The sequence below is a fragment of the Nesoenas mayeri genome, assembly GCF_963082525.1.
Source record: "Nesoenas mayeri genome assembly, chromosome: 3".
Lineage (NCBI taxonomy): Eukaryota > Metazoa > Chordata > Aves > Columbiformes > Columbidae > Nesoenas > Nesoenas mayeri.
Genome location: NC_137544.1, coordinates 76,602,676 through 76,674,200, shown reverse-complemented (window position 1 = coordinate 76,674,200; position 71,525 = coordinate 76,602,676). Strand labels below are relative to the sequence as shown.

At 43.0% G+C, this 71,525-nt stretch overlaps 2 protein-coding genes across 5 annotated transcripts; one reads left to right on the top strand and one right to left on the bottom strand.

The window, feature by feature from the left end:
• Window positions 1-17,880: 17,880 nt before the first annotated feature.
• Window positions 17,881-38,119, top strand: RAB4A (RAB4A, member RAS oncogene family). Of its 2 annotated transcripts, XM_080341982.1 has the most exons (9): window positions 17,881-17,961; window positions 18,017-18,142; window positions 26,538-26,618; window positions 27,766-27,880; window positions 29,383-29,445; window positions 30,658-30,812; window positions 31,559-31,654; window positions 33,680-33,840; window positions 35,132-38,119. In XM_080341982.1, exons 2-8 carry the CDS (start codon window positions 18,112-18,114, stop codon window positions 33,793-33,795), a joined length of 657 nt encoding a protein of 218 aa, XP_080198108.1. In that variant the 5' UTR covers window positions 17,881-17,961; window positions 18,017-18,111; the 3' UTR covers window positions 33,796-33,840; window positions 35,132-38,119. The 2 variants fall into 2 exon arrangements, with proteins under 2 accessions (XP_080198108.1, XP_080198107.1); XM_080341981.1 differs by lacking the exon at window positions 17,881-17,961 and having other exon boundaries at window positions 18,009-18,142.
• Window positions 30,864-54,540, bottom strand: CCSAP (centriole, cilia and spindle associated protein). 3 transcript variants are annotated; one of them, XR_013921976.1, is made up of 6 exons: window positions 53,589-54,540; window positions 44,688-44,971; window positions 44,277-44,383; window positions 42,557-42,810; window positions 33,874-33,923; window positions 30,864-30,892 (listed from the first exon to the last, which is right to left on the bottom strand). XR_013921976.1 is itself a non-coding variant. In XM_080341979.1 (4 exons), exons 1-4 carry the CDS (start codon window positions 53,884-53,886, stop codon window positions 42,705-42,707), a joined length of 795 nt encoding a protein of 264 aa, XP_080198105.1. In that variant the 5' UTR covers window positions 53,887-54,540; the 3' UTR covers window positions 38,772-42,704. The 3 variants fall into 3 exon arrangements, 2 of the variants coding, with proteins under 2 accessions (XP_080198105.1, XP_080198106.1); XM_080341979.1 differs by lacking the exons at window positions 30,864-30,892; window positions 33,874-33,923 and having other exon boundaries at window positions 38,772-42,810; XM_080341980.1 differs by lacking the exons at window positions 30,864-30,892; window positions 33,874-33,923; window positions 44,277-44,383 and having other exon boundaries at window positions 38,772-42,810.
• Window positions 54,541-71,525: the final 16,985 nt, after the last annotated feature.

The following is a 71,525-nucleotide window of genomic DNA, read 5'->3' as shown; positions in this document are numbered from 1 at the left end:
GTGATTTATTTTTTCCAATACCCTATCAAATGTAACAGTTTTCACTGTCTACCTGAATGGTTAATCCTTCTTGACATTCAGCTTCTATTAGGGGACAGATCCTGACATGTTGTAGCTGCTCTGGGCTATTCATCTCCAGTACTCAGAAATCTGGATTATCCTGATAGCCATGGAATTCCCAGGTGGCATAGATGCAACTGCCCTTCCCACCCCTCCCTGCTAGAGTTGCTTGTGCCCTCTGTGCAGCTTTTGAGGATTTCTGCAAGAACTAAACTTGTCTGATGCAGCCATTCTCTGCCATCTTTTTGACAGTGGATTGTCAGAGAAAGCAGAACCAAAATGAAGACCTACCTTCCAGAGCAGTGCTTAGCAGATACCCACACTTGAAATCATATGGCTACATTTGTAGGTGTAGTTAATATCTTTGCCTGAACAAACAAGATTCCCTGCTGCAGTGAGACAAGCCTCCCATGTGGGTATCTAGAAGTTTCTTTTGCACAGTGGAAACCTCTGGTAGTAGGTGGACTAAAGAAGCCAGCAACTGACCTGGGATGAGAGGAAGGAGACAAGGATAGGAAGGAAGCAAAGCTAGCAATTACATCCAGAGAGCTGTTACTGTGCAAACTCAAGTGGGAGGAGACGAAGTGAAACATTGTTTGTTCGGGTTGTCAGGAAGAGAAAATAGAAGCCACGGTTGAGAGGAAAGAGCAAAAAAATATAGATGAGTTCAAATACTCTTTGAGATTGAAAAAGTTCACACCAGACCAGGACTTCTCTGTCAACTCATCACTGTGCCGTCCTATTTTCTGAAGACAGGAGAGGAGTGATGATCCTCACTTCAAGGCAAGATAAATCCTGGCATCCCGGAGGCTCCTTAGCACAAGCACATACACATGTATGTGTGTGCACGCATGACACTCACACACAAGCAAACAGCGAGCATACTCATGCACTCAGCATGAGGGGAAAATGTTCAGAATTGCATTTAGCATCTCAAGAAACCTAGAGATTACAGAGTGGACCATGAAAATAAATCTGTGCGGCCTACGCTGGTATTGAAAATCTATGCCTAGCAGCTGCTTAGTAGCCACCTGCCCTTGCCGCTGAATACTGAGCAGGAGCTCTCTGTGTATGCTTGCCCAATTGCAATTCTGCTCACCTTAAGTTTGAGAGAAGCAGCAAACAGCATCAGAATGACAAGCTGACAACAACAATACCGCAACAACATGCTGCAGGAGAAGAAAAATAAGAGAAAGAAAGGGCATTTCCAAAAGAGATCAAGACATGATACTGACATCATCACACCCCAGGGAGAAGGCTGAAACCAATCAATTTATTTAATTTTAAAACTTTAAGTTCATTCAAATTTCCATTCCCAAAGGTAAGCAGCCAATTTCCTTTCTCCATTAATAATTCAGCCTTGCTGTATATTTACTATGTCATATGTCATCTCCACCTTAGTGTGTAACAGTTCATTTTGGACAATATTTCCTCGACATTCTGGAAAATATCTTTTTCTTTCCTATTACAAAACATTTGCAAATTTCTTCAGTTTCTAGATCAAAGCTATTGGAGTGAGTCCAGGAAAAGTGGGGTTTTTTTAGCCTGTGGCTGTATATCAATCAGCAGGTCACCAAAGGTTTCTGAATCAAATGTTAACACTGCTTGGGAAGACATCCATAAGTTGTTGAACATTTCAGCACAGGAAGAAGGAAGCAAAAGTGACTCAAATCAAATCTAGGATTTCTTGCTTTCAGTAAGAGAGAAGCAAATCTCTTCACAACTTTGCCAAAACCCATTATTGAAAGCACATGGAAACAGATGTCATAATTTAATGTAGCTGTCCCTGAAGTCCACAAAGACATCCTTGAAAGGTTTTTGTGGTCTTTGGCTCAAACACAAAATGCTTACGACGTACTGATCAGAAAAAGGACGGTGCAGAACTCAGTAAGAAAATGAAACTCTATCAAGAAAGACTGACAAAGATCAAGCTAAACTGGGTACTAATTTCTCCAAAATGCAGGTAGGAGGAAAGTGTTTTGTTCCTATAGAAAAAGGCTCTGAAAAATCTGAGGTCAGGTCCAAATTACCTCAAAATTTGGGAGACATTTGGGTTTGGGATTCTGTTTCACATTCATCTTACGTATAAATAAGGGGAGTACTGAGAGAAGGTATCCTTTCAGTAATATAGTCCCTGGTGCTGAGCACAAAATAAAGGAAACTGGAAATATGAACCAGATCCCAAACTTTGTGTTCAAGCTTGAAATTAAATTTCTCCCTAACTTCTACCACCTAGTTCTGCCAAGTGTGAAATAAACCACATTATCTAAGCCAATAAAATCACAAGGAGACACCCTTCTCATGCCAGGCTGGTGCTGATAGGATGAGAAGCTGCTTGCATAAGACAAGCTTGCTTTATACTCTCTGCAACTAATAAAATAAAGGCCTAGCTATACTAGCATTTTAGCTGACAGCAGAGGTATAATTTACAAAACTGTAGTTGAAAGGTGCCTCTTTATTCTTATACCAGGACTATGACAGCCCTATAGAAACTGAGATGAAACTTGTTGGAAGCTCAATCTGTGACCTGGACCAAAGTGCTTTCTCCACACCCACTTCATAGAAGTTCAGATAAGGATCTGCTATTTCTGTCTTTAAGCCTAGAGCTGACTGTTGTCAGTGTTGTCAAACATGCAACAAGCTCAAGAACTTGTGCAGGGCAGTGTTTTACCAGAGGGCAAAATTTGGCCAAGGGTATAAAAGCTCCAAACATCCAGGGCAGAGAAAAGCAGGCCTCACAGTTAGGCATCCCTGAAAGCAGTAATAAAAATGTAATCTTCCTTCTCATAAAATAAAGCAACAAATGGTATTTGCAGTGCTGACAGAACTTGCTGTTTGCTGAGGGTGAGATATAGCCACTGGCTGTTTATCTAATGCAGATAAATAAGCAGATATCAGAGTAAAGGTCAATGAAGTATTTGTCCTATCCCTAAATTATGCAAGAGTGTGTCATCATGCAGATCGTAGCTCAGCACAGCTACCCTGGCTTGTGTTTTAGGAGAGCTCCTTCCTGTTATCCCAGAAGTGAACATTCCTGTTTTTGACAAGTAAAGGGTAGTGAACAAAGTTCAGGAGGCACCTCCCAGAGAGAGAGCTCCCTAATGTTGCCATGGGAAACAGGCTGCTGCCCAAAACAACTGTGTCAGCAGCACATGTTCATACTCAGAAAGTACATTTTATAAATCCATGATTTCGTAGTCAGAGAATGTCGGAAAGCAAACACAGAAAACCCCTCCACATAGTTTACCCAAATATGTTGCCCAGCACAGCCTGGAAAGAGAGAGGGAGCGGGGATGGAGGAGATTTACATGACTGAAAGAGCTTTTTTTCAGTGTGTGGCAATACCAAATACAAGAAACATGAGTAAGAGCCCGGAGAGAATGTGAGGAAATCCTTTTGGAGCAGTTAGAGGTCAAACCCTGTTTCTTTGGACACAAATCTAAAGGCAGGTGTGCACTGGTGAAGCTGAGTGTGGATGTGGTCCACTGGCTCCTTACTGGCTGGGGTGAACGTGGCTGGACACAAATGCCAGTGCATCACTTGTGCTGCTCTTAGAGTCCTCCTGGGCTCCTACAGTACATTGGCTTTTTCCTCATATCACAGTGAAGTCTTCTTGGAGAATCGCTGCCTTAAACAGGATATGGAAATTACGATTCTTACTTGATTTGACAACTGCCATAGTGCCCTGAGGTCCCAGCTGTGGCTGGATCTCTGCCATGCACGGCATCACACACACCAAGCAAACACCCTTCCCGGCTTTTGGCATTGCTCTCTGTCTCCAAGAGTCACTCCCAGGGGATTCTCTGCTACCCCACGCTCCGCCTGTTCAAGGTGAGAGCCTTCAGGTGGGCTCGGGACTCCAGCACAAGCTCTGCTCCAGGAGATGTCTCCAGAAGACCATCTTCTGGCTTTCCCTCATCTCTGCTCAGCACCTCTGACTTCCCAGGCCCTCAGCAAAAAAGAAACATAGCTACTTTGTGCCTCCTGCAGCCGGCTCTGTGTCCTGTATTACGTTACTAGAAGGTGATAATACAAGGCTAGGTCTATCTTCATACGTTGTCAAGACATTTGGGAGAGTAATGTTTTCCTAGCCTATTCCACTTTTCTTCAGGATTCAGAAACTGCAAGTCTTGGAAAAACAGAGGCTCAGGTATTTAATTCAGTCAAAAGGCTGGTACAGTGAATCCAAGAAAATGGAGGAAAGGGTCTCGACTCTCATTCTGATGAATGAGAGAAAGCTGAAACCTATGGCTCAAGCACCTCAAGAATTTATGCTCTAATATAACTGAAACCTCCCAGGAAATTCTGGGTCAAGATACAAGAAAAGGACAATTTATGGCATCTCCTCCTGCAACATGTAGCTGGCATTTACGTTTTCAGTTACTCCAACAAATTACTTCTACTGGAAGCTACTATGATGATTCCTGTTTCTTTGCATGAGAAATAAGAATACATACGACAACAGAAAAGTCAGATGGGTTGCAGTAGGAAATGGAAAAAAACTGCTTTAAAAATGATTGTGTATCCACAGCAGCAAGTTATCACAGATCAATAACTTCAGGTAGGGTGAAAAATGGTAAAGCAATTACATGGTGCCAACTGAACAGATGTAGTTGTTCAAAGAACCAAAATTTGCAAGACATGTCGGAATTGTTACAAAAACATCTTCTAAGGACCAGTGTCTCCTTCCCTGAGACAGAAGATGCGACATCACTTGTTAGTTTCTTTTGTGAGAAGGTCCTGCTACAGAAACATCCACATTTCAGAGGGGTGCTGGTGGCTTGATGCCAGCAAGATCTGCAGATGTCAGGAGGTATCTTTGTGGTGGATGCACTAAGGTGCTGGGTTCTTCTAGCAGGTAGGATGCTCTACATGTGCTGTGGTTAAGAAAACACTACCTCCAACAGAAAACAGCTTTCCAAAACGGAAAGCTTGCCCTTGCTGCTCGTCTAGCCCAAACCCAGACTTTGAAGCAGTTTTCTGTTGAAAGCTACACCGTTTCTTTCTCAGCTTGGTGTAAATGATCCACCCTTTGCCCCAATTATCTGCCTGGATTATTCAAATCACCCGCAGTGCCCAAGAGTGACTAGCATCCCAAATTTGGCCTCATTCATAGAATCATAGAATCATAGAATGTTAGGGTTTGGAAGGGACCTTGAAAGATCATCTAGTTCAATCCCCCTGCCGGAGCAGGAACACCTAGATGAGGTTACACAGGAAGGTGTCCAGGCGCGTTTTGAATGTCCCCAGAGAAGGAGGCTCCACAGCCTCCCTGGGCAGCCTGTTCCAGTGCTCCGTTACCCTCACTGAGAAGAAGTTTCTTCTCAAGTTTAAGTGGAACCTCTTATGTTCCAGTTTAAACCCATTAAACTCATTGTCCCCCAGTGACACCTCTTGCAGGCACACATGACAGCAAGCTGTCACTCAGTCCCCAAAGTGGAAGGCTGTGCCACCAGGCTCTGTTAGAAACAGGTCCCTCATACAGCACACCGAAAAATAACCCACCAGAAAACCACGGCCTTTTGTTTTACCAATTAACACTTCCTGATTTAGCTGCTCCAAGACAATTGCTGAGTAATTTGTGGTTTGCTTTTTTTTTTCCTCTTCCTCCACCGTGGCAGCTGATATTCCTTTGCTTCTTCGAGTCTGCTCTCTGGCCACTGTTTGGCAGCTGGCCAGCCAGGGAGCAGGGGGACGCTGGAGGAGCAGGTTGCAGGCACTTTCCCACAGCCTCACTTGTGGGGAATTACCAACGCTGACTAAATACAAACACTTTGTGAATTTGACAGACATATATCCTGTATATGCTTTCATAAAGGCTAGAAAAAATGGCTCCTCGGCATTTTACAACTTTCTCCTAATTAGTAAAATTGCATTTAATAAGAGGAAGCTTTCATTTCAAACTTTCTCTCTATTCACACATGTAGAAATAATTTATTACGTACAATTACAAAAACCTTTACATTTGCTAAGTTTCTATAAACCTTTCAGAAAGTAAGAGCTAGCAGATTTGTTAATAAGAGATTGGAATGGTAGCATTTTTGTTATTCATAAATGTAATGTAATTAGAGGTTTTCCATTTACTAGGATACTAATGGGGGTTTATTTGAATGCTGATATATTTATGATTTCTGTATTTGACAATCAACTTTGAAAATGAAGTATTGGCTAGAAGAGATGTATGATTACATGCATCCACATGGGCAGTTCTGTAGATTTTATACATAGACAACGCAAGCCTTGCCTTTAAAAGCAGCTTCTGGCCACAGCATCATTGGAACCACAGCATTTTTTAGGAGCATTTGAGGAACTTTCCTTTAGGGGTGACACTGATAATTCCTGATTCCAACCACAGTGGCCAGATGTTTGAAACTACTGAAAGCCCAGTTTGAATTACCGGTTCTCTATCTCTTCCATCCTTTTGGAAGGATGGATCAAATTAATCATATCATTAAAATAACAGTGAGGAAACCAATGACTGCAAGCACAGGGCATTGGTCCAGGGAGAATTAGATAATTAATTGCAGTTGCTATAAACTGACTTAGGCACACCTGCTAAGCTGGGGAAGCCAAAGCAATATTTATTTTGACACATGTTTGTAGGAGAATGCTTGGAAAGCTAAGAATATTGTAACATTACTACTTTATGTAATTTTAAGTCTGAATTGTCCACAAATGATTGAATTTCACTGAGCTGTTAATACATGAGACTTACGTGTGTCCAATTAGGGCTATTAAAAGCAAGAATGTTGTGGATAGTGTTTCCAGTGTTAATTAATTGAAATAGTATCAGTTGGAAAATGCCTCTCCAGAAGCTGCCTCAACCAGCCCCCACCAGCTATGATTTATAGCCACTTGGCCTGGAGGTGTGGAAATTTTAAAGATGGAATTGCTGCTGCAAGCTTATTCTTTACCAGTGAAATTAGGCTATAATTCTATACAATTTATTAGGAATGAAATAAAGAAATATTTTTCTTTCAATGATGATGTTGTTTTAGAATGTTGTAAGGATTTGCATATTGAAGTCCAAAGGATTTCTGTGATGATTCCTTTAAGCAAGCGGTGTTTAGCCTCTCCAAGTTAATTAATTTCATAGAATCATAGAATAGTTTGGGTGGGAAGGGGTCTCTACAGATCATCTAGTCCACCCCCCTGGTTCAATGGTTACTGTGAAGATAAAAGTCACCAAGGAAAAAAAAAAGGTTCACAAATTCAGCATGTTGTGCCAATGTGAAGAACTTGTATCATGAGTCTATAAATTGTGAAATCTTTGAAAAAGCCTGAAACAAGAAAATATGCTCATTATGAGATGGTGCGGTAAGGGGCAGGTTTCCTTTTAACCCTACAAAAGGTTTGAGGCAAAACCACCAAGACATCCAGTAGGCACTCTCCAAACAAAATTCTCATTTTTAGCTAAGTTTTGAGCTATAGGATTTCCTTATTTTTAAAGATTTTTAGACAGCAGAACCTGTTGAATACATTTATGGTTGAGAAAACCTTTCCTGAAAATTCAGATAAAAACTATTAGGCAAAGTGTTATGTGTAATATGCATCATCCACAAAAGATAATGGATTCAGTTTATAATACACCATCTAACTCATGAAAAGGTATTAGAATACTTATTCAGTCAAATAGAAAAGGATAGGGAAATCAGTAATTTACTTAGCTGATAATAGATAACATGCTGAAGTTTTACAATCTAAAAAGGAAACATCACTTTCTAATTTTATTACTTATTTAAATAATTTTAAAATACTTATACTCACACAGTTTTATTACCTGCCATGATGTTACAGCACATAATTTAAGAGCTATTTGCATTTGGGCAACTCTCACACTTTATCCAAACATAGTTCTTGCTGTTGGGACAGTAAGACCCTACCTGTATCATTCTGGAGTTCTTACCTGTACATGTGTGATTGATGAGATGCTGATATTTATGCACAATTGTCCATTTCTTGTCATTTTGAAACCAATATATGTTACACCAAGGATTAATTCAATGCCTCCCTTTTAACTGTATATCAGGACCATACAAATATTGCTGTCCAGCTTCACTTTGTCCATAGGTGTGCTGGGTTTAGAGTGGCAACTAAAGGTAAGCAATGAAAGCTAAGAAAAAAAAAGTGACCATAAACATTAATTAGAAAAAATCTGGTCAATTGTGCCTGATGCATCCCCCCCAAAAAATGGCAAAGAAAAATATCCAAGTAAAGGTATAATTAGCACACAGGTATTCATTGATTAAAATACAACAAAGCCCAACAGAAAGGTTCAGCAACTACTGTAAGTTCTCATCTAAAATTTTACTAAGGCCTAAGTGAATTGTGGCTGCATAGGTTATGATTTGACTTGCAATATTAACAACTGATTTAATAGAAATATTTTTAGTAACAGAAATTAATAGTGACATGCCACTAGCAAATCTGATTACTATCACAGGGCCAAAGTTGTTGCAACAAGATTAAACATTATCAGTGTGTAATCTTGTTATCAGCCCAGCCAGGAGAGTCTCTCCCAACGCTACGGGAACACTTTACTTTTGCAGAAATACAGGTTGGGAATATTTGGAGGTGAGATGGTCATCTAATGCCAGTGAATTTCATTGTAGGCATGCAAGTGTGTTATAGGAAATGTTTTTTTCTTGTTAAGAAATAAAATGAAAATGTGCTGGTTTTATAAGCCTACTAGAATTCCTTTTGGTTAGTCAAGAAGACAAGATAATATGAAAATATAGTGATGATTTCTATGTTGTGGAAGCCACTTGTAGAAAAATAAGATGTTAATTGCCTTGACTGAAAGTTAATTAGAATGTGAGAAGGTAAAATAGAGAAAGCAGGGCCTAAGCAGCGTATTTCAGAGGAGTGCTCTTTTAAACCCTCCTAAGGGTAACACTTCTAGACTTCCCACCACAACACTGCTGCCTGGCTGTCCTGGAGTAACCCAGGTAAACAACTGCTTTGCTGATAGGAATAAGGAAAATTCCCTCTGTATTTCAGTTTTAATGAATCCTTGAGATTTCTCTAATATTTTTAAATGATGGATCAGAAATGAAGCTAGCAGAGACAAGAGGTGTTAAATGGCTGGGTTTTAATCTGAGGATAATCCCGTGCTATCTTTACTAATGTCTCCAGTGGAGAAAGCTTCAGTCTACTGCCTCTGGACGTCTCAGTAATTTGCATCTGGAATTTTTTAAGTATCTACAAATTGTTCCTTCAGACCCAGGGCCTTCTCCCATCAGTATGGACCATGACCATCATTTGAGTTATCCTATTAGAAAAAAAACACAACTGGAAGCCCAGGCTAAAGAGCTTAATTCTTGTCACAAGTCTTTTAATATAATTTTAGTGTTGACAGACTACAGGCAAATCTCCCTAAGTCTCCTTTTACAGAATCAGGTGGAGCGACATTTTTTTTTTTTACTTCTAACAAAAATATTCTGATTCCCTTTGCAGAGGAAACATACCCAAACATGCACAAGGTGCAGAAGCTGAAAGAAAAACTCAATATAAAGCATCCTGGGTTGTGGAGTTTTCTCCCCTGAGAAACAAGAATGAGCTTGCACTACGTACTCTCAGAACATGATGCAGATGATCTTTTTGAATGTATGCAGCAGAAACCACCTAGAACATAATCCAAAACAACCTTGCACAAATCCCCAAAGGACAGAGTGAAATTAGTCTTTTTCTGTCTTAATCCATGTGAAACTCCTCAACATACAAGGTGCTTAAACGCTGCTATGAAAGATGTGTTACAAAATATAGAGTTAGGCATGCTGGATCAGTTGTGGCTTCTGCACAACTAACTCTCACTACCACTTCAAGAAATAAATCCACTGGATTTATACTTTGATAGGATTTCCATTAAGTCCTGTGCTGTTTATATTGGCTTTATGTTTAAGGACCTTACGCAGACCTAAATCTGATTTCTGGAACTTAGAGAAGGATTGTGTGTCTCAGCTGCAGTAAAATTTAATCCTGAGCCAAAACTTTGAGCACAGCCAGTGATCTGTGGAGTCTGGGCATCACCCCATCAGCTAAGTGGTGTCAGTGCTTCTGTTACATTGAATTGCTTTAACTGACTTTATTCATCTACACAATGTTGAAATCAACACACAAGCAGAGCTTCCATGGCTTCATGCAAGCCTGCAAATATGTATTTGTATAGCTTTAAAGGATGATGAGTGGTTCCTGTAGAAAATCAATTGCATCTGATATTTTCAGCTATGACTGGGAATTTGTTCCATTCCATCTCTTTTTTACTTTACTTTCCAGCACAGAAACCTCTTCTGTTCTGTTTATATAGAAGAGCATCCTATGTTCTCCGGCAACACTTCATCCACTCAGCAAGCTAAGTGCTCAATTTATGCCTTGAGCTCAGCAGGATTTTCTCCTTTTTTGCTAAATTAATTTTCTTCCTGTTGTCATGGACTGACATTGGCATGACCTTCCATGGAACAGCCCTAGAGCTTTGCTGGCATGTGTTCCCTGTCCCTTGAAAGGAGAAGCAGTGTGACAGCTTCCAAGCTGTCTACTGCAAGATAACTCATGCATCTGGCAAACAGCCCCTGAGCCCTCATTCCTCCTTTGCTGAAGGGCAGGTCAACAAGTGTGGTCAAGAGTGAAAAAACATTGTTCAGATACATCTGTGCCACCTGTCTGAGGAGTCCACCATGCCGTTAGGAGGTCACTTGCCAGGTGATGGAGGTCAGGTACCAAACACTATGCCTGGAACAGCACTGGCATCTATGAAGAGGACCCAGCCAGCCTGGGCCCAGCGCCATCCCAACAGATGGGAACATGTGCAAGCATCCAAGTAGACATAGGCAGGGTACCTGTTTTGGGATGCCTTAATGGGCATCTGCTCTGAATTTATGTGCCTGTTATTGAAGGGCAGCACTGTCCCAAATCCCAGTCAGTACACAGCTGCAGAAGAGCTACCAGCTGAATTCTGGATTCCAAGTCCCTCATCTATACCTGCCTCAAGGACATTTACATTGCCAGAGTGATACAAAGAGACCTTAGTATGTGAGAATCAGGCCTAAATATGTGCTTTTAACCAGAAGGAGGTGTTGCCAAGTGTACCTGCCCTCACAGCTGAGAAAGGGAATTCCTCCTTTTGGGGCACTTGTAATGGGCAGCAAGAGGCATTGTGAAAAGCTGGTGCTTCTGATGTACCCATTTGTAGGCATTGCTGTAGGTACAGCACACCTGAAAGATTAAAAGGAACAAAAACATTCATCTGAAAGACAAACACAGCGAGGGTTGAATCTTCTGACAGACTTAAAAATTCTGTAATGTCTGCTGGAAAACATATCTGCCTCATTTGTCTTCAGCCTCTTTTCTAAGTGGTGATAACAGATCTGTGTGGGGTTTGTGTGACAGCAACAGCTAGGAAGTTAGATAAGATCATCAAACATGTTTTATCTAAGCCATCAATAACAATATTCAGTCACTAGCACCATAGGCTGGATAGAAACCCATGCCCATTCATTTCAATCAACATGTCAGTTTGATGATATAATTAAAAAGAAAAAAAAAAAAAAGGAAGTAAGATTCTTCATAGACCACAAGTATTTTCAAACTTTTCTATTAAAAAAACATACTACGGAAAAAGAATAGCTACAAGACAAAACTAGCTACAAGGTTATCTGCAAGTGAAGGTGAAGCAGGCAGAAACACAGGCATGAAAAATTATGTGCATGGCCAGAGACAGAACTCCATTTTGGGAACTGAGATTCACTTGCTACACAGATATTGTTATATTTATTCACAGATTCTTCCTCTTGAACGTTTCTAGTGTTCCTCTTTGTAGCACAAGGGAGCTTGCACACCTCATCCACATGGGGCAGCTCAGTCACCTCTGTCCCAGCAAATGCAAGGTGAATTCCTTGGCTTTTGTACAAAACTACATAAAAGCAGCTATAGACCCCACATGATCTGAATTTTATGTATGTCTAAAAAGAAATCCAAAGTCTGATCCCTTAATAGGTGATCAGTTACTAAGAGATTTTCTTTTGTGGAATGCTTCACGAGTATATGATAGCAAGTTGAAAAATGCTAATCCTGCAGCTTTTAAGACAAATATTCTGTGACTTCAGAGAAATTTAGCACATGTTTAGCAGAGAAAGGCTCAACACTGCACTGCAGAGCAGTCTTCTCAAACCATCTTGGCACAGATGACATCTCCAGGTTCATGCAAAGCCATGGCAAGATTTTAGCCCTAGAGACATCTCCCCACACATGGCTGCCTCCTCTTCTCCCAGGCCTCTTCCAGCTGCTGAGCTCTCCTTACAGCCATGACAGATGTGCTACGTGCCCTTTTTTGGCCTCTTTACATGAAAGCTGGCCTGTCCCAGCTTTCATGGCTGCATAATATCACCGTATTCAGGAGGCAGAGCAGTATTGGGAAAGTGTTACATGCAGTTGCACCTTATTTTAGAAACACTGCAACTCAAAATCACAGCACCTTATGACCAGAGGACTCTTTTGCTAGTCAGGGCCTCCCTCCACTAAGCACAGCTTACTACTGCCAGCCTGTGTCCCACCAGCTTTCCCTCTAAGCTCATCCATGCACACAACAAAACAAATATATTTCAGGCACTTCACAGTCTGTTTAGATTACTTAATGAGAGCAGATTTCAGAGGCAAGGATGTCACTACAGACTGCATGTTTAAAGGTATGTAACAGTTCAGAGAGGAAAGTAAGCATATTAAAATTTGGCTTTGTTCACCAAACCTGAACAAAAGGTTGCCCATTATAATTCCAATGGCAAGTTGAACTGCCAGTAGCAGGCCTAGAAGTTGCAAAACAATATACTGCCAGCCAGCTGCACACAACTCCTGGCTGCATCCAAAAGCAGCTGCAAGCAGAGCCTACTGCAAGTATGCTGGCAGCAATGTGTCATCAGGGAGGCTGGGAAGCAGGGGACAGCTGAAGGGCACAGGTCCAGCAGATTCAGTGGTTTTCCCCACCAGCCTGGTGCCTTATCACTGACCCTCCTCCATCTGCACAAGCAAGGCCAGGAGAAAGGAAGATGAAGCCAGACGCCCTGGAGTGGGGGTTGACAGTTCCTGATTTTAGGAGGAAGTTAGTTTTTTGAAGCCCACATTGGGCTCCTTCTATAACAGAGCCAATGGAGAGCAAGTGACCCATTCTGTCCTCAGACAGATGATGATGATCCTGCTCTGAAGACCCCTCTAGAGGTGTCTCTCATTCTGCACTGACACAGACAATGCCCAGACAACCAGTGTCTGTTTAGGCTATGCCTGAACACGGGACATGGGAGTAGGTCCATGGGGCAGGGTCCAGCTGCACTGTCACTTGCAGCCCCAACCACAGCAAGGCATGGGCATCATGGTACATTTTGGACAGGTCCCTGATTCAGCTGCCTGGGAGACAAGGATCTTGGGAGCATAAGATAATGCATTCACCGCTTGGTTATTTGTAACATGGGACATGACAAGACGAATTCCTCCTCGAGTGTGCAGCTCACACACTGACCCAGACAGAGGCACTGTTTGTTGAGCCATCCACATGAACCATGCAAGTTCACACCCCTGTACAAAGCCAGCCTTGATAGCTTTGGGGTGCTGCATTCAAAGCAACTTAAGAGGCAGAACTGAATCAAGACTGCTGTATTGTGTCTTTGGGGCTATTTACTTGAGAAACAGGACCTAAATGATCAACCTTTTCATTAAATGTGAGGAGGGAGAACTGCTTTGAGCTTGAAAGGGGGAACACTCACATGGCCTCGAGTGTTCCTGAATAATCTGTTAACAAATCTTCTAGTTCAGGTATGTGGTACTAAAAATATCAAACTCCTCAGCCATTCCCTGTTGTTAAAAGTGAACAACTGCAGACATTTACATCCCTTTATTGCTATTTCACCAACAGAGCAGTTAATCGGTGACACCATGAGGCTAACTTCACAAAATACAGGTGTCACACAAACCCGTCTGTGTTGTAGACACTGTCAATGAGTAATGTACTTTCATAATCTGTCCCAAATTTCTTTTGCATTCATTTTTCTGTGCCTCTCTTGACATGCTGAAATAAGTATTTAGGCCACTTCACTATATTTACATGATTCTCACAAAATTAAATCACTGGTTTTGAAAGCTTTGGCCTATGGTCTTATTTCCTTTAAAATCTTTTTTTGTTTCTATTCTTTGCATTTCTTTTCTAAATATAGGCCTTCCATATACCTTTATGCTAGTAAAAGTGTATTCATATGTTTCCTTGAACAAAACACCTGAAAATATTATATCAAGTTCTGCAAGACAAAAAGAGATGGTACCCAATCCCACATCAGGGCAAATCAGGGCAAGTCCGTACTTCCACATTATAGCATAAAGCTATCCTAAAATGAGATTATCCCAGCTTCTGGTGATTCTCCACAAATACCAGGTTGCACAGTGTGGCTGCCTTCTCCCTACTAGTGGTGCAGAGAGCACGTCAAAATAAAAAGCAGATAGCTAGCATGCAGCATGCCAGACTCTTGCTACCACCAGCTGCCAGTACCACAGTGTAGCTTGTGGGCTTCATATTTATTCTTGGAAAAGTTCACCATAGGGCAAGATAAAGGAGTTCAATTACAGCACCAATGTACCTTTGCAGTCACCTTCTTCACCGGCTCCCATCACTCTGGCCTAACAGCTGAGGGATGAGCCTACGATTTTAGAAGTATCCAACCCATAAATTTCCATGCATAATTGCAACTACATTAATTGACAACCATCTTCATAGGTCGAGGGCAGCTTCTGTGGAAGCTGAAGATGACAGTGTTCGGATGATGTCAGTTGTTGTCAGATGAAGTCAGCTAGCCAATGACACTGCCTACAAGCAGGTCATGGAAATCTCAGAGGCTTCTCAGAGCATCACGCATCCATCTTCATATTTCAGTTGGGTTGTTTGAGACAAATTAATGGCTGGTTCAAATCGAACTGAAGCCTGCAGCTTCCAGATACACTGGCTGCCTTCCATATTGAACACACAAGGCACAGGGAAGTGCGGCAGAACACGTTATTGCCCATTTTACCCGAGTCTCTCAGGTTGGATTGCGTGCCACACAGCCGCAACTAACAGAGAAAACACACAGCAGTGCCACGCTACTGCCGTGCCTTTCACCGACAGCCGTGTGGTGCCACCTTCAGACCAAACCAAGCAGGACATGCCCTGTCATACTCCACCCTCCTTCATCTGCACTCCAGCCCCAGCCAGAACCACCTGAATCAGAAACATGGTCCGACTTCAGATCCAGACTGAACTTTGTTGCCCCACAGTACGGCAAAGGGAAACTGAAGGTTCTGCCCCCTTTCAGTGCTAGGTTATTAAAAGCCCTGTCCAAATCTACAAAGTTCTAAGTCAGGTTATTTTATTTGGGAAAAAAAAAAAAAAAGAGCCTTCACAAAATACCCCATCCTGAGTCTGGCTCTGAGGAGAGTGGGTCCTCTTCCATTCCTATGGTGTGAGGCACTGGTAAGTAAAAGCTAGTAAAAAATTGGATTAGCATTTTTAGAGAAACCTTACCATGATCCTCTGAGCAGCAATTTTACAACCACAACCAACTATAGGCACAATAATTATAGTGAAACTAATCTGAGGAACAAATGATAGCATTTAAATGCCTGGTCTGCAGATAAAATTTGACATATCTGTTTTTACATGGACCAGGAGTTTCTAGCAGATGTAAACAACAGAGACCATAAATCAGAAAATGAATCAAACATTTCGCTTTGGGTTTTTTTTTTCACCTTCATACTAATATTCTAACTGTTTACCTTTTGATTATTCAGAAATAATATTTTTATTAACTTACAGGACCCTATATTCTCAAATTACTGAGGTATCAGCTATATATTTTCTAACCTAGTGTAAGCTTTATTATTCCTCAATTTTACTCTTTGTTCTAATTTCATCTTCAAAGCAGAAATACTGAAACAACAAATCCTATTCATCTCTCATGTTATCCTGTCTTTGCTTTACCATTCTTCAAACCTCCATCTTCCTCTTCAGTATTACTAATAGGTTTTATAGAAAGCTCTACAGTTTTCATGTATTTTACTGGCATGTACACATAAACTGAGAGTGGTTGGAGGCAGAGCAGTGTGGCATTAGTACAATGACATATTTATTAAATATAACCTCCCTATATGTAAGCCCATATTGCAAGATAAAAACAAGATCTGACAAGACTAATTTGTCTCTGAGCATAAAGTGATGTTTATACAGTGAAAAAATCTAAAATCTCCATGTTCTCTTATTGATATAATATGACATATTTTTAGTAATCTGGTAAAATCTGTCTACTTCCATGTTAACTAATCCTTAGGGATTTTTCTGTTAATGCCTTTGGGTTTTTTGTTTGTTTTTAGGAAAAAATAAACAACATTACATCAAACTTGTTTAAGGCCCAACCTAAGCCCCAAAACACACCATTTCAAGGGAAAAACCCTTCAGCCACAAAGCTCTCATCTGCAACATACTGGGATCCATGCAGCTCACATGAAGACCCATCAGCTTCCTCCAGCATTCTGAAGAGCAAATACCCCAGATAAATGCTCATATATGACATTTTAGACCTCAATATCGTCTGTGCATCAGGGCTATGATAACTTTGGGAACCTGTGTATATAACCTCTAATGACTGTTAATAGTATGAACTCATTAAGTAGTTGGTTCTTTGAAAACTGTAGCAAGTTTCTTTGTCCATATGTATCCACAACATCAAGAATAATCAGCAGATTCTCTGAGGGGTTCTTTGTGCTGGCTCAACGTGTCTTCTTTCACTGATTAGAGATAGGAACTTAAAAGCTGACCTTTGACCAGCAAAAGACTTGGTAAGGACATGGCTGGGACAGGCAGATGCAGTTTTTCCTACAGCCTGGGAGATGATGAAGAAGTGGAAAGAATGCGAAGTTGTGAGCAATGAGATTAAAAAGCCAGAAATAACAGAAGAGCACTTTTTTAAAGGGCTGGAAGAAAGGAGAGTGCGGAGGACACACAGAAGTATTGTCTGAGGAGGGAAAAGATAGCCAGGCTGTTGTGGTAGACTCCTGGTGCCTCTTGTGGCCAGACTAACCAAGATCACAGGGGAGTTAGTAAGACATCAAATCAAGAATAATACAAATGAGGTGCTATTGTACTCAGGAAGTTTATTTAGTCAGTTTATCTGACTTCCCTTGGGGTTTGTCTTGCAGGTATGAAAAGCAATGGTGAAGTCAGGGCTCTGAAAATAAAATCCTGGTTGATAGCTCACATATGCTACATCCCTCAAAGATATTTACAGCAAAAGGTCCAGCCTTTTGCTGAAATGCTGGTACTGGGGAGGGTGGGGGGGAACGGTTATTTCAAATAATCTGGAGCAGACATTTTAGAACTAAAGCTGGACAGTGGGGTACAGTTTTCAGGAGGAACTGTCACCAAGAGGTTCTGCATCAGGGAAAAAAATGTTTGTATGCTCAGTAGCAGGAAAAGTCCAACGGGAATTGGCTCAGATTCTAGACCTGCTACGTTTCCCAGGCGGAGCGGAGGGACACAGCCCCACCACACCAACACCATCCGCGCAGACACCGGAGCCGCACGGGGCGTGTCTGGACGAGGCGGGTTTTTCCCCACACGGCCGGTCCCGGCCCGTGGGGCAGTGCGGGGTGTCACGTGGGCCGGGCTCTGGCCCCCGCCCCGCCCCGCCGGTCCCGCAGCCCCACGGCACGCACGTGCGCCTTGTTTTGGTGACGGCCCCCGCCCGCCAGCCCGCCGCGCCTGCGCGAGGAAGGCGGGGCCTCTGTCTCCCCTCTTCACCGCGCAGCCGGCGGCGGGCGAGGCGGTCCGGGCGCGCCTGCGCAGCTGCGGCCGTTGGCGGCGGCGCTGAGGCGGCCCGGGCGCCCGTGGCTGCTCCGTGGCTGCTCCGTGGCTGCTCCGTGGCTGCTCCGCGGCTGCTCCGCGGCTGCTCCGCTTTCGTGCCGGCCCGCCCGCCCGCTCGGCTCTGCCGGTCAGCGCCGTCCCTGAGCAGGGGAGCAGAAGAGGTGAAGGGGCTCGCCGCTCCTGGAATGTCGCAGACTGCCATGTCCGAGACCTACGGTAGGACCCGGAGGCGGGGCGGGGGGACCCTCCTCTTCTTCCGCCCCTCCGGGAGAGCAAGTCCAGGCCCGGGCAGGCACCTCCCGAGGAGCCGGGTAGCGGCCGTTACTGAGGGAAACGGCGGCGCGGGGAGCGCAGGTGCGGGCGGGGCGGCTGAGCGGGCCCGGCGGTGTCTGTGCCCCGGGGTGTGTGCGCGGCTGGTTTTGCCCGTCCCTGTGAGCACCGCAGCGCCCTTCCACGGAATCACAGTGTTAGGGACTGGAAGGGACTTGGAAAGATCATCTAGTCCAGTCCCCCAGCCGGAGCAGGAACACCCAGATGAGGTTACACAGGAAGGCGTCCAGGCGGGTTTTGAATGTCTCCAGAGAAGGAGACTCCACAACCCCCCTGGGCAGCCTGTTTCGGTGCTCTGTCACCCTCACTGAGAAGAAGTTTCCTCTCGTATTTAAGTGGAACCTCCTGTGTTCCAGTTTGTACCCATTGCCCCTTGTCTTATTATTGGTCGTCATGGTTGTTCCCCTCCCTTTGTGGCCCGGGCTGACACGACAGTCAGCGTTCAGACTTATCTTTTGATGTGTGGAGGCATTGACTCGAAATGTAAGGGGAACTTAGACACTGCTTAAGTGAATTCAGAAGGAGAGTTGCAGTGCATATTCTCTGGGGGAAGCTGCACTTTTCTTTAATTTGAGATTGTGTTCTTTTGAGGGTCAAGTTAGGATTTCAGTCCTGTTGTCTTAGGTTTGCAAACATCAAAAGTAACTGTGAGAATGAGTTAGGGGAAAAGATCAGTGAATATGTTCATATTGGCATGGATTTCTAACTGCTACTGATAGAAAAACATCTGAAGGAGTAAGTCAGAGTGCAGGCACTGATGGGGTGTGTCGGTGCCTCACAGGGAAACATCAAAGAGGAGTTGAAAAAGTAAGCAGGGCTAGTATTGCTGGCTAGGTGGAGGAGGTGGGGACGTTTCTCAGTAGTACTCATTTCTCTTGCTTATGACTTGGCTTGAAGTAATTGTGTTTGCTTGATTCAGTTTGTTTTTTCTCCCCTTCCCACAACATACAGTTCTGTAATATTTTGCATTATAAAAATGCCATGATACATGTACACATGTTCAAAGTTCATGTGGTAAGTTGTTGAAGAATAGGACTGGAATTGAATACTGTGATAAACCCTTTCACGTGTCATTTTCTAACTTCCTCTATTGCAACATTTTATCTTCAGTAGCTGTTCAGACTTAAGAGCTGAACTTGCGTCCTCCTGCTTTTAAAGCAGAGTCTTGATAAAGGGGAATAGTTTGGATAATTAAGCAAAATTGTACACAACAGCTCTGCCGACTGTGAGAGGGGCTGCCAGGATCATTGGGAGTTCTCACTAGTAGGGTAACCTGATTGTGTCTGCTATGTAAGTCAGTTTATTTTCAATACCCTAGTCATCAGCACTTAAGATGTTTTGTCCCAACAGTTGGTGCTTCAGTGTACAGCAAATGCACAGAACTAAGGGGCAAAATGAGGCAAGAGAGGGGCAGCCTTTGAAGTGCAAATGTTAGGATATTAGGACCCTGCTTCTTTTTTCCATACTTTATTGAAACATGTAATACATACATGTAGAAAACAGAGAGGTGTGCTTTGTAGACCTAAATTTGAGTTTGAACTAATTCTTCATGCTCTGAACTCTTGTGATCAAGAGCTGGGATCACTTTGGCCATGCTTATAGTGGGATTGGTGGTCTCTAAGCAAATAGGTTGGTAGACAACCAGAGCTGACAGAGAGGGTTTCAGTGATCCTCCTTTTTTGATACTGTAATAGTAAGCAAGATAAATAGATTATTGTATCTTAGACAAGTACACTTGAACATTTTTTTCACTGTTCCAATGATGCAAAATACTTGATGGTTTGCAATTGTTTTGGTGTCCTAGAAAAGAAGCCCTTAACACTGAAAGTTTGCAGTTGTAGGTTCTTCCTTTTGTTTGTTAAATTCTTGGTTGGTATACTTCTCTTTGAGCTTCAGTGTTTGTTCTATTCATACACAAGCTGCAAAAATCCTAAGCTGTAATACTTGAGAGTGTCAAGGTTTAGAGTAAATAGAAGAATAAAAACTAAGCTGTAACATAAAATTTAACAATGACTGTACCATCTCTGACCATAACAGTAATCAGTATCTAATTTTGCGGTGTCCTGTCACATACATACGTAGCAGCCCAATTGACAGTTCAAAGTATACAGTATGATGTGGCAACATTGTGGATCTTCTGCACTTGATGAACTCTCTGGGATTTAATGTTCTCACGGTCCTAAACAAAGAGTGGTCTGTTTCTGACCAGCTGTTGCAGTGATCATCAAGGATGACAGAAATATTAGGGTAGTTTCCCCTTGGTGACTAAGATCAGTGGTTACTATATCACTTCAGTGCTGGAATTCCTGTAGCTTCTGCCCTTCTGGATGCTTATTCATGGATTAGATTTTTCTTCTCATCACCTGGGTTATAACGCATTGTAATGATGTAACCCCAAGCTTTTCATCCCATTCAGGGAGGCTCATAAAAGTGATTGGTTGGTTGGTTTTCTGTTTTTTCCCATGTCATTTTGCTGTCTGATGTTTATATGACTTCCATTTTGCTTTTCTTCCCTTTGAAAGGGGGGTATTTTTTTCAATATTTTTTCGCAGTCCATGAGGAATAAAGAACCTTTCCTCTGGTCTGTCCTTTCTGCCTATTACATTTCATTATCCACCTCAGTTAGTTTACGTGTCTCTTGCTGTTTTCTTTTTTTTCCTCCCTGAGTTCTTTTCTCTGTGTCAAATTATATCTGCCTTGAAGCTTTTCTGTTCACCCAGTTTTCCCAACTATTTCTGCCCCTTACTGTGATTCTTGTCTCTTCCCAATTTTCAAGCAAAGTCTGTAGCATCTCACAGTCTTGGCACTAAATGCATTCTTCACAATCTGTACTCTCTCTCCTGTAGATTTGTTTCATCAGTTGCATATTTTCTGTTCTTAGCAATTTATTCCCCTTACAAAGCATCAAAACCAGAACAATCATGAATACAAGAAAACTCCATGTGTTGTGGGACTAAGTTCAGAAAGAACATTTTACTGCTGCTTTTGGGAGAGGAGGGTAGTTCTTTAAGAAGTTTATCTTGTAACGTAGGAAACAAATCTCTTATTCATAGGAAAATTATTTTAACTTGAGTTTTCTGAGATGCAGTGACCTCTGTAGGTAGTTTCCATGTAAAAACAAGTAAATGCTTTCTCCTGTTTCCCAATGCAAAATGTAAGTGGTTTTGTGTTATGGTAAATATAAACTGAAATAAAAATAGTTAACCCTTAATAGGTAAGTGCAAAACAACTTTGTGATTTGAAATGGTAGAAGGACAGAAGAAAAGCTGTACTATCTTTGAGTAAATGTGATATATAAAATTCCAGTCAAATCTCTTCAGTCCTTACTTCCCACTATTTTCTCCACCAGTGTCTGGCCACATAATTTTATCAATCTCTGTCATTGTAAGAGAATGCATAGTCTTCCTGTCCATTTAAAAATATTCCTTTTTGGTCTGGACAATTTGACTCATTCTTTGCTCCCCATCCCTACCACCTATCTCTGCATTTATCACCTTGGCTTTCAGTTTATTTCAAATCTGATTTTATTGCTTCGAAAGCATAGCTCTTTTGATTGTAAGGAAACGGGATCTTCCCTCTTTCAAGTATTAACGTTTATCTATTCTACCTGTTTATCTTGTTAATGCATTGCTAGAGACAGAAGTGAACAGGGGGAGCAGCTCCTCTTCGCTCTCAGTCAGAGGCAGCATATGCCAGTAGGAATGCTTCAGAACACTCTTTCCTTATGCAGGCTTCTGCAAAATAGAAGGCTATAATGGATCTAATAGAAAGATTAGTCTTCTCTAATAGAAGACTGTAATAGATCTACCCACCAGAAGACTCTTTTTTTCACGGCATGAATGAGAGACTTTCCAAAGTGTCAGCATTAGTGCATGTAAGTTCCATTCTTTATCAAGGAGTTGGAAGAAGACCAAACTGAGATTGAGGGTATAATTTGGGTGCTTTTTTCCCCTTTTGTATTAGCAAGCATATAAGAAACAATTCTCATTACATTTTAAAGACTATGCTGCGGTAGCTCAGAAGCTGTTCAATTATTCTATCTGCTGCAGGCAATTTCAGTCAAAGGAGGAGGTTGGGTGTCTGGGGGTGGTTTCCACATCAGCTGTCTTTTTTGGTACTTGACTTAAAGCTCACAATTGTCTCCCTTCACCTTTCCGCCCCTTAGCTCCCCTTCCTCCCCTAAAATATATCGTTTAGCTGCTGGTGCATCTTTGGGGTGCAGCCACAGTTTTAGTCCTTTTCACCTATGCTAGAAAATGTTTTGTTTCCTCTACCCAGTTTGGGATCAGGTAATGCATGTAGCTCATGGGGTAGAGGTGTGTAAGCTGATTGGGTTTTTTTTTGCCTTATTTCCTTAAAAAGCCATGGTATGCTATCTTAAATGCCTTTATGCTTTCTTTAGTGCATGTCATGTAACCAACCCTTTTTCCTTTTGGCACAGAGTTCAGTTTTTGTCCTGAATCCTTTCTGTATAATGCTGATCTACTGATCAGCCTGTAGATACAGGCGAAGCCCTTTAACTTTTCTAGTCCTTTTCAGCAGCCAGCATGGTAGCAAGCATTTGTAACATCTGAATGATGTTGCTTCTCAGCTTTTCTATGAAGGAGGAACAACAGGATTCAAAAGAAAAACTTATCTAGGGTGACAGCCTTGGCAGCTAATTGGAATGTTGAAGCTCAGAGCTGCTTTGTCAGTTGGGGAAAAAAAGCTATGAAATGAAGTGACTTAACTTCTCTGGGAAGAGGACACCAAAAAAGAAAAAAATCTAGAGCAATTAAGCAGTATTGCAAGCACTAGAATATGAGTTGCATTGGATCACATTGCAAAAAGTGAATATATAAAAGTTTTTCCTGAGTGTGAATTCACAGTTACAGTTGAGCTAAAAGAAGCTATCTGTCCAATCTCATTCAGTTTCTTTGTTTCTGATCTGTGCTAAATTTTTTAATTCATCTGTATAATTAAAATAGAAGATATTTCATGTCCTAAATCAAGCAATAAAAAAAGGTTTTAAAATATAATGGATGTGGGTGCTATTATCACACAGAATGACACTATAAGAAAGAAGTTCCAGAATAACAAAAAGAAAAATGTTCTTCCTGTTCTTACCTGGTATTACATTGCTCATTAATATAGTAGGCTGTGAACATAAAAACTTGTTAAATGTGGATATTTGTGACTTTTAGTATTGGCAAATCTCTTTTCTTGTCCTTCCCCACAGTTGATGGAATGTGCAAAGTATTCCATATTTCGTGAAGCAAGATATCCCGTGTTTGTGGATAAACTGTTAACATAAGGCTAAAAGCCTTTTGCTATTTTGAACCATTTACATAAAGTTGGAGTTTAAACTGATAGAAGCACAATTACATTTGTGAATGTAACTCCAAAGTATCATTTACTCCTCAAGTCTACAGGTGTTTGGAAACATTGCTGCCTTCTTTGGTGCAGAAAGTTTTGATTTTTTTTTGATTTTTTTTAATTTTTTTTTTAAATAAGATATTGATATTTCCATTCTGTGGTAGAATAAAACACATTACTTTTGTGCTGTAAACAAGTGACTTGTAACTGCTGTTTCAAGTTTCACAATAGGAAGCCTGTATGCTATTTTGCCAGGGGGAAATACACTTTTTGTCTAGTTAAGCAGGTATTGAATCAGCATGTAAGTGATGTATTTGTAGGAAAGATTCCCTTTTAAAGTTGTCTGGCACAACAGAATCTTGATAGGAGTTGGGAGCTTATTATAAAGTGCTGCTAGACAATGTTATCGATTTAAAGACATGAATTTAAAATCCCCAAATATGACTCTTGCTATCAGAGCAAAATATATAGCACCTCAAGTTAAAACACCTCAGGTAAAGCTGCTGTTCTAAAGCTAATCCAGATCAGTCCCTGACAGTGACACTGTTGTCTCCGTTTCTCACTGGCCAACAGCCTGTCTGCACAGAATGGAACGGTGTGTTAAATTTGCTGTTCAGCGTGGTTTTGTGGGTTGCACAAGTATGGCTTTGTGAACCACATTTAACCACCAATGCTTACAAACACAGAGCAAATTAGTGTAGGAATAGAGTTCTGGTTTTATTCTTTTCCCGGTTTAGTTTGGCAGTAGCTGTTATACTACTGTCAATAATGTGAGTCTTCCATGGAAAAAAGGCAGGCAGGCTTGAATTTTGTAGTTGTTAACAAAAAAAATCTGACAAACAGCATTCACCAGAAACATGGGAGAACCAGTTTTAACTGGATTTCAGATTTATTTTTGGAAAAACTGCAGAGACCAGAAACATGTTATTTTAATTGTGACTATGTCTCAGAACATCTTGCATTTTGAGGAACCCTCTGAAAGTGGTAAAACCAGTGAGATTACACACACCCACAGTAGTTTAAATATACAAGGTACACAAGGCAGCTAACTAGTGATATTTGGTCCATAAAAAGAGAACTTGCCTTTCTTTCAGAGGTGAATTTTTTCTTAACCTAACACTTTGGTGCGGTTTATGATATTTACATTTCATGCTAACAGTGAAGATTTGATAAAATGAAGCATTCTCAGTTTCAGTGTGTTTTGCAGTCGAGATGACATGAAGGGTCCTTCTTTACAAGAGATAGCATGCAAAATTTTCACAACCTAAAGCAAAATTCTTTTGGTAACTATTTTTTTTCATCCAGAAAGCATGAGCAGCTGAGTGGGGGCGTGAAGAATGAAATGAGTTTGGAACAGAATGTCTTGAGCATGTAAATGGTCATATTTGTGGGCAAGGAACAGCAATCTCTTTCTGAGAAGGGCAGAATACAGAATCTATACAAAGCCTGTTGCAACATTTGAAACAAGAAAAGTCATGCAAAGGTAAAATGTAAAAAGACAAACATCCTTAGTGCAACACTACTTCATTTTAGATATGAATAAAATTTGGAAGATGGATGAAGACAAAGGACGGTGCACACTCCCAAGACTCACAGCCCTCTATTTTGCTATTGACTTTTTAACAGTGGGAATTTTCTTACCATATGAGAAACTTGCTTATTGCTTTTGCCATTGCTAGGGGATGTTTATGATGTACCCTAACAAATAACAATTTCTACCTGAAATAGAATGGGCATGTAGGTTTGCGTGCATGTTAAATTCTATTTGTAAAACTAAATATTCAAATGAGGTTCTGATAGTATATTAATGCTTTAGCATAGTCTTTTTTTTTTTTTTTTAATTCTACATGCCTGGGCCAATATCTGTGTAACCCATTTGACAGCTCTGAACACTGTTAATGAACACTGTTTTTATTCTTGTTGATATTTCAGACAATCCTTTTCATAGCATGCTTGCCTGATGTCTTCTGGAGGCCTGCTTACGTTTATAAGAGAAACTACGCAATAAAGTTGTAAAAATGACTGTGTAAAAAAAAAAATGCTGCTGGTAGAAAAATAAATGGTGAATCTTGAACCAACTGTAAAGCTTGTCTGAATGGCTACATATTAGTGGAAGCAATTGTAAAGTTTTTAATAACAGTTTATCAGTATATGTGTTTGAGAGTGGTATGTCAAGGGAACTTTCTTCAGTCAAACTGAAAGCAGATCAGGGGAGGTAGTATTAAAGCATTATATGTGACTGTTAATACAAATGGACCATAAATCTTGAATACATATATTACTAATGAACACTGATGTCAATGCCTCATAAATAAGTAAAGTGCTAGGAGTACCTGGATCTTAATTTACCATGTGGAGGAAATGTGAAAGCAGGCATCCCAGAATAAAAATTGTCATTTGTAAATTTTATAGAAAAATATTATTGTTGTTCCAGTTTTACAAGTATTATAACAAACTATAAGCATTAAGCAGTTCATATGGATAAGTTTGACTTAATGTGAACAGAATTTTTAAAATACAACAAAGTACAAAACCCTATAGATTTTTAAAGACTACATTGTTATATAGGGCATTTGTACTGACTCTAGTTAATAGCTTACATACCCTTAAAAGAGGTTACTGGAATATGAAGCAACCATGTGGCTATAATTCAGCCTATTTTAACTCCATTTCCTATTTCCACCTCTTCTAGTCATTCTTATATCTCCATAAACAAATAGTATTCATAGCTCCTACTTTGTAGCATCACTATTGAATACGCTGGGTTATTCTTCACATTTATTGTTATTTTGCTGATCTTGTCATCTGTTTCCTTCTCTTTGAAATAACAGCTACTAGAGAATATCTGGCTTGTGTACTTGGTCTTGTCTCAAAAATGTGACTGCATACTAAAATTTAGCAATTTTTTTTGTCTTTCAACCTTCAGATTTCCTGTTTAAGTTCTTGGTCATAGGAAATGCTGGAACTGGAAAATCCTGTTTACTACACCAATTTATTGAAAAGAAATGTAAGTATATGTGAACACAGTAAGAGTTCTCCATTGCTTGGTACCACAGATAAAGGCTCTGCCCACATGAGCCCGTTCTTTGTATGGAAGTTCCTGTAGTTCTCTTATTTGTATAGATATGGATTTTGACTTAGAATTATGTTCAGAACCATGCTATAAATCTTCATTGCTCACTGTTTGCCTCTAATCAAGAGCCTGATGTTGAGCAGTATTCTCTACTGCTCTCAAATAGAACAGGATGTTGATGAAAATACAGACTTACTTTTTGAGAGAACTATATCTTGTGTCTATAAGCTGCCCTAGGTATATAGTAGAGACTTGGATCTTTTAGAAATAAATACTGAGTAGATGAAAAAAAAGTTCAATTGCTTGACTAGGTTTAGAAAGCCTGTGGTCTTTTTCCAGATAAAGAGATACTCTGTGGTCTTTAAGGCTTATGTTCTATGATAAAGATTGGTAGAGACTCCATTGTAAATGTTATTTAGAGATTAATAGATTATATAAAAGAAAATTTCTTGTTGGTTAGTGCATTCAGCATCGTGATTAAACATAAATAGTATGTATTTAAAACCTTTGTAAATCTAAGGTGTTATCTTTCTCAACCGAATGGTAATTCACCTTATCTCTTGAGGAATAGCTCTAGGATAATTATGTGTAATCACTAAGGAACATGACATGATTCCGTGATCCGACTTGAAACATGACCTTGCTTCTAGCAAGGGCAGTTCTATATTGCTGAGGAGCTCATATCAACAGTGTACATGGAGCAAGTATCTTAATTTCATGCTTTAAAGAAGTAGTAGCTCTTGCTTGTTCATGGGCAAGGCTCTGTGTTTTTGTGTTCTACTTTTCCAGAATTTTAAGTTGCATCAAAGTGTTAGAAAACACAGTTGGGGGACAAAAGCATGCAAAAGTTATCTTGCCATTTATTAATGTGAAATGGGAATTATTTGATTAAGGCAGGCCTTTCTAGTAGTAATTTTGAATTGAATAGATTGGAAGAATGTTTATTTCTGCATGGTGGTAGTAGACTTATGAGTGGCACTGAATCTGATGATGCAGGAAGGAGTTTATAATTCAGTTTGTATATTCGCTCTAAATAATCTCCAAATAAGTCTCATTTTCTTTTTTAATTTTTTTTTTTTAGTCAAAGATGACTCAAATCATACTATAGGAGTGGAATTTGGTTCGAAGATCATAAATGTTGGAGGTAAATATGTAAAATTGCAGATATGGGATACAGCAGGACAAGAAAGATTCAGGTACCCTTCTCAATAATTTTCTTAAATTTTTGTTATTAAATTGTTGCTGTGGGTGTTGGGTATTATTTATCCTTGCTTATAAGTAGTCATAATTCCTTGGTCAATGGAATTGCATGTCTGCTTTCATATTATTATCTAGGCCAGGTCTTCCAACTTGGACATAGCGACATAGATTCATTGATTCCAGTAAAGCAATGCTGCCTTGCAGGATCTGGGGTTCTGCCCTTTCTTCCATTGTGTATTTTCTGTGATAGTTAAGGCATACAAGTAGAATATGTGGCTAAAAGTTTGTTCACAAGCCAAACTCAGAATAGTTTTTCAACTAACTGCGCGTGCTTAATTCTGTGTTTAGAAGATCTTCTATTGGTTAGAATAACTGAATGCCAGGAAGTTGTAAGCTGTTCAAAATCTGCATGAGAATTTCATATTATAATATTATTTTATTAGAGGCCAAAAAATCAGTTGTTAGTTTCACTTGGCTAAACACATTTCTAGAAAGACTGAGATCTCTTAAGTGTCTTAAAGAAGCAGCAAGGTATTTGTCAGCTTAGAGCCACCACTGTACTTTTAATGCTATATTTTAACTGTGTCATACATCTGAGGCATAAATCAAACTCAGTCAAGATCTAATGTAGCCCTGAGTACATTTGGCATTTTGGAGGATGAGGGGTGTGGGAGAAGTTTCTTTGGTTTGGGGGGGCAAGCAGTTGTTAACAAAGGTGACTATGGTGGTAGAAGTCTGAGTAATGGACAGCAATACAGGTAAATGTCCTCTGTTAGACAACTTCTTTGGCTACATCAGTGACTGGGTAAAACTTGGCAATACTATATAGTCTCCATTAAAGAGATCTCTCGAGTGTTTTGGCCAGGAATCCTGGAATTCTGAGGAGCCTGGAGGCTCTGTGTTTTCACAGGCTTGTGCAAATTCTACCCTTCCAAGTTCAGAGTGTTCACAGACTTACAGATCCTTTTTTTTCCTGTTGCTTTTTATAGTCTGTCCAATTCTTTTCAAGGCTGATCACATCTCTGTGTACTTAGCAGATTATTTTCTTCTTCCTCTACCTTTTGAAGGATGCTTTGCTTTGCTTTCCTTGCCTTCTTTTCTTCAACTTAAGGAGTCTTAAATTGTTCAGTTACATCTACATTGCTCATTCTGTCCTTATTGCTGAGAGTTGGGTATGCTGTTTTCGTGCCACAGATATCACCATCAGCTCCCACTTCTGGATCAGGCCATATAGTATGATGATATGTGTAGCTTCAGAAGCACACGGTTCATAATGGACTTTGAGAATCCCTATACAGCTCCATTTAGTGAAAGTGCTTCGTCAGAAGTCTAGTTGTAAATAGTCTGCTGCTGCACAGCTAATAATGTTGTCTAAAACCACATTTTATTTTAAATATGTAAATGAGAATTCTGTTTCATAATATAGATTGCATTGTATTAACCCAGATTTCAAACAATGAAGTTATTACAGAAATGTACATCTGTAATTCTGTTTCAGGTCCGTAACAAGGAGTTACTACAGAGGAGCTGCAGGTGCTTTGCTTGTCTATGATATAACCAGGTAAGAAAGCCAGCAACTCTTTCTTGTAGACTACCAGATACAATTAATGCATAATGATTCTTCCCCAAGTACCTAATCCTTTAATGGAGAATGGGCAGGAAGAAAAGAAGTACAAAAAGTATCATAGAATCATACTTCTGTTTTATTGCATATTTGAGTTTTAGAACTTGCTTACATGACATTGTAAATGTCATCAATGTAAGCAGTCTCAAATACATGGGAATTGGCCCACCAGTAGCTGTTCTAATCATGGTGGACTACAGGTAACCACTGGCTCAGGAAGCCTTGCAACAGAAACTAAGAGTGGACTGTAGCCACTTCTAACCAAGGTGGTACGCCCCTGTTTGGGAAACTGCTTATTAGTATGCTGGTATGACAGGTCATCCTCTGGAGGAGCAAGCTTTTCTTACACATTCCTTAACTGTAGCCCAAAATTGTGTTAATTTCTGCATCTTTTAATATATTATTATTATAGGCAGCCAATAGAATACCTTACCTTTACACATTTCCACATTTTTTTTCCTGGCCACCATTGTCTTCATACTTGTCAGGTAAGTTTTGTGTTGGTTAACGATGATTTGCTAGACCTGTCACTTTTTGTCCCATGAGTGGACTGTTTTCCTCCGAGCAGCCTTTGAAATCTTTGTACTTGGGATCAGCTGGACTCATCCATCGGTCTTACTACTTGAAGGCTTTATATTTGACCGCCACTGCAATGATTAGTGGCATGTGCAGGGTAGCTGCCTGCAATATTATTTATCTTGACACAAATGTGAAAGTTCAGGCATGCAATTCTACACAAGTGTAGTAAATTCTTACAATCCTACCTGTAACTTAAGTACCAGTTGAATTCCATGTTAAACAATAACTCAGTCTGTTATCCCAAAATTTCATGCACAAAAGGCTAAAACTAGATTAGCTCTTGAAATTTTAGTTTTTCCCATTAGCAGGTTGTTTTATAATTGTGTGTATTTATTTATATGTTGTTGTTGATTTAATTTTGCTTTGTAAGAACTTTAAGCTTTTAAATAGTTTTATGAAGGAACTTGACACTCTTCTCAGTTCATAGCTGGCATCTTGAGTAGGTGACTTACATGACTAGCAGCAATTAGTTGTTTGCCACAAATATAGATTTGCCTTCTGAGTTTTAGCTAAGTGGTCTGTTGAGGAGAAATAAGTGTGTTCTAATAAAGAATGTCACTTTCTACATAGCCGGGAAACCTACAATGCACTTACTAATTGGTTGACGGATGCAAGAATGTTAGCAAGTCAAAATATTGTGATAATACTGTGTGGAAACAAAAAGGATCTTGATGCAGAACGTGAAGTTACTTTTTTAGAAGCATCTCGGTTTGCACAAGAAAATGGTAAGCAGTACAAAGTCTTCATGTAGCATTCAAAGGTACTTCTTTTTTTTGTGCTTTTCCAATTGTACCTTGTAAAATACCTGCAGAAAAGAGCATTCTGTCAGTACATGAGGTATAGAGAGAGGACAGTGCCTGCAGTAAAAACTATAATACATGTACTATTTAAGTTTTATTACCAGTGATTCTTCCAGTCACAGCTGCTACTTAAAAAATACTTTCCATGTGGAGATATATTCCCTAGGGAATGTAATACAACTTCAGGTATTGTCTTGCCTTCAAAGGGTTGAAGAGAAAATGAAGAGCATGATTTCCTAGTTTTCAGCATCTTGTAGATTCTATAAATGAGAGACAAGGTTGGATGGGATGTGCTGCAGTTGGAAGCAGTGAGTTTTGCTCATGGGAAACTGTGTTCAGTGTATGATGTGGATCCAGTGGACTACTGCCTGGTCTGTAGTATTCAGAATTTCCAGTCTCAGGATACATTTCCATAGCAGCTAAAGCCTGGTTTCATATTCTATTTTGCATGCTCAGACAGGTTATCGGATTCTAGTTTTCTAGGGTTAGTGTATAAACTTCAGAGGAAGTTCTATGTGGTTTTGCCATCAAAAGTTAGGTTTTCCAGACCATACTACTTCACAATAGTTCTCCTTAAGAAAATTTTTATTATTCCTAGCTTTCATGCTTTGAATTACTATATCAGATATTCCAGACTTGTTCTGAGATTGTTCTTCTGGTGTCAATTGCAGAGTTGATGTTCTTGGAAACAAGTGCACTAACAGGGGAAAATGTTGAAGAGGCCTTTGTACAGTGTGCAAGAAAAATACTCAATAAAATTGAATCAGGTAAATTGAGATATATATTCTTTTAATGTTTCTTTTGGTTTTGTTTGGGTGGGGTTCTTTTTGGTTTGGCTGGTTGGGGGTAGGGGGGTGTTTTTCCCTGAAAACTAAAAGTACACATGAAAATATCACCATTCAAAGTTTTCTAATAGAATTAACCCAAAGAACCACAATTCCATTGTCATAAAGTAACCCATTTGGTTTATAGCTGCTTCCCATATATTTTAATGGGAATGCGCATCTAAGTCTGATCTGTATATCTAAAGGGGGGTGGCGTGAATTATGGATGTTTTTACACAGTGTTTACCATATCAGTCAGCTCTGAGTGTAGCCTGTGCATTCTGTGGGTTGCCATGTCCCTACTAACATCAAGCCTGACACTAGACAGTTTTAGCAATGCAGAATAAAAACCTAGTATCAGGGCAGACGTAAGTTTTAATTCTGCTTCTTATATGGAAATAGAGTTAAGATAATTTGAACAGTAATACTAAAAATTTCAGGGGTGTTTCCTAGCAACTGTGTTTCTCTGAAGTGACCTTCTTGCCTCTCAGTTGGAACCATTTTTACTTTTGCAGATCTAGAAATATACCAGAAGCTTCTCAGCACAAGTGGGCAGGTTTTTATCAGAGACAGGCTTCTGAGTGTTAGGTGTCATTACAGCTGATTTGCATTCCAGTTTTCCTCTTTTCTAGCTGTTTGATATCTTCAAAGTTTTAAGTATTGGCCATATTGAAAAGTCTATTTCAGACTCTAATTACATGTTTTGAATGCTAAACACAATTTTTGAGATTAAAGGAATATCATATTTTTAGAGGAATTTCCTAAATACTGCCTCAAATGAATGCTAAACAGCAGCTTTTATTTTAACCACACAAACAAAAACAAACAAAAAAAACCCACCACCAAACAAAATAAAGTACTACAATACACCAAACAGCAAAGTAAAGCTAATTTCTCATGATACTGTTGTTCCATGACTGATTTAAAGAGGCATTACCAAAACAGAAGAAAGTCCTCTTCTCCTGCTCCTCTTTTCTTTTTACCAGCACATGTGCACTAAATCACGGAAGAGTTGAAACTGGAAAGAACCTATGGAGATCTCTAGTCCATCCTTCTGTGTAAAACTCTTTCAGGGTGAGAGCAAGTTGCCCAGGGCTTGTCAAGACATGTTTTGGGATGCTCCAGGAATGGAGATTCCACAGCCCCTCTGGGCAGTGTGTCCCAGTGCTAACCAGTTGCTGCTACCTACTTAGTTAGTCTCCGGCCTGTACCATTGCTTGGGCTCATTCATCACAGGTGCAGAGCTCTGCATGTGTAATTGCTGAATTTCATGAGGTTCCTTTAGCTCAGCCAAGGTCTTCTCTGAATGGCAGCTCCACCCTTGAGCTATCAACTGGTCCCCTCAACGTGGTGTCATCTGCTCACTTACAAAGGGCTCGCGTGTGTGCAGTGAACCTGAATAAGTGATCTGAATTATTCAGAGGGATTATTTGTCTTGTGTTTTGTTTTTTTGTGGTGTTGTGGTTTTGTTTTTTTGTTCTTTTTTTAGACTAAATGTTTCTAATCTTGGCCAGTCCACCAAACAGCACTAGGAACATTGCAGATGGTACAGAGTAGGCAGAAATGGATACCAGAAGCGGAGAAGGTTGAGATAATTTCCTCTGGAGGCAGTGCTTTATGGAATCCTACTTGATTGGATCCTATTGATCCATTTTTGTTTGGCTTGGTATATACAGTCCTATTTTCTTCGCATATTGGTTTCTGAAGGCAGGTAGTTTTTAAGAGTGTTTGCAGAAACCACTTTGGACGTTTCGTTTGTTGGAATTACTTAGTGCAAATACATTTATTGTTGCAGCCTAACTCAGAGACAAACTGTTGTCATTATGATTAAGCGCATATGGTTGAAATTACAAGAGAAAATGATACAGGTTATCATTATGCATCTTTTTAATCCAATATTGTCAGTTAAATTGGAATGTATTATTTGCATGCGATCCACCTTCTTGTGACCATTTTGTTTCTCATCAGGAGAACTGGATCCAGAAAGAATGGGCTCAGGAATTCAGTATGGAGATGCTGCCTTGAGACAGCTGAGATCACCACGTAGAGCACAAGCACAAAGTGCTCAAGAATGTGGGTGTTAAAGAAACAAACCACAAAATCCCAAATACTTACTTTAGATACAGAAGGTAAGGTTACAAAAAGGGTGTTGGGTAAATTACCATATTTCATAAACGTGCTGTATCAAATGCTTGGCTTTTTCGCAGGTAGTCTGTAAAACAGTGTAAAATCTAGTGAAATAATGCACAGTAGAATGGATTAATTTTTTTCTACTTTGATTTTTCTTCTCCTGTCTGCCCACTAAAGCAAGACTAGTGCTCTTACTAAAGTATTTCCAGTTCTTTGCTTACTCTGAGTAATGCTGTGGAAAACATTTTAAAATTCTGTATTCTTGAAATGCATTATAGCCCTAATAGTTACCTAATGCATTGTAGAGAAAGTGAGTCATTTCTATTCTGTTGTGGACAAATATTAGTAGAAATGAGAATTCACAAAATGTATGGTACAATGTCTTGTCCAAAGCTATTATATAGACTTTTCTGAAAATATGAAGTTTAAAGACTGAGATTTGAAAATTAAAGATAATACTGGATTTTAAATTTCAAGGTTTTTTTCCCCCTTTCTGAAAGCAGCCTGAGGTTGTTCTGATGCCGATCTGCTATGAGCAGAAATGTAAACAAGAGAATAGTAGTATTTCCTGCTTAAGCAGTGTTGCAATCAAAAGTAGCTCTTCTAGGGCTGCTGCAGCCTATGGAATATGTGTGCAGTCTTCTAAAAGTCTTCCAAAGGCATTCTTCAGGGAAAGCGAGGAACAGATGAAAAAGTCAGATAACCTACTCTGAAGAACAGCTTGGTTGTTAGTCTGTCTTATAAATGGTTGTCCTTAAGATACCTTTCAATATTCATGGACTTGACCTAACTCCTTGCAGTATGTAAGCAGCTCTTAGGACAGTCCTTTCTCCCTGTGTAGTTAATTATTTTGATACAATGAATCCTTATGAGGACAGAGATAACAAATTAAATAAGTACTACAGGTATAGTTACTGCAGGTATAGTTACTGCATCATTTCTATTGTATTCTTTTTTTTATCTGTTTAAGCAATGCTCACCAGCAGAGGCTTTACAGAATGTTAAATAAGGCAGCATACAATTCTACATTCTCATATTTTGTGTTGTATTCTGGGAGCTTAGTTCTCAATTAAAGCTCACAATTTTAAATAATGTATAGGAATCCTTGAACACCTTTCCTCTGTTGTTTTCCTCCTATAAAATATCATTCTTCAACTAAGAAACTACTGGCAAAGGGCATTAATTTAGTTGAGCTCTACAGGAGTGAATATTTATTGAACTTCTTTCAGAATCTGAGCTTTCAGATCGATCAGATGGAGATAATTGACGGAGTTCTTGTGTATTTTACAGCTGTCCTTACAAATGGTATTTGAAGAAACAGAAAAGCTTGGAGGCTATGCAGTTTTTAAAAACATCTTTCCACTATCTACAAAGAGAGCAGTCCACTGCTGACAGAAGAGTGTACCGTGTGCTGTGGGGCAGGAATGTTCACATGACACAAAAGTCTGCAAAGTGAACTTGATAATTTGGTGGACAACATTGAAACTCATGCCTGTATATAAACATTTTCTGTTACCTATTTCTGTTCTTTCACCTCTAGTTTAGAGCATTGCTATATACTGTAAATAATGTAACAGTAAATTTACAAAGCATGGTATACTTATGTATGCTGATAGAATGTTGCACTACAAGCAGTTTCATATTTTATTTTTTTATCATATAAACAAATGTAACTGAGGTAGGCTTTGTCATGTTTGTTTGTTGCACAACAGTTTATATTTATGACCTGAATTGTAAAACCACTGCCACTGTCAGTGAGGGCTTGTTTTGTTTTTTCCTACTTAGTTTGCCACATTCTAACAAGCTGTTGACATGACTGATTCTCATCATATCATTAGGACCCATACTTATGTCTACTAATATGTGAAGTTGGAAAAGTAATTTTTATTTATGTTCACATGTCCTATTTTATCATGGTTCTTAACCAAGTTCTGAAGGTCTTTTGTCAAACTTCAAAAGTTTAGAAAAAATACTTTTAAGCTTCTCAAATGGCTGTTGACAGACTAAGTTTTTTTTTTCTTGGTCCTGATGTTCTGTATAGCACTGGCATCATGAAGGTGGAATGTATATGTGAACAGAACTGTGCATATTCTGTGTGTGCTGTAATGCTAGGGCAGGGGTATAGGCTTATGGAGAATTACGTCGATAGGATTTCTCCCAGCCTCTTATCACAAGCAGAGCAATTGGCTGTGGAAATATGATCTCTGAAGCATACCTGGGGAGGTATGAACTGAACCCAAATGGGTGGTTCTGAAGTATGCTGAATGTATTAACCTTAAAATACTGATTTCTTTTTCTTAAAAACTCAAAGTACAATTAAGAACTTGAATTTTAAAATTAGACTTCAGAATGAGGAACTTAGAGTCTGTCTTGTTGGAGCCATACCTGTGAGCTTCATGTGTGTGCACTATATGGAATACTGTCCACATTGCTCCCAGGAGATATGGTGGAAGGAGAGAAACAAGTGTACTACTTATTCCTGTGAAGCTCAAGGGGGATTTCAGCCTTGGTACTGTTTGGTTTGGTTGTGGTTGGTTTGTTGTGTGTTTTTGGTTTTTCTTATTTTCTGTGTTAAAACACACAGTTCAGACCTTCCTGCCCTCTTTCTGTTGTGGGAAAGATATGTGGGGCAATAGATTAGGAATCCTGTCCTCATTCCTCAGCTGGAGATGGAAGAGACTTGCAGAGGGTTCAAGAGAGAGGACTGAACCACAAGTGTTGCATGTCATTTTTACAGTGCCATGATAACTGATCAGGTAAGAGACCCATGGCTCTTGTTTTGCCAGATAAGGAGCTGCAGAACTACACTAGCTGAATTCAACCAGTTCAGGGGGGCAATTTCACTTGCATGGATGGAAATCACCAGTGACATCTCCTTGGAAGTGCAAACAAACAAAATAATTGATTTGATCAGAATGCAGTATTGAAACTCCAAGGTCAAACATGCTTTGTTATTTTCTATATATGAATCTTTTCTGTTTAAGGGTTACTTGTCAAATGCATGTTTAAAAACTAAACCAGAAAACTGAACTAGTCCTGTAATTTAGAGGATAGTTAACGCACAAGAGCAAAGCAAGAACATTACACAGAGATATAGCATCATTCATGGAATTAGAATTGTATTTGAAATTGGTCCCTTTGTCCTTAAAAAGTCTAGGTTTACTTTTAAAAAAGGTGTTGGTCCAAAGAGTTTTTGTTGTATCTCTCTCCCATATATTTTGTTATATTTAGGATTGGATTTGTTACATAAATTATAAGAATTATTCCCAAGGAGTGCTCTCTTCCTTCTAAGTGTGTAAAGTATTTTTGAAGCAGCTTAACTGTGCATTTATAAGAACAAAGAACTCTAAAGAACTTGTCTTAATCCTCACGCAATCTATTTTGGCTTCCAATACTCAAAACTAAAAGTAATTACCAAAAGGAAGTCCTCTGAAGTAGATGTTGGCTGCAGTTGTCTCCTCCACCAGTCCAAATGGTATATTATAATAACCAGGATGTGTGGTTTTTCTGCCAGAATTAGAGAGGGTGCTGGTTCCAAAACCCCAAACCAGGTCTGGAGTGCTGGGAAAGGCCAGAGGTATTGGGGAGTCTGTTCCCCCCTCACCACAATCTAATCAGTTTCCTTGGTACTCTGACAGAAGTGAAGGCTGAGCACACACTCACCAGCTGGGACACAGCACAAGTAAGCTGAAGGTCTCTCTCCTGCCACTGTTACAGCAGTTAAAGTGGTGTTGACTGTTGATCAAAATTTTCCATTATTACAGTAGCAGCTGAAAGGCACGGGGGACTGTTACTGAATTCTGTTGCTTTAAAACAGAAATTTTAGGGGTTTGGCAGGGATTTTCTTATCCTTTCTCTCCTGTTCCCTTTGCATGTAAGACCGGCCTCTTTTGCTTACTTGGTTCTTATGATCATTTTGGTCAAGTGTCTGTGGTTAAAAAGCAGTAAGTTTTAGTCTTTGTTTAACCAACTGTCTTAAGCTGTCCCCTTCCTACATGGAAGGAAAGAATAGTGTCAGTATAAGGGGTTTTGACAGGTTTATACTTTTTTTTTAATATATACTCTTACTGTATACACATTAGCCAGGTTAATGTGTGTTTTATAGTATTGCAACCTTTTATGCTGCATATCTCACTGACATTTTAAAAAGAAACTTTCTAAAATGGCAACTCCTGAGGGACATTCTGTTGGAAGCAATAGCTCTCACCAGTGCAAGCTATATTGTTTACTATTTTTCTGAGTGTTTTTTATTTCTGAAAATAAAAATGTCATAACAGCCCTGGAGTAAATTTTAAGCTCTGGCATTATAGTTCAAACAGCAAACCAGTAAGTGATAAATAGGTTAAATTATCTATGTTTTTAGTATAAAAGTCTTTCTTTACCAAAGCAAGATGGCCTAGAATTTTACATGAAATAATACTGGGTACCTATATCCTAGGATTTATTGGATGTGGAGCTTTAGCTGTTCAGACCTCTAAAAGATTTAAATGTCTTATTAAAGCCTATGTCTTGCCTTTTAATGAGTCTGTTGGCCTACACTATTTCATTTAATGCTTGTATCTAGCACCAAATAAAGAACCTTTCTAGATTTTCTAGGTGTCTTATGGCACATTCTATTTACTTGTACAAGTTTTGCCTGCTAAATAAAGTCTGTAACAAACCTCTAGATGGTCTTGAAAAACACTTCAGTTACATTCATTGGGTAGTCAGTATGTGGCTGGGAAAGCAGCAACTGCTAAAGGAGCTGGAGTGCCTCAGTATCACCCAGGAGCAGGTACCTTCACTGCATGCTGGTGGCATGGCATTTCAAGCAGCTATTATATTTTAGGCTCTATTTTTTTCCCTTGTTAGTGGTAGAAAAAGCCAGTCAGATGGGGAAAGGGTATTAAGATGACGTAGGAGAGTTACAGGAGGAACACAGAAGACAAGCTTAGCTCTTCACATCACTCATTTTATTCACATATACAAATTGACACTACACTATTAAATATAGACAATACAGAAGCATTAAAAACAAATACTCTTTAGAAACTTTAAAAAACACATATTGCTTCAAGCTTAGATGGTATTTCCCTATTGTTTTTAAAGTGAATTCAGTGCTAACAATAGCTGAGGCTGCTTCCCATTCACTTGTGCCCTTAATTTGATATGGGCTACCATCAAGGTGTTAAGTCAGGCTCCACATATGGCTTTGCTTCTGAGTGCACTAACTGGGCTGGAAAATAAACTGGAACATCCAAGTTCCCACACAAAAGGCCCTCAGATTGCTAGCTTTTGGTCCCTATCACAGTAAAAAAGTCAGAGAAGACTTCATAGTTCAGTGGCACTGCATTATACCATTTAAAAAATGAGAACAGATATACTTCCCTATAGGTTAAAAATTTATTAAAATGTGCATTTGCTATGTGGATAAAATTCTTACCAAATATTCAGGTCTGTCCCTCAGTTTTGTTAAGTTTGGCTCTAAGTTTACCTATCACCTCGACTATCTCAGCTTCTAGTGAAAAAGTCTCTAATTCATAGTTGCAAAGCTGTGACAGCAGTGACTGAACAGGCATGCTACTGTATTTCACAGGGACATTCTTACACAGTTTTCATTGTAACATTTTACATTGTAAACACTAGTCTTCACAACACTATAGTTAAATTGCAGCATTACACATTGTAAAAGTCTTGTTTCACTTTTAGCTAAGTACTTCCAGAAACAAAAAGGAATAAACAGTTACTTCAATGAAGACTTTGGATAACTATTTGCTGTGTTCTTACAAAGTTTTACTTTAAAACAGGAGTGAAAAGTGTTCATAACTTGCCTGAATTCAGGAGTCCATGCAAGACAACATTCAGAATTTCCTTAACTAATAGAATGACATTCACTAGATTTTCCATTTACTGAGTCCAATTTGTTGCAAACAGCCACCTCCTGTAAGATTAAAGCTTTTACACTTGAAAAGTTCTGTTTTCCAGATCAGTTGGCTTTTCATTTTTAAGTGTCAAAACACTAAAATAACATTTTTCCTGACTACAGCCTGGCACATGCCAAATATTTGGCATAGTTTGGATCACTGCAAATTGTATATACTAATTTACATAGTCCTGGCATACCTACTATCTTCTTTTTAGTCAAATACTGCTCAAATGCAGAAAGGCTACCTGATTTGCAGAATAATTTACCACTCACTTCAGACATTTTATTACTGAAACCAAGATAGCAACAACATAGCACCCAGGATTATTTTTAGCCACAAAGCATTTGAAAAAGCATGACAGTGACTCATAAGACCTGATTCTTGTCACTACTGTCTTCTGGCAAATTGTTTCAGTGGGGAACAGCTCTTGGCCAGACAAGGATAAGAACTAGATAATTTCCTCAGTATGTGGCAGCCTTGAGGCTGTTGAAGACTCTCATGCTCTGTAAAACACCTCAAATAGGCTTGTTCAGGTGTTCTAAGTTCAGTATTCAGTATCCAAGGCAGAAGACATTTAAGCCTTCTATAATTATTGGAAAGAGCAACATCTAATGAGACATCCATCTTATCAAAAAATGGGTAATTAAGGCAGGCACATAGTCATCTTGGCTCCTCCATTTCCTGCGGGAAGAGAGAACTGCAGAAGCTGTCTTTGAAAGCCTGGCAAGATGAGTCCTGCCCTACACAATCAAGGAAACTGTTTAATGTGACAAAATGCACTGAGGGCAGAGTCCATCTGCTGTGGTTACATAAAGCCTACAAAGCCTGTGGGCAACAGGAACAAGCGGAGTTGCTATTGAATAAGGCTGTTAAACACTACTGAGTTAGTGCTTTGCATACTGTTGTTCAAAGCTATGGTGGATTTCTGCATTGAAACAGCAGCAGAAGTAACAAGCATATTTACAGAAGCTGTTTAAGAAGGAAAACTCAGCATAAAAGGAAATTAAAAGAATTTCAAATGGAATAAAGGCATCCTCTGGAATAGTTTGCCTCAGTTTTGGGCACTGTTCTAAAGTTTTAGGATGTTCTAGCCTGTAGTCTACTTAAAAGTAGGAATACAGTAATTTTTCTGTGTATAAAACATACTTGATCATACTTTGCATTCCCCAACTTAAAAGCTGCAAGATCTCTAGTAGGTAGCCTGAGCAAGTGTTGTCTGTATTTCTAGAGCTTTATACTTAAAAGGCAGCTAAAAATCAGATTATAATTTCATGGATTCTAGGACATTTTAGTAAGATTACAACCAGAGTATTGAAACCCTTACTGGTGTAATGTAATGAACACTAGGAGGCAGCAGTGCCTGGTCCCTTTGCATGATTACTTTAAGTGGCACAATCAAACTTTCCACCAAGCATGTAACTCTGTTGCAGTAGTAGCTCCAGAATCCTGCTTACTCGCTGAGACTGTGGAATGCAGCTAAGACTAGTGCAGGTTTCTGCTGCAGAAGTGCAAGTGTGCTTCTGTGAAAAGGTGTCCAGTCTGTAAAACAAGCTTCAAAACAATTAAACTGAGATAACCCACATGTGTAACTAACACAGAACACCATCTGAACAAAACTTTGAAGCTCACAACTATGGCAATAATCTGCCTAAAGCTCAGTTATCAAACTGAAAAAAAAAATTACAGCAGCTTAAGGGAAAAAACACTGAGGATATCACACACAATGACTGTCTTATTATGTAGAATTAGGACCTACAAAGCAAGAGTGCTCAAACTTCATTATATGTTCTTGTTTACCAAAGAGGACCCCTCTCTCCTCATTCCCCTGGCCTCACCCCTCTCTAGTGAGGGGTTTGCACCGATTTTGAGAGGCAGAAAGCTGCTCAGAATTTCATCTACAAGTTTTATCAACATGATGTTCAAGTTTAGAACCTTTAACAGTATATTTGTGCAATACCACCAAACAGAATGCATATTGCACTCTGACTCCCACTGAGCATAACAGATATTCTTCAGTGTTAAAAGTAGACTTCATGAGACAGGAGCCAGCCCTCTCCTTCCATAAACACATTTACATGATTAAGCATAGAGCAAGTGTGACCACAATCTTAATACAGTGGTACAACGAGCAACTGCTTATTGAGCAGCAGCTATCAGGTAATGATTGTCTACATCAGTTATTTGGTACAACAGGCACAGCAACAGCAGAACAATCCTGTAGCTGTTTCTTGCCCTGAAGATTAGTAGTTTATTCTAATGATGCTAGAAACAGCAGTAAAAGTTAGCATCAGCAGATTCACTAATCAAACAAGGTTTTCTGAAAGTTTCTACATACAGACAATACTTGGTATTTGCCTGCCTAAAGTATCTACATTTATTAGTGCTGCTTACCAGACCCACTGGCTTTCCTGTTGCCTGTCTTAATGTACTTATTTTGGTAGAACTATTAAATCAAATACTATTATAAATGCAAAGGCACCTCCTTCACACCTTTAAAGTCTTCCCTAACACCACCTCCCCATGACTTGGACTTTCAAAATAAGGGACAACAGATTATTTGTACCCAATATCAAAAAAGTGTTGGCTTTGACTCCCTGGACGCTAAGGTTCCTGCTTCCCACCCCCAAAACATGTCAACTGAAGCATTAGAAAAACTCCCAAAAGGGGAATTGTTTATAAGTTTGGGTAGCTATATCTAAAAGCCTCTTCAAATGTTATGGCTCCAACAACACACCCCACTGTGAGGTAGGTAGCCAAGATAAAAATAGTGTAATAAATATTTTAACAGCTGGAAACTCCCTATAAAAACCTTGCATAAGTAGTTTGGTTCCTTGCACCAGTGTCCTGATATGCGTAACTTCCTTTGAAGGTGTGTAAGGGAATCCGAATTCACCGAGCTCTTGCTGAGTAGCATCTCATATACTCTGTCATCCAAGGGTTATCTGGTGGGGAGGGTTTTATTCGCCAAGATTTCTCTGCTTCTGCTGATTGTACTCGCCTCTGAGAGAGCTTCCGTTTCTCCACTTGTCTCCTGTTCTTTGCTCGTAAAGCAGATTCGTGAATCTAGAAGACCAGAGTCAGTATTACAGCAGGAAAACAGTCTACAGGTAAGTTGAGAATAACTTTGTCCCAATCCCCATCCTGAAGAAACAGGGTTTGCTAGCAAGATTATATTTTCTTTTGTGATTTGTACCAATAACAGAAGACAAGCACAGATTTTTTTTATGAAAATGTCTCAAATTTTATTCTGCATTATCTTTCTCACTTCACACTATCAAATGATCCCAAAAGTCTTAAATGTTTCTCAATCTTACTATTCTAAAAACCTCAATTCTGCTATTTCTACCATGTTAAATTCTTAAACATCCCTCTAAATACCCAAGTATCCCTTAAAACCTAAGCCACAGAAGTAAGACCAATCCCTAGAGACTCCTTACTAGAGACTGAAGAACTTAGTTTTGACAACATGCTGCTGGCACACCTACATACATGTTTATATTAATAAATTATCATGTTTTCCCTAAATTCAATCTTAAGGGCCAGTTTCTATGTTTGCTTGCTTCTATCTCCAGATTTAAAACTATTTTCCATCTCTGTTAGGGGAAAGTAACACTTTTCAAACATTCAAGAAAAGTGACCTAGCCAGGCAGCAATTAGTCAGTTCCCATTTAAAGAAACATGCTGAGTGACAAAGCATTATGTAACTGAAGTGTTTCACAAGTGTCCTGCCCATTCACTCCAAACTCAAGAGCTGATCATAGGGGTTCTGTAACTGTTTCTAGCATTAAAAAGTTAGAAATCTTAGCAAGTATAAATATCTCTGCTCAAGTCATGCATCATCCTCTCTTAGGCTTCAACATAAAGCAACAGTCAACTATTTCTACCACTGATGAAAGCTTATCAATCCAGAAATGGTGTCCATGGTCAGGAAGGGCAGCTTCTTTCAAGAGCTGCAAGACCCAGGTTCCTCACTTCCCTCAAAAGGTTGAGCTGTCCATGAAGACTGTGCTTCAAACGCCTTCCAAAACAGCCCATCAGAAATCAGCTCTCTCTCACATATCAAGAGCACCACCCACCTTAATCTTCAGATATCTTGGGTAATAGACTCTACATTAGTAGTAAGATAACATAGCCTTGCCAATATCTTGTCTTTAAGATGTTTTACCAGCCTAAGAGAGTTATAGAGAAGAAATAAGTGGATCTGTTGTAACACTCAAAGCTTAGTGTTTCTTGTTAAGTCAGGAAACAGACCCCACTACAGCAGAATCCTGGTGCCGTCCATGACCATATGAATTTTATTTGTGCTATCTTGCTAATATTTATATCAACTCTGCAATCCATCATCCATCCGACAGACCATTCTGCTGCCAGCAAAAAGTTCCCTGCCAGCAACCTGCTGAAACAGGCTGCTAGACTGACATTTTAGCAGCAATGCATTCATACTTTCTCAGGAAGGCTCCTGCTCCTGGGCAGCACCCCAGCAAAAGTCATTCTTTCACAGCACAAGCACTACCCCTGTGTTTATATACCTGCCTGCTGTGGGACACCTCGTGCTAACTGCCTGCTGCTTTTCTCTTGTTTTCATGAAGTTGAGAATGCAGAAATACATTTTTAAGAGCCAGTTTTTCTGGTAGCACTGTAACAGCCAGAAACAAGATTGTCAAGTGTTAATCAGAACTTGCAAGTATTAGTCAAATGTGGGAGTTTCAAAACCAATTAACAGTTAAGAGCTATTTGATTTGGATGTGTCAAACCTCTTCAGGTTTATTGCTATAAAGTTTTGGTGTTTTCCATTTGTTTTTGTTTCGATTTGTTTATTTTCCCCAGAATTTTTGCTAGAATCTCCAGGCATCCCTGAGTTTTACCCAGATATTAGACATATCTCTTATCTAGGCACAAAATAGTCATTGCCCTTCAATGAAACAGAAGCTTTTACTTACTTCATTTGCTGAAGCAGAAGCACAGACATTGTGAGTTTTCTGGCTTCCAGTATCTGTCTGTCTTTCTCCCCACCCATACAGAGCAAATGGATGTTTATTCTCCTTTGGTGCATCTGTCTTTTGAGGACTTTTGGCTGATCTTCGATCATTACGACTGGACAAGGCACTTCGACTCGGACGTCGTCCTGTACGGCTGGTTTTGTCTGCTTCCTTTACAGAAGTGTGTTCTACAGTTTTTTCTTGCTCTTCCTTCTGCTGCTTTTCTTGATCTTCTCTTTCCTTCTCTAAAGAAAAAAAATTAAGTTATGCTTTAAGCTCCCAATGACAACATATTAATGTCCAATTTGCACAGCCTCTCATTACATCATTAAAGCTGTGCTTTTTTTAGAAATGGAGGAAGTCATTACTTCCTTAGCAACAGATGTATACCTTGCTTTAATGCCTTCATTCTTTCATTGGTGACTACAATATTTCTAAGCCTCCATCTCTCTGGACATCAGTTTTCATATACTTAAATGTGCCTTTCACTAGTGAGGCTATAGATAACCAATAGCTCCAGACAGTATTTTAAGGACTGTCTCCAGTGATCTTCTGTCTTCACTGTTTCATCCTTCTACCTTTCAGACAGCAAACAGATGGACTGCTGAATGCCATGTAGATGCTGCCAGCCAGTCAGAGATTAAGTCTGATAAGAATATGTGCAATATGCAATCCCTCAGATTATAAACTCCCCTGAAAGAAGAGAGTGATTCATTTTCAAGCTCCCCAGTTACACATACTCTATTACAGAATATGAGGCAAAGCCTTACAAAGTGATGGACATCACCCTTTCTATATTTTCTGTGAAGTATGTTTTATGTTTAAAGTACCACTCTTTACAGGCAACACTCTCAGAGGCTCATTGCCCCCACACATGCTTTCTAAGCCTTGCATAACAAGGGTCCACCGTTAGTCCTCCAGGCATTGGCTATGTAGAGTAGGGTTTGTGAGGGAGAATTTAAAGTCTGTATCATTGTCAATTTGCAGATGTAGATCAACACTGAAAGCTGAATCAGCATTATATGAGACACTAAATAATAAAACCACAGGAAAACAACTGTTCCACAAGATCCAATCTTCTTGTATTATAGAGCTATGAAGGAACTAGTTTTCTTGTTTTCATGGTGCCTCATAGCTAGCAGTTCTTGATATTTCCTGCATAGTTCTTATATATCATACAAAAATTTGTGTCTTAGACTTCAGATGAAGAAGCCAATATCTGGTATAACACTGAAAGACTTCATAAATCTAAGAGAAAGGCTGGTAAGAAAGTCATGCCTTACAATAAGGTTATAAGTTGTTTTGAACAAGTCTCTTTTACATCATTAAATACAGTAAAGTAAATGCCCATGTTACTGATGGCAAAAGAACAGCCAAAGGTTTTTTTTTTCCCACCTTTGTGACCTGCAAGGTATTACAAACTAGTGACAAGAGATCTCAAACTATTGTGTTAGACTAATCTAATGCCTTTATCAATGATCTGGACAAGAAGATCAAATGTACCCACAGTACAGTAAGTTTGCAGATGACACCAAGTTGCAAAGGAGTGTTGATCTCCTGGAGGGTAGGAAGGCTTTACAGAGGGATCTGGACTGGCTGGATCAATAGGCTGAGGCCAATTGTATGAGGTTTAACAAAGCCAAGTGCCAGGTCCCGCACTTGGGTCACAAGACCACCAGGCAACACTACAGGCTCAGGGAAGAGTGGCTGGAAAGCTGCCTGGCAGAGTGGGATCTGGGGGTGTTGATTGACAGCTGGCTGAACATGAGCCAGCAGTGTGCCCAGGTGGCCAAAAAGGCCAACAGCATCCTGACTTGTATCAGGAATAGTGTGGCAAGCAGGACTGGGGAAGTGATCATCCCCCTGTACTTGGCACTGGTGATGCTGCACCTCAAATACCATGTTCAGTTTTGGGCCCCTCACTACAAGAGAGACAATGATGTGCTGGAGCATGTTCAAAGAAGAACAAAGCCGGTGAAGGGTCTGCAACACAAGTCTGATGAGGAGCAGCTGAGAGAACTGGGGCTGTTAAGCCTGGAGAAAAGGAGGCTGAGGGGAGACCTTATCACTGTCTACAACTACCTGAAAGGAGGTTGCAGCATGAAGGATGTTGGTCTTTTCTCCCAAGTAGCAAGTGATGAGAGGAAATGGTCTCAAGTTACCCCAGGGGAGGATTAAGTTTGATATTATGAAAAAATTCTTCACTGGAACAGTTGTCAGGCATTGGAACAGGTTGCCCAGGGAAGTGGTTAAATCACCATCCATGGAGGTGGTTAAAAATACATGTATGGTAGATGTGGTGCTTAAGGACATGGTTCAGTGATGAGCTTGGCATGTTATGTTAACAGTTGAACTCAACCTTAAAGGTATTTGCCAACCTAAATGATTCTATAATTGTAATAAAATATACTGTTTACAGTATGTTAGTGAAATATGACTTTGGAAAAAAAGTAAATACACAGAAGCCTCTTTTAATTCTCCATCCTGCAAATCTTTAGCAGTAGTGTGGACAAATTAGAGGTATATGCTAGATATTGAACATGACCTCTCAACATTGTGGGCACAAGCAGACATTGTGATCTGAAGTCTCTGTGACTTTTAGGCAAATCATGCCTTTTATTTAAAGGGTAACTAAAGCCTTTTATTAACCTAATAGCATAGCAGTCCACTACTGACTTCCTTGAAGTATCCACCTTTCAGCACTAGATGCTGCCCTCTGCAAGACACACACAGCAATACATTCAAGCTGTGCTGACATAAACATGCTGAAATTGCATGTCTTCTGCCACACCATCTATTTCTGGTTGTGATAGGGACAAGCTGCAAGCTACCTCTTGTTCCAAGTCCCAGCGCTTTCAGCCACCACCAGCATACGCTGCTACGTACAGAGGGAATTCCTCCACTGGTATAGTTGTTCATCTAGTTTAAGGCTTGCTTACACATTGAGAGGTTGACCACAAACAACTGGAATAAATTTTACCTAAGTGCCTTTATTAAAAGCAGAAGGGCTCGCCAATCTATGACAAAATAGCAATCATTCTTGCTAATTGCTATGATTCAGCTAGTCAAGCAAGTACATGCCCAATCCAACGCTGCTTTAAATTTGCTCTTGCATCCATCCGGCTCTGATGAAATGGAAGTTACCTGCCTGGCACAGTGGTTAAGCATCCATTTCCTCTTGCACTCACTTTGTGCTTGTAGGGTGAAGAGATGAAGGCTTGCCACTTGCCCCAGCATCCCCAGAAGGTAAGCCTCATGCTCTCTCTTGCTAGTCATTAGTCTTGCAGCACATTTTCTAATTGCTGCCAGCCAGCACAGAGGCCCTGCTGCTGGGCCCTGTTCAGGCCAGCCTATACTACATCTTTCAAGCATTCAGCTGCAGATGATACTGCAGTACAGCTGAGTATTTGGTTAATAGTAGGCAGCCATGTTAAAGTATTTGAAGATATATTCATTAATAATTCAGTTGAGTGTCCACACAAAACAACCAGAAAGAGTAGTCAAGACGAAAGTAGTGACAGAATGAGAACAAAAAGTGGCCAGATGAATTTTACATTTCTAGATATTGGGCACACATAGTTTCAGCCACTATAGCCAAGGCTAGATAAAAAGCAGCAGTGACCTCAGTGTGGTAAAAGACCTGCTTTCATAGTGTCCTGGGCTCTGGGACACACAGCTTCACCTCTAACAAGGCAGCTCATTCATCACAGCTGCAACAAGCAGCACAGAACTATCCCCTTACAAAACACTATTCACTCCTAAGAAGGGACTGGCTAGGTACCTTATCAGAAGAAAGCACTGTTTTGAGAAAATAAAACATTGCTGTCAATTCTGAAATGGGAGAGCTTTTATTTTGGGAAGCTGTGCCATGTTCCTTTCAAGGGAAACTGCATATTCCTTCTCCACAAAGGAAAAAGGAGCAACACAGTTCATAAACAGCAGAGACGGCACTTAGAGACTTAAAAATACAGGAAAGTAGGGCTCTGCAATTGCAGGTATACTCTAGCTTTAAGATACTACTTCAAGGCAACAGCCACGCCTGGGGATGCTGCACTAGGATATAGTTCCAGCTGGTGCAGAAATGATTGAGCCAGCTTGTCCCAAAATAGCAATAAAAACATACGGGTAAATGGCACACAGAGTCCTGTGCAAAGGCTTACAGTAAATGCTGTATGCCAGAGTGTACTACAGCACCTTATCAGCCTCTGCTATTAGAGCAGGTATTTCAGTGAATTCACTCCTACAAAACATTTATGCAGAGCTAAGCTGGTGAAGGCACAAGGCAGATATCTTTAACAGCTATTTAAACCTTTCATTTAAAACTACAGTTTATATCCAAGCCATTTTGTTAGGCACCCCTTTTCACAGGAAGGTAGAAAAGTAGCAGTTTATAGCAGGGAAGGAGTCAGACCCAGCTGCTCAGGGAGCCCCAAACCACCAGCAACACCCACCCACCTCCTCCTTCCCATGCAGTGTGCCAGCTCCAGCAGACACAGGAAACTCAGAACTGACTGGCTGCAGCATTACAGGGATTAGACAGGAGAGGGAGGGGAAAGCAAGAACACTTAAAACTGCAGCATGGATGCTAAGCAGAGCACACTGGACAGGAGGGGATTAAGTGCTTAGCAAGCAGAACAAGGCTGCCAGGCCCACCCATCATGGCTGTCAAAAGCTCCTACCAAGAAGAAGTCATTTAAACCCCAGTACATCACCCAGCTTGTCCAACAGCAACCCTCTAGGGCTCAAGCAGAGCTTCTCTCTCTCCCACAGTACTGCATGCTCTACAGGGCAGACTGGACTCCCATTCTTACTATGATAGAAGTATCAACAATCTTCTGATTAGGCCCATAGGTCCTAGGGATCAACAGTATTATCTCTATACGGAGATGCTTGATCCATACAGCACTACCTCAGGTTTAGAAGAAGCATTTTGTGCTTAAATTGCCATAGGCAGAACTCAGAGTTTGCTGCTTTAGTAAAAAACCCAAACAGGGCAGCTCTCTAAGGCCTCTGGAAGGGGCATATACTCAGTTGTGGGTACAAACTAACTACAGCCAGGCAGAAAGCAGGTGCTACAGCTAAAAGAGATTGAAACATCATTGCATCAGGACAGACCTCATATGAGGCAGTATTGGAACTACCAGCAACACAGCAGTTCAGATTTTTAGATTCACACAAGCTTAGTCTGCAGCAGGGTTCAGAAAGCAATATCTGGCTTGGCTTGATAGCAAAGCTTGTTTCCAACCCCCAAAATTGTAGCAACTTTGAATCACAGTACTATTAACCTCTAAACTGACACTGTTGCCTTCTTCCCCCACCACAAGCTACTTCTCATGTTTTTGGGCCAGCAAATATACCTGCAACACCATGGCAGACAAGATTAGGGAATACGCTTGAAATTGGATCTTTTGCTGAGTTGCACTAATCCAGATCAGTCACTTTGCAACTACTGTGTGGCAACTGGTTTGATACCAGCTTGTCACTGCTGTCATTTAAAACCTCTGCACAAAAACGCTGAAGGCAAAATGGCAATAAGGATTGAAAGATGCCATCATCCTGCACCGTGTGTGTGTGCAGCAGCATTGTTTCACAAGCAACAGGTCTGACAGCAGCACTGCTGCCAAGAGCTCCTGTCTTTTACTTACCAGTCCACTGGGTTCTGTTGACAGTTTTGAGGACATGTCAACCAGACCAGTTGATCTAGGTCAAGATTTTGCTGGCTTATGTTTAAAGCACATCTGTGCCTGAGTACTTTCTACAGAACAGGCCTCAAATAGTTGCTGCAAGTGAAGAGCCAGAAGGAATTAACCCAAAGTTGCCACCAAGCATACCTTAGTATTTATTACTCAGCGATAGCTTAAGTGTGAGATACAGTGACAAAACATTTGTCCTATGTGCTCTCTCAGGGGTTCACATTGGAAGTACTCTAGACCAACATCACTAAACCTTAAAGTCAAGCTGCATACATCAGCTTACTCTACACACACCAGAAGCATTTACAAAACACATTGCAGACACACACAGGCTTATATTAATGAGGTAAAGAAGAAACTGTGGCCACATACACCATTACCAATTTGCTTTACCTCAGATACTAAGCAACATTAGTGCCACCCAAATGTACTTGGCCACATGTGTAGTAGATATCACTCAGCCAGAAATCAGGTTCCCCACAGAACAGAGGGAAGCAGCAGTAGCCAGGTAACAGCCAGACTGCTGCAGCATGTGGGTGGATGTCAGATTCAGAAGACAAAGAGGTGTCATCAACATGAACACACTCAGCTACTCCCACAGCACTTCAGTGTAATTAAGTTCTTCCAGAAGAAAAGCAGTTGAATAATAGAAGACTCACAGAGTGGTAGTTTCTATGTTATCTCCTCCACGTTTTAATTAGCCAGCTGCTAGGCAAAAGAAAAATACATCCTTATAATTGTCCAATACTGAATGAGTTGCTTGCTTACATGTTAGTGTACACATTAATATACAATAAATTTCCACTTAATCCAGCTGCCTAAGCAGAGTTATTTTCGGTCTTTTTGCTAATGTCTTGCACAACTCTTAAATACTGGCAGAACTTAGAAAAACATTTATCCTAAGCTACTTGGCAAACAAATGCATGTCAGGTACATATTTTTCTCCCATTATAAGTGTAAAATAGCAAGAACCTAACAGAACATCAGGTATTCCCTTACAGCAGCCACGACAAAGTTCATCAGTTATAGAGGCACAATAGCCCCAAACTCCATACATTGACAGGCCACTGTTGCTCTGTATTCCCTTCGCCACTGTGGTAAAGTGAAGACATCTCTGCATGCACTGTATAGTCACACACGCTGTCACTGACCACAGAAAGTGCCTGCATGAGCAGCACATCCACAGCTATCAAGCTTTTATCCACTGCCAAAACTGACCCAACTAGAATCAGGCTACCAAGTAACTCCAGCCAGATCTCTCAGAAGGGAGTCAGGAAGGGGAGCAGGCCAAGGACCGAGCAGAGTACTCCGGCCAGAAGCCTCTCACCTTGGCAACTGCCAGTCCCATCTATAATAGATTGTAACAAACTACCTGCTCCACTCCACTGGCTCAATGTGCAGAAAAATGAAACGCTGGTCCCTACCACAACTGACCAAGATTGGCATGTGTTCAGACTGCATCAGAAAAGGTGGAAGTGCCAAGTTACAAGCACTGCTTCAATAGCTTCCTCCCTCCTCTCACAAGAAGCCAGGCCCATCAGGACATACCACCTTTTCCCATGCAACCATTCCCTGCTCTTCTGCAATTCCTTAGTGCTTTTTCCTCACTGAGATGCTATGTACTTACTTCTTTCACACACATTCCCTAGTCTAACTTCCTCCAGGCACTACAAAGCCCTCCTTGAGGAAAACAAGATTAGACCCACTAATACTTTTGTTACATGCTGGTTAAACGGGGTGCTTCCATCACTGCACAGCTTTGGGGAGCTGGAGTGCATTACACTGGCAGCCAGCAGCTGCGTGCACTCCCACCTGGGGGCTGGGTACACAGGCACATCCAGCCACAAGGCCTGTAAAAGCTCCTGTCACTAGCATGCTCTTAAACACCAGACCTCTTGAACAGATGACAGCACAGATGAAGCGTCAGGTATTCTTAAGGATGATGAATGCAGTTTAGCCTTGAATACCAGAATGCAGGTCACTCTGGTATCAAAACACAGATCATTCTGGGAAGCTCAGGCCCCAAGGGACATTGAAACAGATTAGTCAGTCTCCTCACTCCAAACAAGCACATCTAACCCCAGAACAACCCCCAGGGAGCACAAAGCTTAACTGAAGAATTCTCAAGGTTTTTCACTGCTACTGTGTAACAGATACATCAGATACGTGCACAGACAATTCAAAATACACTGCAAAACACCCATCAATGGCTGCCAGATAAAGTTTCCTTTCATTATAGGTAAGGGAGAATATCCTATGGGATAAAAAACAAAACAAAACTTGAGGAGCTTGACAGTGTTGTTACCTGTCTACCCACTCTGTACAGTTAATTCTTGAGACATCAAAAGGCAAGATACTCTAGAAAAGAGCAAAACATCAGCAGCCCTGCACCTGCTTAGGCCTACAGAGTTGTCTGCACTCAGCAACAAACACAAGATCAAACCTGAGGTAGCATTAAGAACCAAGTGTTCCGCTGAGACAGATCACGCATGCAGATGCGGGAAAGCAATCGTGTTAAGTGCCAGCCTCTGGGACACAGTCCAATTTGCCACCACCACTGCTGCTTTTGCCAGAGAACCAGCTTATATAAGGGCAGAGATGCTCGGCTCCCATGGCAACAGTTTACATAAGTGGCTGTGACTCAAGCTGAGAGTTGCTATCACTTGGCTCTTTAAAGAGACGCCTCTGATGCCATAGCTACAGCTTCTCCACAGGCCTAGCAAGGATCTGATTAAGGCACCGTATTGCTTTCTGTCAGGAAGAGCGAGCACCCCAGGAAGTCTGTGTCACTGGGGCCTCAGAGCCTCAGCTAACGGGGGGTTTCACCCCTCGCCGCTCTGGCTTCCCCGCACCCCGCGTTCGGCGGGTACCCAGCGGGCAGCCCAGCACAGCTCTCCGTCCGCCTAGCGCGGCATCAGACGCGCACTGTGCCCAGCGCCGGCCCTGCAACACCCACCGGTCTCTCTCATGTATCGCCCCGCCCGGGCTCTGCCGACACCCCCGCCCCGAGGGTCGTTATAAGGAGCTCAAGTGAGGCCGTGCGCCTCCCGCACGCAGCCAGAGGAGCGGGCAGCACGGCCCCGCCGGGGCTCGGACCGCAGCCCTGCATCACACCCCCGAGCTCCCCGGAGACACCCGCACGGCTGCCGCCATTACCCCCGCTCCCTACCGGGACTCGCCCGTCCCGCTTCGCTCTGCTCCGGCGGCGCCGCCGCCTCCTCCTGCACCGCCGCAGGGCTGCCGGTGCCCGGCGGCGAGGGTGACCCGGCGGTGCTGCCGCCGCCGCTACCGCCGGCGCTGTCCTGCTCCCAGCCGTCCCACAGCCAGGGCCGGTGCGCCTGCTCCAGCAGGCGGCGGCTGAGGCGGTAGCGCAGCAGCTCCAGGTAGCAGGCGCCGCACGACTCCCACTTGGGCTCCTTGAAGCGCTTCATGTACTCCGTCTTCACGCGCCGCGCCGGCACCACCATGGCGGGGCCGCGAGCCGGGACCCGGCGCTAGGAGAAGGATCCGCCCCCTCCCGCTGCAACGTTTAAACACAAACAGCGGCGCCCGGACCCGCCCCCGCCCGCCCCGCGCCAATCGCGGCGCAGCACCGCCCCCTCCCCAACGGCCGCCGCCTCGCGGGCGTCACGGCGCGTGCAGCCCCGTCACGCGGGGATACCGGGCGGGGGGGGGCAGGGGAGGAGAGAGGGGCAACGGCCGCCCCGAGCAGCCACAGCGCCACCCAGCGGCCGGTGACGTGACCTGAATGAAATCGAAGTGAAATAAAATGGAATTAAATTAAACCCAAACGAAGTAGAACAGAAAAAAAAAGACAAAATATATATTTTTTAAAAATAAAAATTAAAAAACAAAATAAAATATGGAAGCACTGCAGCACACACACACCCATGTTGCGGTTGAGACGGACAAACGACATAGACCCAGTTCTTCAGTACAAACAGCGGTCTCCATTTATTGCCACAAACACTTTTTTATACAGTCTTCACCAGCTCAGGTGTCTTTTTGCTATTGGTTACAGGCTGCAATAGTAACATCTGATTGGCTAATTTTGCTGTCATCGGTGTTACTCTTTTACTCCCTTCTCTCTCACAGGTACACCTTAATATCTCCAGATACTCCTTTACTCCCTTCTTTCTCACAGGTACACCTTAATACCTTCAAGGCCAATCTCTGTTCCCATACCCTCCTTCAGGGAATCCACAGACCCACCGTAGTCCTCCACTCCCTCATATTTTGGGATCAGCCCCCAGCGTCAGGCACAAGGCCCCCCTTGCCCTCTGCCCCAGCACCCAGGCCCCCCCGTATGCAGCAGTCCCCTGCACCAGGGTGAGCTGTGATGGAGCCAGAATAGGGTGAGAGCGCCTGCAAAACTGGGGACCCTCCCTCAGCCACCTGCTCTGGTGGCCCTGTGCCCTGTCCCACCAGCTGAGGTGGGAACCCCATCCTGCCTCCCCACTGAGGAGACAGTGCGACACAGCCCTGCTCCTGCCGGGGGATATTTAAATCTGCAGAGTACGTGTGGTGCGTCAGAATTTGTGCATCTGCAACAACAATTCCTTTTTTGTGCAACACCGCAGCAGGGGTAATTGCTGATTTAAGCTCCATTTCTGCAAGACAAAAATGATGGGTAGCCCAAGAGGCCTGCTGAAGGGAGGGAAAGGTGTCTGCAACAACAGAGACCTCTCTACATTTTGCATTAATCTGCTTTAAAAAACCATCTCCAGTGGATGCTTGAACGGGATTTACCTAATCCAGCCCTGCACTGGGCAGCCGCGCTCGCTTGGGAAATGAAGCACTTCGGAGATAAATGCAGAAAACAGGGCAGCCGCGGCAGCCGGAGTTCACCCTCCTGCACACCCACACAGAGACGCAGACACGCTGGCACCGTGCTGAGGAGTGTTGCTGTGGCGCCATGGCCACCCCACCATGCACAGTCCACAACACCCCTCTGGAAGGACACAGCATGATTCCCTTCATCCAGCCTCAACCCTCCAGCCCGCAAGTTGCAAATGCCCCATTTTGAGGAGCTGCAAACCTGCTTTCCCTCTGCCACACGCAGCAGGGCTCTGTACAGCGGCTCTCTGGCCGCCTCTCCAGCCACCCCTCCAACACACGGGGGCACTGATGGATTTTCAGAAGCAGTTGTACTAAACTACTTTTTTTTTATATATATATATGAAGGCGAACAATGTTTTGCCTTGCCTTGTGCCTCCATTAACTGACACAAATGAAAGAACCCACAGTGACACAGATATGCAAGATGAAAAACACTGGCCCAGGCTGCTCAGAAGTGTCGGTGGCTTTAAGGTGAGGGGATGGTGGTTACACGCAGCACCTCTGCCTGTGCAGCAGGCTGATGCAATCCCCAATACAGCTAGCATAAGCAAATTGGTCTAGTTTAATCGATGCTCAGACCGAGCAGAATATAGCTCTCAGTTTTTACATGGACTGGCTGAGGCTTTGCAAGCTGGTGGTGCCCTGGGATGAGTGAGGGGGGCACAGTACTCCCTGACCTTTGCACAAGTGCTGGGATATTCCCATCCGGCCCCACAGCCCTCACAACCCCACAGCCTTTGCAGGTATGGTAACTGTCCCACAACAGCAGCATATCAGGGAAATGCAGGATCCCCCTCTGCAATTCAGGAAAATGCAATGAGAAGAGGTCAATTGTGCTGGTGCGGCAGGCAGGCACCTTGTACAGCTGCATTCATAAACACATTAAGCTCCACTTTAAAACCACTTCAGAGCTTCTGCAGCTCCTTTTGGCTCTGTCAGCTGCTCTCAGGGGCTGGCACCTACAGAGCTGCAAGGGAGCAGAGCCTGGGCAGTGTTATGTACCGGGAAGACAGGCACAGCCATAGCACCCCTCATGTGCCTACCATCACAAAACAGCTACAAAAATGAGAGAGGAGCTACTTCTGAGTGTGCTTTCTCAGCGTGTGGAGCCATGCGTGCTGCCCTATACAAAAGTGGATGTACAGAAGTCTTACCTACATGCTTTGCTGGAAGAAAACTAGGCAGATGCATCAGTTCGGCCCCTTTCAGTGCTGTCCCAGGGATTACATTTGGGAGCTGCCTCATTCATTATCCCCACTGAGGGCTCCTGTGGCAGCTGGGTGGGTTGTCCCTGCTGCCTTCTCCCATTGCCCTTAGTGGCACCCCTGGGATCCCACTGCGATCCAGCCTTGCCCTCAGCACCACCTGCTCTAACAGAGGGTGTTTGTTGGAAAATAACAGGGGACAATTGGTATAAAAATACCTGTAACTGAAGATGGCACTAGAGAAGGCTGCTGAAGCAGTGCTGGTTAGAGACAAGAGCAGAGCACTCCCCAATTAAACAAGGCTCTGGTTTCTTACTGTAATATTCTGCTCAGTCTAAATGAGCAGATAGCATTGGTAGAGTTCATATAAATGGGCAAGTTCTGGGATTTGCATCACTTCATTTCTACCCATCCAATGTTAAAATATAAAACATAATTTTGAGCCAACCTGCACGTTTTTGCTTGGCAGTTGTGGTTATGAAAAGGCTACTGTTGTTCCCAGGTGTCATTTTAGAGCAACAATGATTTACAGATTTTCCTTCCCAAAGAACGTCTCTCTGATGGCTTCCCTTCCTGTCAGAGATGAAGGGATTCGCTTTTTGAGGAGCCAGGCTTCTGAGGTGCCTGTAAACCCACCTCCCAGTTGTTAGCCTGTGTCTCAGCCGTCACACATGAAATTCCAGAACCAAAACCGCAAGATCCTGGCATGTGGTTGGTCAGTTCCTGTTTTCTGCATTGTTGTCCCTAAACTCTGCACACTCTTCAGAGCAGACATCTACTCTTCATATCAGCCTACAACATGTCAGCATTTTGTTAAAAACATAGTATTGTCAATAACTGTCTCCACTATACTGTACTGCTTTTAGGGCCTTTATCCCTTGCTTGCACAAAAACAAATGCCCAGCTTCCCACATGCTGCAAGGTAAGCTGCACCTTCACACTCCTGCTCCAGTTTCTCCTTTGCAATGTGTCCCTCCCACTGGATGGTTTGCACACACATCACACGATGCTGGGTGGATTGGCAGCAGTGAGGCTTGGAAAATAACTGGGGAGCATTTCTGTGAAAAGATCTGCAACAGAAGCATGCAGAGACACCTGGCAACACTGGTATTGGAAATTGCGTCTTACCTAAGGCCAATGGAGCAGCAGTGGTGGCTGTCAGACGAGTTCTCCGCGTGTTCCTGATCTTCAGGCTTACAGTGCAGGAACCACCAGGTGATAGGGCCCAATGCCCCTCCAGGCCAGTCGCCATCCAAAACTGGCTCCAGGGCACATTCAGCATCTCTGGGGGAGGATGTTGAGACTGTACTGGGTGAAGAACACACAACTCCTCACTAAACCCTCCAGCTAGAGCCAAATGTCTCCATATATGTCGGGCAAGAATAATTTGTCATCCCCAACACAGCAGCTCTGGATGTTCTCAGTGTAGCTACATAAACATTAATATTTTTTTAGTCCTAATGAGTGTTGGCTTCAATACCTCATGGCAAACACTTCCATGGGCTGAGAGCAGCCAGTTATTAAATGATTCCTGAATGAGAAACTACAATATTTATGATGCTGATACTAACACTAGACCTTCCTCCCTTACGTATTTTGCTGTGGTATTTTTCCTTCATTAAAAAGTGAAATAAAGACATCATTTGAAATTCTAAACATGCTTTTCCTTTTAAAGCATTTTTCCCTTGAGGATCTTAGTTATGCCTCTTAATCCTTATTATTGCTCTCCTACAGGTGGCAAAGCAGGTGTCCAGGTAAATCAAGAGTTTCAAACCAGATCAATAGCAGATTATTGATCAACGCCATACCCCAGGAGTCCTGATTTCCTCCACTACCTCCACGCGAGTGGGAGGACCAGAGATTCTCATTGGAGAGAAGAGCAGTCTGGCCTGGGAAACAGTCTTATTTCTGTCTGAAATAACCACAGCAAAGTCAACAGCAGAGACATAACTTGATTTTTATGCAAAAAGTAGCAGAAAATGAAAAGGAAGCAAGGATATTACTTTGCAGAGTGCCATCACAGAAAGACACAGAGTAACTGTGGGTGTAGTTTACACATGGTTTTGACTTGCTATTGTACCTCTCTGTGGCTCTGGGCAATAAGAGGGGACAGCGGACAGCTTGTATGTAGCAGAAGTGGAAAATTACATGTCAACACAGCTTTGAGATTGGCAGACTGGCTTCCAGCCAAAACAGGAGCTGTTGTGATCTGAAATTGGGCTGTTCAGCTATTGCTTGGGTAAAGTCTGGGGCCAGAGAAAATAGGGAAAAGAAAGAAGTTGTTTCTCATAAAGAACCTTATTTTAAAAATATTTAACAGCACAAAATCCAAATCAGGAAGATTATTTTGCCAGGTAGGGAAAAAACAGACTTCTTGGACCCATACCTGTCAATGAAACTCTGCCAAATACTAAGGGGTCTGCCAAATACTAGAGGTAGCTGTCCCGGTCACCTCACAAAACAAGACATCGCACTGTTAATAGCAGCCTGGTTAATCCCACAGATGCGGGATCTTTGGTTTCATGGGCTATTATCCCTTTTAGGTCTGGACCAGCTGCCCACAGGGTAACACTGTCACCAGAGACAGATCAGAAGAGCCAGTTCAAACACTGTGCAGGGCAGGTTAGCCAGGCATGGTGCACTTGGCTGCAAAACGCCCCCAGAACTGCCTGATACTGTTATCTGGAGCTCTGGGAAATTTGGTCACAGCCAGGATGGGCTGCAACCCACCAGGGAAGCCCTGCAACCCCTTTTCCAGCAGCTCTGAACACAAATCCTGTTACCCAAGCAAATCTCACCTTTTTCTTGGATGAGCTTGAAGCACTTTACCATTACAGCTCTGAGCGACTGTGCCTTCAGGCATGCATGGCACTGCAGTTTACATCAACCTCAGTGGCTTCTCCAAGCCTTGTTGAGGTCCGTTCTTTGCATGCACCTTTCTAAGAGATGCAGCTTCCGGGGCTGTGTGTAGGGGAGGTGAGTTCAGGAGCAGGGAGACATGTCTCCCGCTGCTGAGTGTCCTTTGGCTGCTGCAGCTCTGAGCCCTGGACTGGGCATGTAGCAAAGCTGGCTCTTCACCGCATGATGCAAACGCAGCTCCCAGCTTTAAAACTGTTACTATGGGCAAAGAATATATTCCCTGCTGGTATCAGTCTTTTTTTTACTGTTTCTCTTCTTCCTAGCTCCTGCTCCTTCAGGATGCAAGGTTCACACCATTGCTGACAGGTCAAGGGGATCCCAGCAAGGGAACAGATCTTACAGCCAGCAGTAATGGGGTGCTTGTCATGGCGCTGGCCTGAGCAACACATTTGCAGGCTTCCTGCTCAGTTTGGGAAAAATACAAGTTTACATGGCAGCTAAGGGAGAGGCAGAAAAATCAGGAGAATTTCCCCACTTGCTTTCCTTCCTTTCTTCTGCTTGAGCAGCCCTAGTGACCAGCTGGCTGGCTGGAAGGACCGTTCAGCCAGCCAGCCACAGTCCAGGAGGTTCCTCCAGTGCATTGATGATAACTTCCTCATGCAGATGGTGGAGGAGCCGACTAGGAGAGGTGCACTGCTGGATCTCATCCTCACTAACAAGGAGGGTCTGGTCGAAGCAGTAAAGGTTGAGGGCTGCCTGGGTTGCAGTGACCACGAGATGGTGGAGTTCAGCATCTTGTGTGGCAGGAATATAATAGCAAGTAGAATTGCAACCCTGGACTTCAGCAGGGCTAACTTTGGCCTTTTCAAGCAATTGCTGGGGGAAATCTCACGTGCAAGACTGCTTGAAGGAAAAGGGGCCCAAGAGAGCTGGATTGCATTCAGAGATTGCTTCTTCCACGCTCAGGATCAGAGCATCCCCACACGTAGGAAGTCAAGGAAGGGAGCCAGGAGGCCTGCGTGGTTGAATAGGGGTCTGTTGGGTATGCTCAAGCAGAAGAGGAGAGTTTACAGGTCATGGAAGCAGGGGCTGGCCACTTGGGAAGAATATAAGGCTGCTGTTAGAGGATGTAGGAAGGCAGCTAGGATAGCCAAGGCCTCCTTAGAATTACAGCTGGTGAGAGGGGTCAAGGACAGCAAAAAGAACTTTTTCAAATACATAGCGGGTAAAACTAATACCAGAGGCAATGTAGGCCCACTGAGGAATGGGGTGGGTGCCCTGGTGGCAGACGATATAGAGAAGGCAGAATTACTGAATGCCTTCTTTGTCTCTGTCTACTCTGCCAGAGGCTGTCCTGGGGAGCCCTGTACCCCTGAGACCCCGGATGAAGCCAGGTCAATGGAGGAGTTTGCTTTAGTTGATGAGGACTGGGTTAAGGAGCAATTAAATAGACTGGACATCCATAAATCCATGGGTCCAGATGGGATGCATCTGCGGGTGCTGAGGGAGCTGGCTGAGGTCATTGCTGGACCGCTCTCCATCATCTTTGCCAAGTCTTGGGAAATGGGAGAGGTGCCCGAGGATTGGAGGAAAGCAAATGTCACTCTAGTCTTCAAAAAGGGCAAGAAGGAGGACCCGGGTAATTATAGACCTGTCAGCCTCACCTCTGTCCCTGGGAAAGTAACGGAACAGCTTATCCTTGGTGCCATCTCAAGGCATATCAAGGATAAGAGGGTTATTAGGGGCAGTGAGCATGGCTTTACCAAGGGTAGGTCATGTTTGACCAACCTCATAGCCTTTTATGAGAATGTAACAAGGTGGATGGATGATGGCAGAGCAGTGCATGTGGTCTACCTTGACTTCAGTAAAGCCTTTGACACAGTCTCCCACAGCATCCTAGTTGCTAAGTTGCGGAGGTGTGGTCTAGACAATAGAGTAGTGAGGTGGGTTACAAACTGGCTTAAGGAGAGAAGCCAGAGAGTGGTAGTCAATGGTGTGGAGTCTAGTTGGAGGCCAGTTTCTAGTGGAGTACCTCAGGAGTCTGTACTGGGGCCAGTATTATTCAATATATTCATTAACGATTTAGACGAGGGAATAGAGAGCACTATCAGCAAGTTTGCTGATGACACTAAGCTGGGAGGAGTGGCTGACACGCCAGAAGGCTGTGCTGCCATCCAGCGGGACCTGGACAGGCTGGAGAGTTGGGCGGGGAATAACCTAATGAAATTTAACAAGGGCAAGTGTAGAGTCCTGCATCTGGGCAGGAACAACCCCAGGTTCCAGTATAGGTTGGGAAATCACATATTAGAGAGCAGTGTAGGGGAAAGGGACCTGGGGGTCCTGGTGGACAACAGGATGACCATGAGCCAGCACTGTGCCCTTGTGGCCAGGAAGGCCAATGGCATCCTGGAGTGTATTAGAAGGGGGGTGGTTAGTAGATCAAGAGAGGTCCTCCTTCCCCTCTACTCTGCCCTGGTGAGACCGCATCTGGAATATTGTGTCCAGTTCTGGGCCCCTCAGTTCAAGAGGGACAGGGAACTGCTGGAGAGGGTCCAGCGTAGGGCAACCAAGATGATTAAGGGAGTGGAGCACCTCCCATATGAAGAAAGGCTGAGGGAGCTGGGTCTCTTTAGTTTGGAGGAGACTGAGGGGTGACCTTATTAATGTTTATAAATATATAAAGTGTGAGTGCCATGAGGATGGAGCCAGGCTCTTCTCGTTGGCAAACAATGATAGGACAAGGGGTAATGGGATCAAGCTGGAACACAAGAGGTTCCACTTAAATTTGAGAAGAAACTTCTTCTCAGTGAGGCTGACAGAGCACTGGAACAGGCTGCCCAGGGGGGTTGTGGAGTCTCCTTCTCTGGAGACATTCAAGACCCACCTGGACATGTTCCTGTGCGACCTCACCTAGGCGTTCCTGCTCCAGCAGGGGGATTGGACTAGATGATCTTTTGAGGTCCCTTCCAATCCCAAACATACTGTGATACTGTGATACTGTGACCCTGGGTTGCTGCCTGACTGCTGCCCATCCCATGGCCAAGGTGAGGAACTGGCTTCCTGCTGTCCAGCTCCCCACAGACAGTGCAGCAGACCCCACTTTTGGCTGAACACTTGTGTGTTTTGCACAATGGATGTGAGTTTCCCTGGAGGGGGCCATGGCTCCATAGGAGCAGTGGGGAGTGGGTGCAGGTGGAGGTGACTTCATGCTGCTGGCAGGGCTTACCCCATGCTACCCTACCACCTACCTTCTTCCCAAGGGGCCAGCAAATGGGGTGTAACTCCAGATTCAGCTGCTCCCTGAAAATCCACATGCATTCGCTTGCCACCTCCAACATAGGGCTCTTCTAAAGGCTTTGGGTCACTTTTCCCAACACAGCTCGATGGCTTTGTGGATGCATCCACCTCACGCACTGTCTTCTCCCTTCCCAAAAGCCAGCCTCTCCCCCTCCAGCAAGTTAACCCTTGTTCCCCCATGTCTTCTGTCAGATTTGTCTGCATCCTCCTGTTTTTTGCAGACTGCTCACTTCCTCTTCTTTCCTACAGAGCAAAATGTGTTTCTTCACAGCTGGACTATCACCGATGAAGCCCAGAGCTGTCACCTCTCATGGATTTTCTGTGTCTATTCCTGCTCTAGAAAACTATCTCTGGGCCTTCTCATGTCTCTGGGCACATCTAGCTCATTCCTTGTTTCTCTCCCTCTGAGGTGCAGCGTGGGGGCAAGCAGAAGGAACTGGCCCAGCATTGGTGTGAATGTTCTGATTTACTCCTGCAGGGAAGGGACTGTCGCCACATCTGTGTCCAGCCCTCAGGTTTCCCTCAGGAGAAAGTGCAGATTTGGTGCAACATTTTGGATCACGCTATTGGGACAGGCACTCTAGTCAAAGTGAGGAGGCAGGAGGAGTGCTGGAAGACAATTTCCACTTACCTGTTCCCTGCCTTGGCCCCCTCTGCCTTCTTTACCCTGTCTTTTGTTTTATTCCTCTCCCTCTCTCAATCTCTGCTTCACACTGCCAGCCTGGCCACATCTTCACCAGAAATAGGGAGAGAAGCTGGAGAGGAGATGGGAGGTGAAATATTGTGGGAACCTGTGGCTGCCTTTCCTTCTCCATGCTCAAAGGGGATAGTTCAAAACAAAGAAACTCAGTTTGGGAATGTCTGGATTCTGAGCGTCTGTAAGAAATAATTTGTGTTATTTCTGCAGTTCCCCTGAAAGAGGAGAGGTCTCACTTCCATAAAAATCATCAAGGCAGAACCAGATCATGCTCCAGGTGGCATTCAGTTGCAACATGCAAGACATTTTCAAGTTCGTGCTCTCAGTAACACCTATAGGGTGCCAGCTCCATGAGCCGAGGTAGGAGGCAGCCTGTGTGCACCCACCCAGGGAGAGGCAGGCAGTGGAGAGGTACCTGAGCCCAGCCACTTTCCTCCAAACTTATCTCAAGCTCACAATCCTGCACAAAGCTGTTCCCCACTCTTACTCCCATCCCTCTGGAGCTCTGGGACAGCAATCCAGCCACTGGTCAGGGTTACTTTTACTGTCATTCCTGTTTGTGTTCCTTCTGCAATTCCAGGCACATCTTCCTCTATTCCTGTCACCCCGGGACCACAGCATGGCACCAGAGAGACTGGTATGGCATTTGGCACAAGCAAGGGATTACAAATCTCCGGCATGGGCTTGCCATCTCTCAGAGCTGGCCTGTCATTGAGAGAACACATAGTTTTGGGGAGAAACAGAGGCACCTGTGCTGTAACCTTCTCCTCATCTCACAGCAGCAAGTGCTGCTGAACCAACCACCTCTGTAAGAGCAGTGCTTCAGACCATTACCACTGGGCTAGCGTCACCTCTAGGTGACAGAGACAGAAGCCATTTGTATGGCTTTGGGCTGTTTGTTCCAGCATACGGACCTGCATACCTCATCATTCCCCATGTGCAAACCTGGCACCTGCCTGTCAAAGGGCCCATGCCAGTCCTGAATCAAACACCAGCCTGCTCAGTGGTGGGACTCCGTTTCCCAAGCAGTAAACTGATGGGTAAAATAAATGCATTGTGGAAAATAATGCCGCAGCAGCAGCACGCATCTCAAAGGGCGCAGACCAGTGCCACCGTGCCAGCCCCCATCTCATTGCTTCCTTCCACGGCAGGACCTGCAGCAGCTCTGCTTTGTTCTTCCTTCTGCTAAATTTGCCTAAGTGTGCTAGGACCATGGTGTGCCCAGCACACAACATTTCTCCCCTGCCTTACCAGCAATGGGGAAGCGGCAGCACCCGGGGAGCCAACCCTGGCAGCCCCAATGGAGCCGGGGGTGGGTCACTTGTGAGCTGGGGTGACTGCTGCAGCCAGGTCCAGACCCAGCTGTTTCCTGGTGTTCTCCTGCAGAGAACTTGCATCCTTGGACCTCTCAGGAAAGGAGTGGTGAGAAAGGTGGACTCTTGGAGGAATGTGTGTGCCAGGTACCTGCTGAGATGTCCACCCCAAAAGTATCACCACCACCCCACGTGGCCAACACAAACAAGTGGCAGAAAGACATTGCTCACAAGACTTCTCTGTAGCGGGTCACCAAAAAAAAAAAAAAAAAAAAAAAAAAAAGGAAAAAATGAAGGAAAACATTTTACTTGTGTAGACAGTGAGTCCACGCCTTGCTTAGAAATATGAGCTTGTTAGCTGCTGACTACATGTCAGGGCGGCCACCACTGCGGCAGCATTGGGGAGCACCACGGACGTGCTGGCTATCATGCTACAGTTCCCTGGTTAGAACAAGGTAGTTGGCGGCAAATGCAGCCCTGCTGAAACAGTGCTTTGAAGGGGAGCTGGCCTGGGCAGCCACGGCGTGAAAAAAAAAGGGCCTTGAACAAAATGTCACCGCTGTGAAGGCATTTAGTCAGATCTCACAGAGCAGTGTTAGGATTGAAATGCATGAAAAGCATGGCACACCTTTAAATGGGCATAAAGAGTGCCATCGGCAGGGTAGGATCTATTTTTAACCCTTTGGAGTCTGCAGATGTGTGCAAGTCTCCACAGCGAGCGAGAGGCGTCTGATCAGACATTTGGCCATTGGACTGGGAAGCGCCCATGTGGTCCAAGGTGCCCCGGAGGGTGATACACAGCCAGCCACCTGCCGGCAGCCACTGGAGGTGGAACAGTGCTGCCACCGAGGCTCAGCCCCTCAGTCAGCACCACTGCGAGGCTGGCAGGGCTGGGCACCTGCCATCCTGGCCCGTGGTCCGGCCCTGCCCCACACCCCACTGCCCATTCTGCACAGGCAGCAGGTGACATGCACCCACCAACCTGGGCCTCCTCCATCGCTGCAATTAAACTGCTGGCCTACCTTGGCAGCGGGGTTGTCTGCAACCCCTCACACCATCCAGCATTTTGTAGAATCTCCCATCATGTCTTAACAGCTTCATCATTGCTTCCTCAGAGAAAGCCTAGCTGGTCAGTAAAACACAGTACTGAGTTAAAATACAGAAAAGCAAGCACTACGGCCATTTCCCCAGGTCTCTGCAGAGATTAAAATTTTAAAATATTTGTCTCCATACACCTACTTGTCCCCTCTGGTGTTCTCCATCCTAAAATACTCCAGCAAAGCAGCACCCCCACAAGGACAGTCATCAAAAGGTTCAGCCAGTCTCCAGCAGCAGCTATGGCCCCTGCCGTGTCCTTACAAGAGGATACCTCAAATCTACCATCATTCGGCTTGGAGCCGAGATTTCTGTTCTTGGGGGACAGGCAGCAAGTGCAACCCCTGCCCAGCAGGAAAAAAAAAGAGGCTCAGTTTGAAATACCGCACCCCCCCCCATGCACCAGAAATTATCTCAGGAATGGCTTTGACAAATGGACACCCTTGAAAAAAACCTGTGCACCACTTGTGAGAGGCTTCCCTAGAGAGTGCTGACATCTATGTATATTGTTTATAATGAATTATCTACTCGGCACAGGGAACCTGTTGGCTCTGGAGAGCAGTGTTAGGCTGATCTCCCCAGCTTGCTGGTGTGAATCCAGCCCAAGCCGCCTGTGAACCAGACCTCTCCCTGCATGAACTGTCATGGAGCCCTGAGCCCATGGTAGCACCAGGAGGGGGGAGGAGACAGCTGGAGCCCACTTTGTCCCTGCCACCCCGTGCAAAACAAACCATCAATGTCCAGAAACACTGCTGTAGGTGTTAGCTGGCCTGTGCATAGAGAATTATGTGCTGGGTTCCCCTCCAAAGGGGCCAAAGGCACCACTGGGGGCTGGTTTTGAGCAGCATAGGAGCTGGCTGCGCAGCTTGTCAGCTCCTGCACCAGCATCCCTGCTCACCTGCCACCTCAGCAAGAAGAGAATGGCTCCTGCTGCACCCCCTGCTCACCCTGGATCAGGGCTGATGGACAGTGTGGGAAATTCAGGAGACACAACACTAAGCAAGCTGTGCTGAGCTGAGCTCACCGGAGAAGCTTGGTACCAGCTACGTGCTCACTCAGAGGAAATGTGAGCTATATCCACAAGCAAACCTGAGCTGTGCATTTTGCTATAGCAGTGGCTGATAAGGCAGATAGCTTTACTCCTGAGAGAGGAAACCAGGAGTTTGGGACTCTGGGTTGTGCTCCTGGCACTCCCACAGCCAGGCAGGCATCCCTGCTGTCCCCCCACCTGCACAAGGGCAGAACAGCGTCTTCCTCTGTGAAATACTAATTCATTTGTAGTTGTACCACTGTCTGAACAGCCCTATGTGTCTGCCTCAGTACATTGTCCTCGTGGTGCTCAGACTGACCACCTGCCATGAGACCTCTGAGGAAGAACGTGCTACAGTAGCCCAGCCTTGCTAAACTGGGCAGGAAAGAAATTGCTTTCATAGAATCTAAATACTGATTTATGTGTAGGGAATTCTGTGTATATCTTTGTGCATGTTACCGAACTGTGTTTTATTAAAGACCTTTAGGGCTACAGGCTGCCCCTGAAGCACACGGACGGCACCACCCTTCCTTCCACTGAGGCAGACACAATCCTCAGGTCCCAAGCTGGCTCCAAAGATGAAAACATTCCTGTATCCCACATTGAGCCCTGGTCACTCATTTGCCTGGTGCATTTGAAGATGACCACCATGGAAAAATGACTGACAGGGAGAAAGATCATGCATTCATCCAAATCACCCTTTGAAAACTCTTTGCCTGTCTTTGTCCCTGTTTGCCCTTTGCCTATGGAAAGGAAACAGGCAAAACAAGTCAGGACTCTTCCTTCTGCGTTACTGGCACCATCGCTGGTCTCCCCAGTATGACTTCTGCTGGGTACCTCATGCACCCTTGCTTATCACCCCTGCCTTCTGCCTGCTTGATGGGGAGGTATGCACCACTCCACACAGGTCATGGAAGAAAATATCCAACAGGACTTCCTGCACAGGCCAGCAGGTGCACACAAGGGGTCTGGCTGGGCCCCTTCTGCCCCACAGAAGGCAGTGGTGGGCAGGGCACAGGCAGCCTTTTCCTCCCTGTTGCAGGCAGGAACACAGACAGTGCCAGAGACCCTGTGCCAGTGGTGGGCATTGGTGCAGGGTCTGGAAGGGCTTCTGGAGCCCCAGCATTTGGTAATGTGCTCTTTTCCCTGGGTCCAGCTGGAGCTCTGGGGAGGAGGCAGCTCTAGAGATGTGTCCGCTCGTTCTCCTGCACATCTGAGCTGTGTCAGCATCACGGCACCCCACAGCCAGCCTGTGTGCAGTGACCTGGAAAGAGCACTCGTGGGTAGCAGGGCTCAGGGCAGCTGCTGGCAGGGACCTCCACCAGGACTCCACTCCTCTCCAACAGCAGGGGTAGGAATGAGCTCCAGCAGCTCCACACCCGCCCTCCAGTCACTATACATCAGTGTGAACAACTGGTTCGCTCGCAGTTGGGTTTGTGGGCATGCTTCCCTGGGACAACCTCATCCTGGTCCTCTGCACATCCCGAAACACAGCCAGAGACTCAGACCAGATAAACCCTTGCTCTGCTCTTCCATAGAATCATATAATAGTTTGGGTTAGATGGGACCTTCAAAGGTCAGCTAGTCCACGCCCCCTGCCATGAGCAGGGACATCTTCAACCAGATCAGGTTGCTCAGAGCCCTGTCCAGCCTGGCCTTGAATGTCTCCAGGGATGGGGCATCCACCACCTCTCTGGGGAACCGGTATTTTAACACCCTCATTGTAGAATAGTTCTTCCTCACATCTAGCCTCACATCCTCACCTTGTGCCCAACAGGCTGAAATTGATGGTCTGTGCCTTCCTGATTTTGTCATGGTGAAAAAGCCAAGTGGCACATTAGCTCTGCTCTTCAGAAAGCGGCGAGCATGTCAGGATTTGCCATGCCCTTTCTAACTTCCCTTACTCTTCTGAATTATTCCCTGCCTCCCATAATACACCACCAGAATCTCTTCCGCAGTTTGGAAGGCTTATTTAGAGAGTCAGATATAGTAAGGCATGAATTTATAAATAGAGAGGGGAATGGTTGGGGACTGTGCAACGTGACTCACAAATCAAACTGTCAGTGAAGAACTTATCAGACATTTGCTTTAAATATTCATTTAGCAATACCAAACCCTGCTCATGGTTACACTCACCATATAAAAACGCCATTCCCATATGCAGTCAGTATATTTACAGTGATTTCACCAAAACTACTCAGAAGCCACCTACTATCTTACTGGTCAGAGAGAAACCAGGGTTGGAAAGGAAAATACCTCCTTGGAGCCTGAGCATGCCCTCACTTCCAGCTCTGCAACTCAGCAGTCTTTCCTAATGCAAAGCCAATGGTATGACTGTTACATCATAAAACATTTTATCCTTAAATGCTTTCTTTTTTTTTTTTTTCCCCCACCCATGTATCTTATCTGTAAAAGCTGCTCCTCCTGCAGAACACTTATGGTCCAGACTTGGGTCTTACTGATTTTTTGTTTTCTTCTATACCCTCATTTGCTCAGCTCTTCCTTAATTCAGACTGATTCTTCCACAGAAGATGAGAAAAAAAGATGTTAATTATCAAATCAGCAATAAACTCCCTATGGAACGAGCAATAGATTAAACGCATCCTACACCTTTCAGGAAAATAATATTTTAAAAATCTTTTTATTCCAGTCGATCATTTCATGGCTTCAAGCTATGCTAGGTTCTGGACTTAGAGAAATAAAATTAATTGTTCCTTCTTCCTCCCTTCTGCCTCCTCATGTAATTTCTTTTATTGCTATGGCTTTGTTTCTTAATCTGGGACCTGATCATACAAGCTCTTAAACATTAACCAAGTCCGTTGTCCTCTCAGTGGTTTCAGTGAAGATTACTTGCATAAAGCAACTCTAGCACATTTTCAAACCCTCATTAAATTGAGGGTTTGTCTAACCCAGCAGAGGGTACCTGAGGCTGGATAAATGGGCTGAAACGTTCCTGCAAGTCTGAAGTAGGTTAAATCTAACCTGCATGAACAATAAAAATTACTACTGAGCACAATGTCTATACAGACCTCTGGGAGCCTTCTCCTGGATTCCTGTGCTGCAGATCAATTCACACAACTTCTCATGATGTGGCTATGCCTCCGTGTCCACGGCTCCCAGCATTTGTTCTGTCCTTGCCCAGACCCCCAAGCCCAGGCACGAGCCCTCCCCACGCCATCTGCTGACCTTGCAATATTTTCCATGTTAATCTTTGCTCTCCCCTTTTTATTTTTAAACAATGATGCACATTCAGCAGGTGTACTCCCTGGGCTGCCCACAGTCCTGCTGCAACCTTTGCTCGCGGAAGCTGCAGCCAAGGAAGAAACCAAGTGCTACCAGTTCGGGCAGAGCTACACCTGGTTTCTGGATCTCGGTCAGGATGTGACAGGAGTTGCATCCAGTGGTTTCTCCACAAAGGAGCACATGCAGCAGGCAGCAAGAAAACATAAAGCAAGTTGTCAGCAGACATTAAGCACCTCAAGTACTAAATGACACCCTTTCGCCCTTTTTAACTCAGACTTTGGACTTTAGCACGAAGTTCCACTTAATTCCAGATTTTGCTGTCTAAGCAGATCAATCTTCTTTATTAACCTGTTTGGCATTTAACCCCTCACATATGAACAGAGGGATCATAACCCCTCGACCACACAGTCTTGGCCAGGATGGGCTGTTTGAAGTGGGCTAACGAAAGTAAAGGGAAGAGAGAGTAAATCTCAGAGTAGTTGGTTTAAAATCAATAGCCATGTTTGTCCTAGAACATCCATCCCCATGGAGATTTCTCATATTCTCTCTGAGTTTACTGGACTGAATACTGTAATCTTCCTAAACTTTCCACTTGTATTAGTTTTGAAAAATAATCTCATCCCACAAGGCTCTTGCGGGCCAAATAGAGAGGCATCACACCCAGAGCAAGGACAGAGGCTGCTGGTTCTGGTGCAAACAGCTCAGGAGGAAAAGGGTGGTCTGGACTCTCAGCAACACCATGGACTCTCCAGATGAACAGCCAGAGATAACCACAGGTCCCAGGGCTACCACAGCATCCAGCTTGTGGCCACACTTGGAAGACTTTCAGATTTCAAGACTTTCTCTGGTATTTGTGCCAGGAAACTGGGCTGCATGAATTTCAGAGCTAAATTTAGGATAGCAAGTGTTTCACATTCCCCAAACACCTTCTATGACAACATCTTAAAACCCTTCAGGAACATTAGCTATTCCTCATTACCTTCTTGGAGATGGGAAACAGAAAAGCTACTTTGGTGGCAACAAACAGAGCGGTAAGTGTTGACTTGATCACGATCACAGTGGAAAACCATGATGGGCTTGGGATGGGAAAGGGAAAAACTGAAAGAGAACCAACCTCCCAATGTAAACTGCTCAGTTTCTGCAGTCACAGAAGTGTGGCATATCACCTGTGGCAGTACTGCTGGGAGTAGGTAGGAACACCACCATCTCTGCTTCAAAACGGATGGGGTTAGGGAGCTCTGGTAACTCTCTGTTGGGTTATTTTGGGGTAGGGATTTCCAGGACAAAAAAATCCTTATGAAGGAAATATCCTGCTCTACAGCCTTTTGAAAAGTGCCTCAATCCCTGCACAACCACTCCAAATAAGAGCAAGAAGGTGGATGGCCTCAGCACCTGCACCACACTTTATCTTCAGCATGGGATGTAGTACAGAGCAAACAGCGCTCCACACTGCGTCCTTGGCCATACTCCACAGGCAGATAACCCAGAGATATCATCACTCATTGCCAGCAAACTCAAACCAGTTTAG

Bases quoted from the DNA above. Each gene is read 5' to 3' on its own strand.
- CCSAP (XM_080341979.1), bottom strand. From the start codon at position 53,886: ATGGTGGTGCCGGCGCGGCGCGTGAAGACGGAGTACATGAAGCGCTTC. The intron at 44,384-44,687 runs GTAAGTAAAAGC...TGGCTGTTACAG, and splicing joins CTTCTGCTTCAGCAAATGAA to TGCTACCAGAAAAACTGGCT. The intron at 42,811-44,276 runs GTATATAAACAC...CTGGTCTTCTAG, and splicing joins AGGTGTCCCACAGCAGGCAG to ATTCACGAATCTGCTTTACG.
- RAB4A (XM_080341982.1), top strand. From the start codon at position 18,112: ATGTCGCAGACTGCCATGTCCGAGACCTACG. The intron at 27,881-29,382 runs GTACCCTTCTCA...ATTCTGTTTCAG, and splicing joins GCAGGACAAGAAAGATTCAG to GTCCGTAACAAGGAGTTACT. The intron at 30,813-31,558 runs GTAAGCAGTACA...TGTCAATTGCAG, and splicing joins TCGGTTTGCACAAGAAAATG to AGTTGATGTTCTTGGAAACA.